This window comes from Neovison vison, chromosome X (assembly GCF_020171115.1).
Source record: "Neovison vison isolate M4711 chromosome X, ASM_NN_V1, whole genome shotgun sequence".
Classification (NCBI taxonomy): Eukaryota; Metazoa; Chordata; class Mammalia; order Carnivora; family Mustelidae; genus Neogale; species Neogale vison.
In genome coordinates this window covers 108,389,601-108,461,689 of record NC_058105.1, presented here as the reverse complement: position 1 = coordinate 108,461,689, position 72,089 = coordinate 108,389,601, and the positions used below count along the sequence as shown (strand labels likewise).

The following is a 72,089-nucleotide window of genomic DNA, read 5'->3' as shown; positions in this document are numbered from 1 at the left end:
TCTGTGAGAAAGCATCAGAAATCCCTTTCAGCTAGTTAATAGGAGATTCCATTTATCTCTAGGGCTATTTGCACCCTTATTTGAAGACAGGTGACTAAATGCTTGAGGTCAGCCATTTTGGAAGGTCAATAAAAAATGATAAAAACTGCAGTGAACTAGAGAATGTGTGCCTCATCAATAAATGGCAGTAGCTATAGGTCCAGTAGATCAAAATTATAGGTCCTAAAAATATGTTAGACTCTTCTTTTGTTCAAAATATAACAATTTTTAAATGATGACAACTAAGTAAAAAACAACAAAAACAACAACTAACCACTTTGCTTTTCAAACAAACCACTGACAACCCTAATTTCTGGCCTTAGGCTGATACTCCTTTAAATTGATTTAAGTTCTCAGAAATAAAATGTTTTAGCATACCCCACTGAGACTATCATCTTTCAGAGTGGTTCCAAATGCTTCTACACATTGACTAGGGTATGAATTTCAGAGACAGAATTAAAGAATTGCACATATTTATTGATGAAGGATAATTAACTGCATTTAAAGCAGAGTGTTTCATCTGTCTCTCTTCAGTCAATTCAAGAGATCTCCCAACCTAAAAATTACTCAGTCACATAACTCTAGGCTATTTTAAAAAACATATATGAATAATAAGCTTAAGAAATCACGGACACAATGAATCATGGAATACTACATCAAAAACCAATGATATACTGTATGGTGACTAACATAATAAAAAGAAAGAAATCAAGGAGATCTCTTGCTGACATAGTTAATTTAGATCAGTGGTTTTCTAAGGTCATCTGTATCACTCACCCCAGGGAAATATTTTAGGTTACCAAAGTGATGGAGGTGGAAAGGTACCAGAATGGAGTATACAGAGGTCCAGAAATGCCCCAGATTGTCCCAAGCATAAAGAACTACCCTGTCCTTCTAGGACTTCCAAACATCCCCAGTGAATGTTCATGACATGAAAAGCTTATGTGAGGATAGACTCATCTCATTTTATAAAGAAACACAAAGCATGTTTGTAAAGTTTTAAAATAACCTAATTTTCTAGAAATTCAACTTCTAGGTACATTGAGGAAAGCTGTGCTTTGCTCTCCAGAATGTTACCAAGAATTTCTCAGTATTCTAGAAAATCATGCCAGTGAAGTCAAAGCTGTTCATGGTATTTCAGTAGTTCACACTACACATCTGCATCTGTCAGTATGTATAGCTGTCGCAAGTCCACTGATTCTATGGAAAGCTACAAGCACCTGACTATCTCATCATATCTTCTACAATGGTCATACCTAAGAATTTACATAATGAAAATACATTTAAAAAAAAATAAAGTGCTTGGCATTTATGTCTCCTGTAAAGTCAGAATATTATATTGCTTTTGAAAATTTATGTCAGTAGGTTCTATTACCTATAAATTTTATTTCAGGATATTAAATGAGGCATTAAAATATTTATTATTAAAAGAGATTGTTAGGTCCAATTGAGCTGAGAAACACTAATTTAGAATATATCCTGATTGATGAGCCTAATCCATATTCATGTCCTCAAGGTTAGAAATGCAGTATAGTCATTCCATCTCTGAAATGAAATGTTTTACTTTTGCCAAATTATGGACTTAGCACAGTGCAGAACATCATTTCTTAAAATTTTATGAAAGCTTTCTTGTTTAAAAATTCAACAACTTGATTTTGCACCTACTTTTTTTTTTTTTCATAATCATTGAGCAGGATTTAGGTATACTTATTCTACCACTCTTCACTATTATGGCTTGCGAAATCTCAAAAAAGAAATAGTAAAACACTTTAAGGGTACTCATTAAGCATTTATAAAATTTGATTTATGTGCACACCATTACTAGAGAACCTGTTATTAATGATGCTTTGAAGACTATTACTATCTATTGCCAAAATCAGAGCCCTGTGAGCTAGGGTCCCATCCTCTAATTTTTTAGATTGCATCTAAAACACTTCGCACACCAAGCTTAAATTGTTCAAGTCTCATTGAGATTTGACTAATAATCCCATTCTAGGAGAAATAAAGAAGTCTTTGTTATTAATAACTTAAGACAGCTTAAATTCCCCTTTAAACTGACCTCCAAAACTTTTTAGAAGTTCTACCTGGAGGTCAGATGCAGCTATATGCTCATCAAAACCACTTAAGTAAGTCATCATCTGAAATGAAGCATACAGCTTCAGGAAGAAAACAAGATAAGTGGTAAATATAGAAAGGAGCCACACACCTGGCCACCCAGATGAGCTAAATTAATTCTGGATGAATCAATAGGTTGAGGTAGCTGTAACCCAATTTCACCTGCCAGAAATATCTTCCTACAATGTCATCAGAATCTATTTCAGCTATTCAAGTCTGCCATAGACATTCTCCTCGTTATCTTGTTACAGACTCCTTAATATCTAATTAGAATGCAACATAATAAACAATTAACCAACAAGTAAATGAACGGAAATATTCTCCCTCCAACCTTTGCTTTTTTAGTCAGGGCTACTATCACTACGGCCCCAATGATTTTAGCAGCATAGTATAGCTCTCTTTTTTTCCTAATTATTTCATATAACATTTAGCTCGTGCCTATTTTCATTATTTACTTAAAAAAAAGTCCTGTCCTGTTTTTTCTTTATTCTCTTACATCTGCAAATAAATTTTACTGTGTCACTTTACTGACCTAAAGTCAAAATCTGTGAACCTGATATTATGGAACAAGTTGGAGTGAGTGGGTTAATATACTGAAACAGCTTTATTTAACTCATCCTGTTTTCATACCTTCACTGAAATATAACTCCTATACTATCATTCATTTAAAGTATACAGTTCAATCCTAAGAGAGACCTCATACCCATAAAGCAGTCAATCTAAACCTTCCCTCCTCTAAGCCAGCCTTAAGCAACACTAATTTACTTCCTGTCTCTATAAATTTGCCTATTCCATGCATTTCATGTAAAAATAATCATACAATATGTGGTCTTTTGCAATGGAGTTCTTTTAACTTCACATTTCCAAGATTCATCCAAGTTTTAGCATGTATTGGTACTTCATTCCTTTTTACAGATAATCTACTATACAGATATAGCACACTTTATTTATCTGTTCATTAACTGATGGATATTTGGGTTCCCACTTTTGTCTCTTATATGGTGCTATAAAAATTCATGTACAAGTTTGCGTGTGGACATGTTTTCATTTCTCTTCAGTATGTGCCTAAAGTATGTTGCTACATCTTATGGTAACTCTATGTTTAACCATTTGAGAAACCACCAAAAATTTTCCTAAATACTTGTAGCAGTTACCTTTGTAAGGTGCCAATTTCTACATATCCATGCCAAATCTTGTTCCTGTCTTTTTTATTACACTGATAATATAGGAGTTAACTGGTTTTGATTTGCATTTCCCCAATGACTAAGGATGTTGAGCACCTTCTCATGTTCTACCTGGTCTGTGTATACCTTCTTTAGATAATTATCTATTCAAATTCTTTCCTTATTTTTTAATTGGGTTATTTGTCTTTCTAATCAAGTTGAGAATTTATATAATCCAGATACAAGTCACATATCAGATATATGATTTAGAAATATTTCCCCATTCTGTGAATTTCCTTTTCACTTCTTCGATGATGTCCTTTGAAGAAAAGTTTTTTAATTTTGATGTAGTCCAATTCATCTACTTTTTCTTTTATCATTTGTACTTTTGATATCCTACCTGAGAAGTCATCACCTAATGCAAGTACATGAAGATTTACTCCTACATTTTCTTCTAAGAGTTTTATAGTTTTAACTCTTACATTTAGGTCTATGATCTATTTTGAGCTAATTCTTTCATATGATCTTTTTAATATGCTGTTGTATTATATTTTACATGCCTTTTTTTTAAGATTTTATTTATTTATTCGACAGACAGAAATCACAAGTAGGCAGAGAGGCAGGCAGAGAAAGAGGAGGAAGCAGGCTCCCCGCCAAGCAGAGAGCCCGATGTGGGGCTTGATCCCAGCAGCCTGGGATCATGACCCCAGCCGAAGGCAGAGGCTTTAACCCACTGAGCCACCCAGGCGGCCCTTATATGTCTTATTTTAAAAGTGTTCATACCAATGGGTAGAAAAGATTTAACAGTGAATGCAACACCCCTTAAAAAGTACCAATTATGGTGTGCCACCATTCAGTGTTTGCCCTAAGAACCCAAATTCAGGGATTTAATTTTCAAGGTCACAGATATTTTTTTTTTAACAATAGCTTTTTTTTTCTTTCAATTTATTTATTTTCAGAAAAACATTATTCATTTTTTTCACCACACCCAGTGCTCCATGCAAGCCGTGCCCTCTATAATACCCATCACCTGGTACCCCAACCTCCCATCCCCGCGGTCACAGATATTTTTAAGAATTATGATAATAGCCACTATGTTCCTTATACTTTATGTGGCACATTGAGAGGAATCAATGGATATCTACAGGATACTGGGCAAGTCATTCTATAGACTTCAATTTTGTCATTAGTGAAATAGTGATATAATAGAGCTCTTAAAGGATTGTAACAGGAAATAGTAAAATGCATGTAAAGTGCTCAGAATAGTACTTGGGACACAATAAGCTTATTAGATCTCTTTAATAATAGCAGTCTTACTGTTTGTATTACTAATATCATTATTGTATCTCATTTAATCCCCACAACACAGTCTATTGCAGACAGATTGTATCAGTTAGGAAAACACATATTTCAAAACAGGTAACTTAAAACAGAGAACTAGGTGCAGAGGTAATAGAGAGGGACACAAAAGGACCAGGGAAGGGAACTGAGAGAAGAAAAACTAGCAAACTGCTGCCAGTTCTAAAGCCAGAGGAATAAAAAGGGTAGATTATTTTAGTTTATCTCAGAAGACGGGGTTGCCAACAGAACAGGTGATGTCTGAGAAGCTGGTCAAGCAAGAACTGGGAACCTGGATGTAGGGCTACTGTCCAGAGGAGAGCCCCGGTGCAACTGGGACCAAGGAGAAGGAGGTGTCCTGCAGAAACTTCAAGAGATGATGAAGGCTCTGCTAGACCTGCCACCTTAGGAAGAGAAAAAGGGAAGAGAGTCTGGGGGACTACTCCAGTGTCCTGAAAGTGCTACCCATTGGTTAAACCTAACCAGAAGCAAGGCTGACCAGGGAAATGTAGTTTGCAGTAAAGGGCTAAGAGATCGGAGAGCAAACATGCAGACATCCAACACAGAGGCTACGTATGTGTAAGAATCTTGTCTCCCATCCCTGCTGAGTAAGGATTTGGCATGGGAATTCTCTTTTCATCATTAAATAAAACCTCTCTACAATGCTTAAGGGAAAAAAAAAAAGGCACTGGAGGATGCCTGGCGTAATCCTGGCAGCAGTAATTTAGATAGTAATTAATTTAATAACGTAGGTGGCAGTCTGCTTTCACTTTAATGGAGACTCAGATTGTATTACTAGTCCTAAAATCATAAAACTACTCTGATTATTTCTGTCACCACTTGAAAGAGTCAACTATATTAAAACACAGAGACAGAGAGAGTGCTACCTCAAGGTTTAAGGTAGTGAGTTGAGGTCTCTTCTGATTCCATACAAATTTTAGGATTATTTGCTCCAGCTCTTTGAAGAATGCCGGTGGAATTTTGATCGGAATGGCATTAAAAGTATAGATTGCTCTAGGCAGTATAGACATTTTAACAATGTTTATTCTTCCGATCCAAGAGCATGGAATGGTCTTCCATCTTTTTGTGTCTTCTTCAATTTCTTTCATGAGTGTTCTATAGTTCCTCAAGTACAGATCCTTTACCTCTTTAGTTAGGTTTATTCCAAGGCATCTTATGGTTCTTGGTGCTATAGTAAATGGAATCGATTCTCTAATTTCCCTTTCTGTATTTTCATTGTTAGTGTATAAGAAAGCCACGGATTTCTGCACATTGACTTTGTATCCTGCCACGTTGCTGAATTGCTGTATGAGTTCTAGTAGTTTGGGGGTGGAGTCTTTTGGGTTTTCCATATAAAGAATCATGTCAGCTGCGAAGAGATAGAGTTTGACTTCTTCATTACCAATTTGGATACCTTTTATTTCTCTCTGTTGTCTGATTGCTGTTGCTAGGGCTTCTAATACTATGTTGAACAAGAGTGGTGAAAGTGGGCATCCTTGTCTTGTTCCTGATCTCAATGGGAAGGCTGCAAGCTTTTTCCCATTGAGGATGATATTTGCTGTGGGTCTTTCATAGATAGATTTGATGAGGTTCAGGAATGTTCCCTCTATCCCTATACTTTGGAGCGTTTTAATCAGGAACGGATGTTGGATTTTGTCAAATGCTTTTTCTGCATCAATTGAAAGCTGGCAGCATCACCTTACCTGATTTCAAGCTTTATTACAAAGCTGTGATCACCAAGACAGCATGGTACTGGCATAAAAACAGACACATAGACCAGTGGAACAGAGTAGAGAGCCCTGATATGGACCCTCAACTCTATGGTCAATTAATCTTTGACAAAACAGGAAAAAATATACAGTGGAAAAAAGACAGTCTCTTCAATAAATGGTGCTGGGAAAACTGGACAGCTATATGTAGAAGAATGAAACTCGACCATTCTCTTACACCGTACACAAAGATCAACTCAAAATGGATAAAAGACCTCAATGTGAGACAGGAATCCATCAGAATCTTAGAGGAGAACATAGGCAGTAATCTCTTTGATATCAGCCACAGCAACTTCTTTCAAGATATGTCTCCAAAGGCAAAGGAAACAAAAGCGAAAATAAACTTCTGGGACTTCATCAAAATCAAAAGCTTCTGCACAGCAAAGGAAACAGTCAAAAAAACAAAGAGGCAACCCACGGAATGGGAGAAGATATTTGCAAATGACAGTACAGACAAAAGGTTGATATCCAGGATCTATAATGAACTCCTCAAACTCAACCCACACGAAACAGACAAACACATCAAAAAATGGGCAGAAGATATGAACAGACACTTCTCCAATCAAGACATACAAATGGCTATCAGACACATGAAAAAATGCTCATCATCATTAGCCCTCAGGGAGATTCAAATTAAAACCACATTGAGATATCACCTTACACCAGTTAGAATGGCCAAAATTAACAAAACAGGAAACAACATGTGTTGGAGAGGATGTGGAGAAAGGGGAACCCTCTTACACTGTTGGTGGGAATGCAAGTTGGTGCAGCCTCTTTGGAGAACAGTGTGGAGATTCCTCAAGAAATTAAAAATAGAACTTCCCTATGACCCTGCAATTGCACTCCTGGGTATTTACCCCAAAGATACAGATGTCGTGAAAAGAAGGGCCATCTGTACCCCAATGTTTATAGCAGCAATGGCCACAGTCGCCAAACTATGGAAGGAACCAAGATGCCCTTCAACGGATGAATGGATAAGGAAGATGTGGTCCATATACACTATGGAGTATTATGCCTCCATCAGAAAGGATGAATACCCAACTTTTGTAGCAACATGGATGGGACTGGAAGAGATTATGCTGAGTGAAATAAATCAAGCAGAGAAAGTCAATTATCATATGGTTTCACTTATTTGTGGAGCATAACAAATAGCATGGAGGACAAGGGGCGTTAGAGAGGAGTAGGGAATTTGGGTGAATTGGAAGGGGGGGTGAACCATGAGAGACTATGGACTCTGAAAAACAGTCTGAGGGGTTTGAAGTGGCGGGGGGGGTGGGAGGTTGGGGTACCAGGTGGTGGGTATTATAGAGGGCATGGCTTGCATGGAGCACTGGGTGTGGTGAAAAAATAATGAATACTGTTTTTTTGAAAATAAATAAATTGGAAAAAAAAAACACGGGAAAAAAAAAAAAAGGTAGTGAGTTGAGTTCAGTCATTTTACTCAGTCTGTGGTACATTGCCCCACACAAGGACCCAGTTTTATGTACCTGAATGTAGTTTTAATACCTGAATACCTCCCTTTTCTCTATATTCCACTCTTTTCTCCTTCTGTTTTCAGTCCCCATTTAAACTGAATCTTTACATGCGTTTCTTGCAAAGTGTATATTGTTTTACGCGAACACATTTTTAATGCATGTGCAAGTAGTTTTAGCTCTCATTCTGCTTAATTTTTATCACTCAACTCCATCAATGTCTTTAAGATCTATACAAATTACTACTTGTACATCTAAGCTCTTGTTTCTAACTGCTCATAATATTTTAAGCTGTGCACCTACCACATTTGACCTGAACACTCTCCCAGAGATACACAAACAGACTGCCTCTATCTCCTAGGCATACAATCAACACTTCAATAAACTTCCGGTACACATACTCTCATGTGCTTCTATGAAAATGTCACTGGCATATAAATACACATAATCACTAAAACAGGTATATTATATACCTAATTAAATAAAATATTATATATTAGTATTTATATTAATATATATTTTATTAATACACATTAACATTAATATAAATATTATATATATTTAATTTTACTATGTAGTACATATTGCTTCCCTGAATGGCTGCACTGGTCTATAGTTTCAGAAGCAATATGAGGCTTTTGAGGTCCCCAAATCTCTGGCTGCACTTGGCACAACCCAGCAATCTAATTATTACCCGTCTAATAGCTGTAGAGTGATTTTTTTTCTTTCCATTTCTATTTCTCTAACAATAATTTAGGGAATCTCATCACATTCTTGTTACTTTCTTGGGTTTTCTCTTTAGTAAGGTGCTTCTTTAAATCTTTGATCTATTATTATTTGTAACTGCAGTAATATTCTTTATTTGCAGATCATTTTATGTAAAATATAAAGCTCTTCTTGATTTTAGATATCACAAATAGATTTTTCCATTTTGTTAACTGTGAATTAAACTTGTCTAATGTTCTTCACTGAAAAAGAATGTAAATCTTTAACTTTTATACAGACTCATTACATTTTTGCCTTTTGGTTGGTATTTTTGAAGTTTGAAGGAATACTTACCTCTGGACAGTACCCTTCTACCGTTTCTTCTATTAACATTGCTGTTTTACTATTCAAATTTTGACCTTTAAACTAGTTATGTTACTTTTCCTTGTGGTGATAGGTAATAATCAAGTTTTATTTTGCTCCATATTGTGATCCTTTTTGCCTACCATTTATTAAACAATCCATTTTCCCCATTAACATGTGTGTCACACCTGTGTGAAGTTCCTACCTATGTCTGTGAACATACTTTGATGTTTCATTTGCTGAATTTTTCTTGCTTTGACAGCACACTCCATTTCTCTGAGGCTTTGTTTTATGTCTTAATATCTGGCATGGTCAGTCCTCTATCTTTACTCTTATTTTTAAAGACTGGCCTAGTTATTTCTAAATTTTCATTTATCCATATACTTTTTATAGTAAAAAGTGAGTTTAGTAAGCTCCTCAAATATTATATTGTAATTTTGGTTGGAGTATTATTAAATTTATCAATGAATTTAAAGGAATCAGTATCTTTACAGTATTTTGTCATCTGAATCAAGAGCTTAGATATTTTGTGTCCTCTATTTGTTCTAAACTTCAATTATAAAGATCTATTTTTCTTATTAAAGCAAACTCATTAATTACTAATGACAATGTGTTCTTTTATTAAATGTTCCAGTGGCTATTTCTGATTATTTTTCTAGAATGATCTTGTTATCAGCAACATAGCAGGTGAACACTTTAAGAATCATTAATTCTGATAGTTTGTTTGGAATCTGTCGGTTTTTCTAGGTAAATCATTTCATCACAAAAAGAGTGTCGGGGCACCTGGTTGGCTCAGTGGGTTAAAGCCTCTGCCTTCAGCTCAGGTCATGATCTCAGGGTCCTGGGATCTAGCCCTGCATTGGGCTCTCTGATTGGCGGGGAGCCTGCTTCCCTCACTCTCTCTGCCTGCCTCTCTGACTACTTGTGATCTCTCTGTCAAATAAATAAATAAAATCTTTTTTAAAAAAGAGTGTCAATTTTATTGTCCTATATTCCAATCCTTACATTTCTAGTTTCTTTCTCTAATGCCAGCTAGGTTGTTCAATCCTAGATTAAAATGCAGCAGTAATAATAAATATACTTGCCTTGTTCTAAATAGCAAAAAGAACATATTTCAGTTACTCCAGTAAGTATAATATTTGCATATAATATTGCATATAATATTCTAACACACTGATAGTGTGTTAGAATACAAATTTACCAAGATAAGGAAGTTCCTTTATATTCTTGCCTTGGTAGAATTTTCCATTTTAAATTGATGAAGAACTATATCAAGTATTTATTCTGAACTAGTTAAGATCATTGTATGAATCCTCCCTTAATTGACTTATGTGGAGAACAGTATTGATAGATTTCCTGAATTTGGGGATAGTTTTGCATTTGTAGGCTAACCTTGATTATGTTGTATTACTTTAACAAGCTATTAGATTTAATTTAATATTTTATTTGGGATATTGGCAATTATGTAAGAAAAAGGAAAATTCTTATCTGATTTTGTAATCAAGATTATATTATCTTCACAAAATGACCTAGGCATAAGTGTTCCTGTTTTATATTCTGGTGCATGAGACAAGAGGAAATGAAAAAACAGATCCTTGGCCGTTGGGTAGGACTCATATGTAAAACCAACTATTCTTGGACTTTTCTCAGAGAAGTGGGCCTAACACCATTTCAATTGCTTTGATTCTTATTGGCCTACTGAATCCTCCTTGCACCAATTTAAACATTTTACATTTTTCTAGATTATAAACTTCAATCACATTTTCACCTATATTAATATTAATATATGTTTTCACAAGCAGTTACTATCTAAATTATTGGATACAAATTCTTTTATTTCATTTTGCCTATTATTTATATCTTCTCTTTTCATCTTGACTACATTACAAAAGGTCTGACTACTTTATTAATCTTTTCAAAGTATAATCTTCTATTATGGTAATTTTATATTAATGCTGGTCACTATTTGATTTCTACCCTTATATTTTTCTTTTTATTTTTTACTGAAGTATAATTAACATGCAGTGTTATAGGGCTTTACAATATAATGATGCAACAATTCTATACAATGCACAGTGCTCATCATGCTGAGTTTACTCTTAATCTCCTTTATCTATTTCACTCAATATTGTTTACAATAGCCAAGATATGGAACAGCCCAAAACCTTTTCTCAATTTAAAAATGCATTTTCCATGACTTTTTACATTATTTATTATATTGATTCTGCTTTTGAACCTTAAGGGATTTATATTTATATTATCTATTTTAGAAAATATTTATTTATACTATTCCATATTTTTTTCTTTGGCTTTGTCATTTACCTGCTCATTCTTCCCTGTTTTCTATTGGCTACATCAGTATTTCTTTTCTAGGTTTAAAATATAAACATTTTATTTTGAAGATATATCTGCACTCATGTTTATTGCCTTATTCACAATAGCCAAGATATGGAAAGAATCTAAATGCCCATTAACGGATAATAAAGATGTGGAATCTACACACAATGGAATATTATGCAGCCATAAGAAAGGAGGATATCCAGCTATTTGCAACAACATGGATGGACCTTGAGTACATTATGCTAAGTGAGATAAGTCAGATAGAGCAAGACAAGTACTGTATGATATTACTTACAGGTGGAATCTTAAAAAAAAAAAAGGCAAGCCCATTAAAAAAAAATAAAAGCAAAACGGTAGTTACTAGGGAATAGGAGATGGAGAGGTAAGACTGATTTATTTAAGGGTACAAACTTCAAATAAGTAGTAAATAAGCCTTAGTGATCCAGTAATCTAATGTACTATGTGATGAATATAGACAAAATATTTGCCATAATTTTGTAATGTACTATGTCTATAACAGCAACCAAGTAACACACTGTACATGTAAAATTCAGATGTTATATGTCAAATATAATGGAAGGCAGCTATGCTCACCACTATACCGCCAATGCCGATATGTAAAACACAATGAGCTAAAGAAATAAAAAATAAAATTGAAACATTTTATTTTGCTCTTACATTGTTTGCCCTTAAATTATAATACATCTGTGTATTTATTTAGCCTATTGGTATTTCGAACCGTATCAATATCTATATTGTCCTTAAGAAAACAAAGTACATTAGCATACATTTATTTCTCTTTGTTTCCCCACCCCAGCGTAACAATAATGTCTAAAATTTTCTTTTACTTCTTCTAGAATTTTTCTTAGATACAATTACCAGATGTTGATTTACCCATGATTAATAGAAATTTTTCATTTTCACCTGAATTTAACTATAAAAAAGCATTTAAAACCAATTTGTGTATTTCACTCATAATTACCATGGCAATTTGGTCAAAATGTCCTAAAAGAGACTGCCCTTGCAAACAAAATATATAGTATAGTATAGAAGACAAAATAAAATCCTTTTTTGGTTCTAGAATTTCTTGCTGGGACAAAGGAAGGATTCATTTTGAAATAATAAATAAAAAGTTAAACTCTCTCCTCCAAAAGTTATAAATTTCAGGTCTTCCTTTTCAAGAGATGAATTCAGGATCTTTTTGCAAAACTTAAAAAATCCCAAGAGCCTCTTATTTTAGTATGATGTTAGACCTTTCAACAGAATATGAACTACAATACCAACTTTAGTTTAAAGATGTGGCACAGCCCATTTTAATAGAGGTTTTGAACTGAAGTAGGTTAATTGAAGTAGGGGGTCAACTAAGGGCATAAACATTACCAATTCTGGATCCTGAAATAATCATCCTGTTCAAGAAATAATTAAGCTTTAAAACTTAGGAATGTGTGGGGATATACCAAAATGACAAAGCAACTGATATCATTATACTTTTTCAAAACAGTAATTTAGAATACACCCATTTTTAGCAGTTTCAGAGACACAGTTGGCTAATAAAGTATGTATCAGTGGAGACAGGGCATAGATGGGAACTTTATTTTCTCATCAATTTTCCTGTGAATTTAAAATGAGTTTAAAGAATAAAGGTTTTAAAAAAAATAAATTAGTGACTGCCCTAATCATGCCAAATATTCCCACTAAAACTGGAACTAAAAATATCTTTGAAATAATTGCATTATCCACTATGCAAAGAAACACAATAGGACAAAGCAATTTAGTAACTCCTTCACTGATCTGTGTATATTAGAGAACTCTTCCTTGAAAAAGGGATTATTAGTTTAGACATAAGTCTTCCTTTGTTGGATGTGCACAGATTGAGTATATGCTCATTCATAAAAATACTTCTTGGTAATTAGACTACATTATTCTGGAGGATTCTGAGCCAACTGCAATGGTCATAAAAGATACTTGAAATCAGTTAAAGCTGTAGGTATAAGTCTAGCACAGATGCTTTCAGTACCATTAGGTATTTCAACATTTACCATTTCTTCAGTAAAAATCTATTAAATTATTTCTACAGATTCAAGTTCTCTTAGTATACAGTAGCTTTATATAACCTCAAGAGAATAATCAAAATCCAATATTGTTAATCCAGGCAACAAAAAAATTAAGAATATGTGGTTATACTTATTTTGTCAGTAACCTCTTAGACTCAATGTTCATTATACTGTGCATATTCAGTATTTTTTTAAAAGATTTTATTTATTTATTTGGCAGACAGAGATCACAAGTAGGCAGAGAGAGAGGAGGAAGCAGGCTCCCTGCTGAGCAGAGAGCCTGCCCGATGTGGGGCTCAATCCCAGGACCCTGGGATCATGACCCCAGCGGAAGGCTAAGGCTTTAACCCACTGAACCACCCAGGCGCCCCCATATTCAGTATTTTTAAAAGGACTTATTTTCTAGCCTAAAGAAAAAGAAGTCATGGATTTAAATTCCATATCTATAAGTCAAGCAGAGAGAGTCAGTTATCATATGGTTTCACTTACTTGTGGAGCATAGGAAATAACACGGAGGACATTGGGAGATAGGGAGAAGTGAGCTGGGGAAAATCAGAGGGGGAGACAAACCATGAGAGACTGTGGACTCTGAGAGACAAACTGAGGGTTTTGGTGGGGAGGAGGTTGTGGTTTGGGGGAGCCTGGTGGTGGGTATGAAGGAGGGCACGTGTTATATGGAGCACTGGCTGTGGTGCATAAACAATGAATTTTGGAACACTGAAGAAAAATTAAATTAAATTTTAAAAATTCCATATCTACGATCTGGACTCCAGGTTTTCCTCCATCACATGGGAGGTGGTTAGTGTCTGGAGTGCTAATGCCTATGTTTGAATCCCAGCCATAGTACTTACTTGTAGTGTTACCGAAGTAAAGTTACTCAACACTCCTGAGCTTCAATTTCCTTTTCTACTAATAGCAGCTAACACTAAAATTGCACTCAGTCCCAAGAATTCTTAAGTATACACAATTTGACCTTCACAATAAACCCATTCCTAGATTCTATTTTTATTCTCATTCTTAAAGAGTGTATACTAAAGAATTGATACTAAAGTGCCTTACCCAAATCACACACTTTATCAGTGACCAGCACTGATACTGAGGCAGGCTGATTTCAGAGTCAACTTCTTTGTGAAGATTAAAAGCTATCAATTCTGTAAAGCATTTATACTGGTTATAGACTTTCACTAATCGCTAGTTAAATGTTAACTAACTAATCAAGTATCATAGTATGTGTATTCAGGGGGTGGGGAGTTTAGACTTCACCTTTAGACTTTTGATATAAGACAAAGTATATTTATTCAGAGAGATATAAATTTTAAGCTTTCTATGCAAATATATTAATTTGTTGTAACTAAGAATTTAAATTATACTATGGTTTTTATCACTCTTCAGCACCTCTTTTTTTTTCTCTTTTTAGAATATGTGTACTTTTTAAAAGATTTTATTTATTTATTTGACAGAGAGAGACAGTGAGAAATGAAACACAAACAGGGGGAGCAACAGGCAGAGGCAGAAGCAGACTCCCCTCCAAGGAAGGAGTCTGAGATGAGCCTCGATCCCAGGACCCAGCGATCATGACCTGAACTAAAGGCAGATGCTTAATGACTGAGCCACCCAGGCGCCCTGACACTTCATTTTTTTTAAATTTGTGAGATACATTAAAAAATGAAGGCCCAGACAATGAAATATGATTTGACAATAAAAAGGAATAAAGAGCTGATACATGGATGAAACTCAAAAACATTATGCTAAGCGAAAGAAGGTAGACACAAAGACTATGTATTATAGTGTATTATAAGCCGTGAAGCAGATGTTGCCTGTCCTGTCCCACCTCCTGCAGCACCAAGACAGCGAAATTCTCTCGGACACCTGCTGGGCCCTGTCTTACCTCACTGATGGCTCCAATGAGCGCATCAGCCAAGTGGTCAACACGGGGTTCCTACCCAGGCTGGTTCAGCTCATGAGCAGCTCAGAGCTCAATGACTTGGTAAATGTCCTCAGTCCTGTCTGTCTCTGTCTGGGCCTTCACAGGAGAATGTGTGAGTCATACTCCCTTGAACCAGGGCCTCTGCCAGCCCTGGTCTTCCACAGTCGGGTCTCATACTTTATCTAGAACAAATATGCATAAAAGAAAATATGCATAAAAAAGAAATATGCATAAAAGAAAAATCTCTAGGGACAGAAAATAGATAGTGACTGCCTGGGATTGGGGGTTGTGGGAATGGGAGTGAACATAAATGGGCATAAAGTTTCTTTTCCAAGTGATGGAAATGCACCATGTTATAGTACAATCTAATTTTAGTACAATTTTTATTGTATTTTATGGTATGTATTTTATCTTCCAATGAAGCTATTAAAGAATATGCAAGTAACCTAGTCTCCCTTAGTCTCTGTGAACAACTATAATTAAATACCTGGGTGCTCTTAAACAATTATCTTTTTCTGTTGTATCATTCCATCTAGCAGAATACTCATTCATCTATCTTTTTTGCTTCACTTTTTAAGTTTCAATGTATAATTATTATATAAAAACTGCACATGTTTAACATATACAATATGATGAGTTTGAACATTGACATGCACTTGTGAAACTATCACCACAATCAAGATAACATATCTATCACCACCAAAGTCTCTTCCTGCCCTTCTTGTGTGTGTGTGTGTGTGTTACAAATATTTAAAAGGGGATGTACCCTCTTTAATTTTATAAATGCGCATCAAGGTGTTGTTAACTATAGGCTTTATGCTGTAGAGCAGATCTCTAAGACTTACTCATTTTGCATAACTATAACTTCTTATTCACTGAACTCCCCGTATTCTACTCCCCCAAGCCCCTTGCAACCAGTATTTTACTCTCTGATTCTGTAAGTTTGACTAATTTTAAATAGTTCATATAAATAGAAGCATGCCTTACCTGTCCTTCAGGTTTATTCATGATGTTATGTACAGCATAATTTCCCTTTTTAAAAAAAAATTTATTTATTTATTTATTTATTTATTTATTTATTTATTTATTATTTGACAGAGAGAGATCACAAGTAGGCAGAGAGGGAGGCAGAGAAAGAGAGAGAGAGAAGGAAGCAGGCTCCCCACTGAGCAGAGAGCCTGACACGGGACTTGATCCCAGGACCCCGAGATCATGACCTGAGCCACCCAGGTGCCCCCATAATTTTCCTTTTTTAAGGCCAAATAATATCCCACTGTATGTGTATTCTCCATTTTCTTTATCCATTCGTGTGAAGTGACATTTACTTTCTCATCTAATAGTCCTATCCTTGATAACAGATACCATGTCTTTTTTCTATCACTGTGCCTCCAAGAAGCACTGCAAACATCTGCTTAATAAATGAACAAATGGAGTTATTTTTCTTTTATGTAATTAACTCTTTCAATAAGACCTGAGATTTGGGCAACTTTTCTTCATTTTATAAATGCAAAAACAAAGGCTGGGCAGGTTAACTAAAAAGTAATGGATCATGTAATTTGTAAGTATTTGTAGGTAGAATTTAGACTAAGAATGATGACTGTGTCTCTATTATATCTGAACAAAAAGCCTTATGTCTACCCTTCCTCCAGCCCAGGATTGACACACTCTGCAGGAAAGACATAAATTCCTTTAATCTAAACATCTGAAGGGTATTTAATTTGACTTTAATTTTCTCTGAAATGCAGAAGCCACTTCTCTATTACAAGCAGTTCTATTTCTCTAACTTCCCAATTTTGACAAAGGCTCTATTAATTTACGTCTGATTATGAGCCAAGGCCACCATCCTCTAACATCTAAATTAAAGGAAAAGTGGCATGAGTTTTAAAAGAGATAAAAAATTATAGAGCTCCATGTCTGGAAATGTTGATGATGCAGATTTCTTTAGCACTTAATCTTTTTAAGCAAATAGTTTAAAATAGTTTGGAATTTTTAACAAAATTTTTCTTGCAATAAATAAGCAGGGATTATTAGTAGCTTTGCTTATGATATTAAACTTCTGTAGGAGGGTAAGAATAAATGTATAATGAAATATAGACATTTCTACTCTAGTTTATGGATGGTGAGTACTTATAACACTTGTAATCAATAAAAAAAACTTATCTCTATAGATATATAAAATTGGGCTTTTCAAAGAAAAGGCATAGAGTGTGGATGTGAGAGAAAGAGAGGACTAATATAACAATTTATATCCTACACCTCTATTAGATACATCTCCAAAACTAAGAATCACATTCCTTAATTAGGAATCTAGCACCATGTGGATTTTTCTACCTTAATGTGTTCATCTCAACTCTCTTTTAAGTATATTTGAAAAGTTATTACCAAAATAAAAGAGATACTGAGATCAGTAAAATAAAATGACATTTCCAGAATTCCAGATAATTGAATAATCCAAACAAGGTAGTAAAGATAGGAAACACACTTTCCTTGTATTTTACCTTGTAAAATACTTTTACCCAGTAATTTGACAAAACACAGAGGTTAAGTCCTGTTAATTATTATATCACATCATATATTTTTGTTTTTAATCAAACTCTATGTCTACAAAGAAATAAATGGCACATATGCTTTCAAATAACTATATATAACAAATATTAAGCCAATGTTCCAGAATTGACTGGCGACTGGCATTAAGATCATAATGTCTAACTAGCCAAGAATGTTATTTTCCTTCTTGGAGTTTCTAGAGTACATACATCCTCTATCACTTATCACATAGTGTTCACAGTCATTCTTTATATTGCTGTGTAGTTTTATTATTCATTCCTGTACAGTGATTTATCATCCACTGTCCTGACTTATGCCCAGTCTAGATTGACACTTCTTATTGAAAAGGACTGGGTATTATATTTCTGAGTGTCCTCTACTGCCTCAAAAGCAGGTGCTGCATACATGGCAGGCCATCAATATTATTTGTTGAATGATTGCAGGGAGGTTGCTGGGCCCAGCATTCCTGTTCAATTGCCTAGGAGAGGGTATACTGATTCTGCCACCCTTTTATTATGTAGGACAGGTATCCATTTGCAGCTGCATGTTCAAGAGAAAAGTATATTCTTCATGTTGTTTTTTCCCCTTTATTCTGATGTTCCTGTTTAAAATTGAAGAAATTTACTGAAGATATTTGCTGATTTGGGAAAAAATATATTTCTGACACACTGATAGGAGAAAAAATGAAAAATTCAAATTCATTTCCAGTCAAATTAGAGAAGTGACTACTCTTTTCTTGAGACCTACTTTCACACTTCAATGCAAATTTACTAAAACTCTTTTATTTCGGTATCATGGAAATTATAGAATCAAATGTTTCACCTAGAAAGAAATGTCAACTGCAAACAATTAGGGCCTGAATTTGTGAATTTTTGTTTTAGAATGTCTAATTTCAAAGTACTCGTGAATGTGAGCTCTAGAAATTGTTTGCAATACTTGCTTTCTTAAAGTTTCTTGCTTTCTAGAGTTTGGAATATGAGTAGTCATTTTTGTTAATAAACATACTTATGGAAATAAGTTTAGTGTAGATTTAGAGATATTCCAGTAGAAATATTTGTATTTTAAAATTAATGGCATACTTTGAGTAACTCCCATTTATACAAGCATGAAATTCAGGATATCATCACAAATTGAACATATCATCAATAAAAAAAATCAACAATTTCTACCCCTTAAAAATAGATGACACTTCTTTACCAAATTTTAATTTAAAATTACATGTTAATTAGGAGTTCTTTCCAATTCAATAGTCTCCCTTTTGAAACATATTGCATGTACTCATAAATATGAAAATATAAGAAATGCTTTTTCCTTTTTTAATGAAAACAATCTTTAATTTTTGAATAAGTCAAAAAAGCCCTCAGAAGAGACAAAAATTATAAAATGGCAGTTTCTATATCTCATTCTACCAATCAACTAAGAATTTTAGTAACTGACAGTTTGATAGATGTACTAAGAAAAGATGAAACTTGGCTTACTTCCTATTTATTTGTATTTGTATTTAAAATTTAGAATGCATATGAAATTCATGTATAAGATTTAACACCAATACTGAAATATGAGGCTTTTACAACTTTGTTACAATAAACATGAATTATTAAATATTGTGTCCTATTATAATATTTCTCCATTTCTAACTGAATTATAAATCTATTAAAGGCAAACAACATATCTTGTACTTTTCTATATTTCCTCCAGTTGCTTGCATGAGCCATTGTCCAATTTCTGTTGATCTTATTCTGATCACAAATATCACAAGAAAAACTTTTTCTGATTTCATAGTAAGGAAGAATTAGTAGAAAGTGTATCATTAAATAATGAAATACATTTTAGTCTTCCCTTTAATTTGCTAAGGTATTCCTCCAAGCACTGTGACAAACTGTTGAACAATGTAATTATGAGATCTCCATTTAGAATGAGGTAAAATTCTAAACTGAATAAACATATTATTCTGAAAGCATTATGCTTAATTCTAGGTGCCATAATATATGGAAGATGCCAGTCAGATTGACAATGAATCTCAAGGGTTGTTGTGAAAGCCAAGGAAAACAAAGAAATGAAGAATTCCACATTTTCTGGCGTGATGAAAGGCAGCAATACATCTAAGTACTCAGGACAATCAAAACTTGGCAGATGAAAACAGTCCTTTAAACCAAGAGTATTAATACCACCGCTGGATGTGTATATCTTCCCCCACCCATGGCTCTAGCTTTTGCCACTAATTTATTATTATTTAACAGATGAATACACACATAATAAAGATGACTTTAGAATAATAAGAAACAAAGATTCATGCAGAGAACCAGGATTAAATCACAAACTGGCAATATAACAGAACCTTTATTTCCAGAATGCAAATATCTCATCATTAATTTGTAAACACTGCTAATATAATTCTTTTAAATTTGCATTACTGAGCACTGGATAAATATTTTTAATGAATCAGACATATTAATACCTTCATTCTTCTGTTGGTTTCACATGTGAACAATGATAAAACCATCTCTAACTCATATGCCTTTTCCATGTGTACTGTAGGAAATCTTTTAATTATAAAATGATGCCATGTACACATGCATGCCTTGCACACATCCTCCCATTATATTTAATAATAAATCACTGCTAATTAGTATACGAAGTAATACATTTAATAAATGTTAGATGTGAAATCTTGTCCTTTCATGTGAACAGAAATACTGACTCATCCACTTATTTAATTAAAAGCCAATACTTATGGGTGCCTGGGTGGCTCAATCGGTTAAGCATCCGACTCTTGATTTTGACTTGAGTCATGATCTCAGGGTCCTGGGATTGAACCCTGTCTTGGGTTCCCTGTTTAGCAGGGGTCTTCTTGTCTTCATCTCCCTCTGCTCATGCTCTCTTAAATAAATAAATATTTAAAAATAAATAAATAAAAGTCCACATTTAACTCATATGCATCATTTGACAGTTTGCACATCCTTTAATTCTGAAGAGATTTGCCAGGTGAAGACATTTCATGATGTGCAATAACTTCTTTTGAGAGAGAAAAGGGTTGGTGGAGGAGCAAAAGGAGAGGAAGAGTATCCTAAGCAGTTTCCACATCCAGTGCGAACCCAACCTGGGGCTCAATCTCACAACCTTGAGAACATGACCTCAGTAGAAATCAAGAGTAAGATGCTTAACTGACTGGGCCAGTCACACTCTAAAGGGCATTAACTTCTAATGGGAAAAAGTTCTAAAGAAAAATTACCCCCAAAGCATGTCTTTAAAATTCTTTCAAAAATACCTATTTATAACAGGAATAGATTTGAGGAATAAATACTCTTTCAAGGAAAAGGAATTACTAAAAAAAATCCATATTCCTAGTGAGCAGATCGGATTCTCAGTTCTATCTAGTTATGTCACATTGAGCTTCTATTCAGACCTATTAAACCTCATTTTCTCATCTGTAAAATAGAGACATTCATAACCCCAGATTTCTGCTTGTTCTCAAGCTCCCTTTGCTAGTTCTGGAAATAGATTAAGTTTTCACTAAATATAAGAGAAAAGGATGCTGGTCCCTCAAGATAATTTTTCATTTTTTTATACATGATGACACATTTTCATCTAGCTTCCCTTAAAAAAAATTTTATCATAAATATAACACACATGTAAAAAACTGCACAAAAACCTACAGCTCCATTATATGCCATAAAGCAAGTGCTCATGGAACCACTCTCCAATCCAAATTTAGAACATTACCACTATACAGATGCCCCCTCCTGGGCCACATTTCGTTCTGTCTTGCTCACAGGTAATCACCCTCCTGATTTTCCTAAGAATTACATTCTTATTTTTCTTTACACTTTATAAAAGTACATCCCTAGATTTTCCTGTACATTGAAATATATATCCGTATTATTATATACCACACATCTTGCTATCTTCTTTCTTTCATTCAACATTGTATCTATTTTTCATCTATGTTGCTACATGTGTTTGCAATTCTCCTTTTCATTACTTTGTAGTATTCCACTGAGCAAACATGCAAAAATTTAGGTTTTTATCCATTCTACTATTGATGAACGTTTCTGTTGTCTCCAGTTACTAATATAATGGATAATGTCTATGAACATGCACTCTCATGTGTACTGGTAAGCACATGTGTACATTTTTAAAGGTGTGTTTCTTGAGTTGAATTGCTAGGTAATAAAGCTAAAATATTTTCTCAAGTGACAAAGACCAAAATACAGAATTCTGTTTTTTTATATCATTTTGCTAAGATTTTTGTACTATAATTTTAATATTAGCTATTCTGCAGCAGTATATCATATTTAAACTTACATTTTACTGATGACTGAAGGAGTTTGAATCCCAGATTATACGTTTATCAGCCATTTGGCTATCATCTTTCAAAAATATTTTTTAAAGTTTATTTTCTAATTGTTGCTATCCAAAGGGGAATAAAAGACACAAAAATAATTGTGCCTTTTGGTCTCTGTCTTTCACTTCAATCAGATATTGTTGGCCTTCAAGAAGGTATGTTCAGTATTTTTGCCTTGTACGTTATTTTCAGTTATCAGATTAAGTTTAATTACCTACTACACCATTTCTAGAAGACTTGTAACTCATTTGTTATACAGCAATAGCAATTTAAAGAACCTGTAGGAACACGCATACTTTTTCCATCTCATACCACACTAAACTTACCTTATTGAAGGCCATCCCATTTTCCCAGTTTGAAACACCATTCTTTCTGTACTCAGTATCATGGAGCTTCCAAACTCATGATTCTTATATTCAGTATTTGGAATCTTTGAAATACAACTAAAAGGAGAAAAGAGGCTCAAAGTAGAAAGGTGACTAGAAAAAAGCTTATATCCATATTTCTGTTCGTTGGGTCTTTGTCTTTCCTCCTCTATGCCTGACTCTTGTTGGATTTTACTTATGAATAAGCTCACCCTACTTTGCTTTGAATCAACACACATCTTCAGTTTTCTCTTTCCCTCAATTATCCACAAACTTCTTGGAACCATCTTGCCCCTCCAGCATTCCAAATACTTTTGGTTTCTAGCCCATCTGAGACAATGCCTTCAGACATACTGGTCCATGAAACCAGTTAATTCAGTTCATTCTGTATGTGTCCAGGTTCTGAGATGACATAGACACTCACAGTGTTTCAATTCCCCTGTCTGTCATTTTTGTGGTAATGTATTATCCTAATTCCATCTTACTTTTTAGAGTTCTTCTTACTCCTTCAAGTGCGCTTCTTTCTTTTCTTATCCCCCAAATGTATGATTATCTGGATACCAACTCTTTTGAAAAGCACAAAGGTCAGGATTCCATTCATTATTATTCTACTATCTAAACCTGCATTGAAAGTTCTGACTTCTGGGGCGCCTGGTAGCTCAGTGAGTTAAGCCTCTGCCTTCGGCTCAGGTCATGATTTCAGGGTCCTGGGATCAAGCCCTGCATCGGGCTCTCTGCTCAACAGGGAACCTGCTTCCTCCTCTCTCTCTGCCTGCCTCTCTGCCTACTTGTGATCTCTCTATCTGTCAAATAAATAAATAAGTTCTGACTTCTACCAAAATTACAGCTAATTCTAATTGCCAATGGGTCACAAAATCCAAAACTGTCATCTTAATATCACCTACATTTGTCAATTTGGTATTTTATTTTATTTTTTTTGTTTTTTATGACATCATTCTTTCCATTGTCCCTCAAGTTAGTAATCTGAAAATATGAATGCTAATTTTTCTTAAAATATCCTTCTAATTTGTCTTCTACTTTATATACCCAGTACATAGAAGTAGAGTATGTAGACTGGGGTTTTTCATTCAAGGGTCCATGGAGTTATGGGAGTGATAGAGAATCTGTGAATCCATAGAAATTGTACATAATTTTGTATATACCTATGTGAATTCATAAAGCAACACTATTAATTTTCATTAGTTTATTAAAGGATTAAGAATCAATGTTCCAGATTTTAATCATCTTATACTAGGATTATTGCAGTAACCTCTTGGGCTTAATAGGCTTGCTTTCTAAATTTGGTTGATCCAGGTGATGAATCTTTAAACAGCTATTTTAATCCATCCAATATTAATTTATTCATTTAATAAATATAAATTGAATATCTCCTATGTGACAAATACTATTCCAGGTTCTGGTTTACAGTGGTAGACAAGATAGAAAAAAATCCCTCTTCTCATGGAGCTTACATTTTAATGAGCAAAGAAAAATCAAATAATCTATCAATAAACAAAGAATTGAGGAAATACCCATTAGTCCTATTTGCTGTCCATATAAGTAAATAGGGAGATTTCATAGTTATAGAGTAGCTATTTCAGAAGAGATGGTCATGAAAAGCCCCTCTAAGAACACGACAGCTCTAAATGAGAAGAAACAACACACATACAACCGGAAAAGCATCCCAAACAGAGGTATACCTTAACACAAAAAGCCAAAAGGGGGTAATGACCTGGTATTTTGTAAGAACAAAAGAAGAGGCCAGTTTTGCTCAAGTACAGTGAACAAGAGGGAAAAGTGGGGGTGAGGTCAAAGGGATAGGTAGAAGCAGGCAATTTAAGTCTTTGGAAGTGAGAACAGAGCTTGGATTAAGTGTAAGCACAATGAAAATTAAGCAGAAGATATGGTATCTGATTTACCTTCTGTAAAGAATGAAAGCATTTTGACAAAGTAGAGGAGAGGCAATTGAAGTATTGCAGCTAGGAGATTGTGGAGGTCTAAATACTTGTCTCTACAAAGCCTACACTATTTTCTTCTTGGGGCCTCAGTGTAGTCATGGTGACGTTACCTGTGCTTTATTTGTCTCCCCTCACTTTTGTACACATTACCTCCTTTCCTCAACATCACAACTCCACAGTATTAAATCTGTTACACAAATACTATTAAAAAAAAAAAAGAAAAGGAAGACACCAGAATGGTTGAGATTGATCTTGAAACAAGTGGCAAAGTGAACTCATTATTATATACATGTGTCCTTTAAATTCTGTTACAACTTTAACTACCTTATTGACAGACCCTGGCCTCTGTACTATTTGTACTAACACATGTATTAAACACTATGGCAAAATGTAAAAGCTCAGGTTTTTAAGTACTTTATTGATAAAAATAATAGTCAAAATACTGTTTTATCTTTAAAATGCTAATGAATACATTGTAAAAAAGGAAACATTTTAAAATCAATATTAATCAATGCCATTTTTAAAAGCAATTATACATCATGAGTCGTGATTATAATTGTATGGAAACTACCTTCAGCTAATAAACAAGTAGGATTAAAATTAAGATGTTTTGAGGGTAGATTTCATCTATTATAACTAATTTGTGTTACTTCTACCCTAATTCTGTTCTTAAATGCCATTCTCTTCTTCAATTTTCCTTATATATCATCCTGTCCCCTTTTATTTCAAACATTCGTACCCAACCTTGTCTCTATACGTGCATTTTTAAAACTCTTTTAGCTATCAGCGAAGTTTAAATATTATGTGCCAGAAAGTTATTAAAAACTAATGGTGAAAGGAAGCAACATGAAAGTCATATTATGCGGATTCTTAGCGGAAGACCATTATGACATTTGTGGTTGGAGAAATCGAAGTTAGGTTCAACAAATGCATTTAATTTTTCTTATACCTAATTTCTAGTTAATCTTTCTACAAAGGAAAAAAAAAACTGATTAAAAGCCCTTGGAAAACTTAAGGCTTAGAAGGACCTTAAGGCTTGCATTAGGCAGAAAGTTAGTTTTGTGTAGGTAATAATTACACATTATCTTGAATGTACAGAGGAAAGATACTAGAATAAGTGAAAAATCCATCAAATTAACATCAAACCTGAATATTCCTGACTCCTACAAGCAAACCAACTATCTTAGCTAAAATTCAAATCAGGGCACAATTATGCTGAACTTGTGATTATCAGAAATAACCAAGTCCTACCAGTAAAACATCATTTATCACTTCATTCACTTTCCAACTTCTTGGAAATTAATTACCTATAATCCAGGAATCCCACTTCAGGGTATCTATCCAAAATAATTAAAGTCAGTATCTCAACAAGATATATTAGCACCCCCATGTTCATTGCAGTACTATTCATAGTTGCCAAGTTGTGGAAACAGATGAAAAAAATTTTTAAAGGTGTGGTATACACATAAAATGAAATATTATTTGGCTTTAACAAGGAAGAAATTCTGACACACATTACAACATGAATGAAACTTGAGGGCATTATCCTAAGTGAATTAAGTTATAGAAGGGCAAATGCTGTATGATTTCACTTATACGAGGTATTGAAAATAGTCAAATTCACAGATTCAAATAATAGAATGGTGGTTTCCTGTGGCTGGGCAGAGGGGGAAATGGGGAGTTTGTAATCAATGGGTATAAAGTTTCAGTGTCAGCAAGATGAATAAGCACAGCTGATCTACTGTACAAGATAGTGGCTATAATCAGAAACATTGTATTCAACACTTAAAAATTTATAGACCTCATGTAGTCATTACTGCAGCAAAATAAAAAGTAATAATTATCCCTATATAAAAACTAACCATTCTGTTGTTCCTGTAGTGCAGTGTTTTCAGTTCTATACTGATTTCATTATAGTTACTAGTTTATATGTCTGCTTTTCCTATCAGAAGAAAAGTTTTGGCCATTACATTTTATCTCCATCTTTACAACATCCTTATGAGACAGAAACAACAGAGATCCCAGACTATATATTTAAAAAGCAAGGCGAATTGATTCAACTGTCAAGAATAAGCTGGAATATCAATCTACTTTCTCAAACTCCAAAGCCATGTTGTACTCATTAGTCCATACCCAGTAGTCCTTGTGTTAAGAACCCTTAGTACAGATGGAAGGAGGGACTTATATTTACTTAAAAGTTCCTTAATGCCCTCAGCCTGTGGGTCTAGATGTCATCCTTAGTTATCCTAAGTTTCAGAGATGAATCAATATTGCAGTGTTTTATAATGGATTCAGGAAAAAAGTTAGAAAACTATATGTATGCAACCTCCAGAAACCATGCTTCATCACCTCCTCAATTATCATCAATTGAAAAAGTTGCTTTAACTACTTTTCAAGATGCACTTCTGATGAATGTATGACAAATGAATTACAAACAGAAGGGTACCTTCCTGAATAAAGAAATCCAAATTAAACACCAAAAAAGTTCAATTATGTCAACTGATAGGAACATTTCTTCAAAAATCATCATATGTAATACTAAATACAAAGTTCAGTTTTTTTTTGTTTTTTTTTAAAAAGATTTTATTTATTTATTTGACAGAGAGAAATCACAAGTAGATGGAGAGGCAGGCAGAGAGAGAGAAAGGGAAGCGCTTCCCTGCTGAGCAGAGAGCCCGATGCGGGACTCGATCCCAGGACCCTGAGATCATGACCCGAGCTGAAGGCAGCGGCTTAACCCACTGAGCCACCCAGGCACCCCCAAAGTTCAGTTTTTAAAGCAACTTCTTTTCAAAGATCAACTGTCAAGATATGGTTTTTGCCTTCAAAATACCAGTATGTTCACATACACAAATGTAAAACAGAAATGATTCCTAGACAATATTAATCAACGTCATTTGTTTAAAAAAGCAATTGGAGCACATCATGAGTCATGATTATAAATGCATGCAAACTGCCTTTGGCTAATAAACAAGAAGAATTAAAACTGTACTGAGTGTCAACCAGATCAATGATAACTAATTTGTATAGATTTAAATTATATCTACCTACCTCAGGCAATCACTGATTTCTTTAATAACTGTGTTGGAACATACTTTTGAGCAATTAGAACTCAATTGCTATCAAATAGCTAAGATTTTTAAATGGCATTTAAAAATTACATGCTTGAACATTTAGAAGAAATTAAAATCCTGTTTATTTCTGATTGCTTATTATTTAGGCCACTGAACATCTTCTGAGTTCAATTTAAATAATTTCCTGTGGTATTTTCTAACATTCTTGATATTCATAGGCTTCAAGGATGAGGGTTAAAATAAAACACACCTTTATTGCAAACCACATAAGTAGGATTAATTCCTAACAAATAAAAAAGTGACTAGCCTATGTATCTTGTCTTAACTTGAAAACTCCAGAACTCAAATTAAAGAATCCATTTGACTGAGAAATTTCCAGGTAAATTTTCTTTCTCTAAATTTCTGGGATAAAAATCCAAGAGCATCTCCTATTCCATGCATAAGGGAAGAGATCGAAGACTGTCTATGTTCTCTGGTACAATCAAGTTGATTCTAGAAAAATCACTTAAATCTCTACTATCCACCTCCAAGTAGATAATGGTTTGAAAATTTTAGGCTCCAATGTCCTGTAAAAACCCCTCTCCCTTTCCCTTAGATTCCCTTCAGGAACAGTATTTTTATGCCTTAATTTGAGAGAATGATTAATAAGATATACTCTTATTCCTTACAAATCACGAAGAGATAATGAAGCCAGCCTCTGAAGCCTGAACCATTACAGTGCCTCACAAATCTGTGCTAAGGGCTAACCATAAAACTATCCTCCTATTGCAAAGAAGTGATCATTGAAAATATAATTTAAAGGCCACCTGGATGGCTTAGTTGGTTAAGCAACTGCCTTTGGCTCAGGACATGGTCCTGGAGTCCTGGGATTGAGTCCCCCATCAGGCTCCTGGCCCTGTGGAGAGTCTGCTTCTCCCCTTAACCTTCTCCCCTCTCATATTCTCTCTCTCTCTCTCAAATAAATAAGTAAAATCTTCAAAATTTTAAAACCAAGACTGTTTAGATTTTCACTTCTTGAAATCAAGTAGATAACAGATTCCAACTCTCCCTTAGAAAACAATTTCTAAAAACTCTTTAAATAGCTTCTAAAAAACAATGAAGAGACAATATGATAGTGAAGAAGATACAGAAATGAAAACCTTAAAGAATTAAAAGAGCTCTCAAAGCTTATTTTGTTTTGATGACATTTTCTGATCTGGAATAAATATCTAAAAAACTAAGCTGCAATTTTGGCAACATCATACAACAACAGGAAAATACAAAGTTCAGGGCCTTCCTAATGTTGGACTCTGACATTCCACTCATTGAGAATATATGTATATGCATACATGTTTATATATAAACAAAATGAATGGCAACAATGTTAAAAGGAACAGGAGGGGGAAATTAGGATCACTTGTTATGGTAAGGCATTCATACTACCCTTGAAGCCATTTATTGTCACTTGAAATTGGATTGGATTAGTTGTAAATGTATACTGAAAACTCTCCAGTAACAACCTTAAAAAGAAAAAAAGTATAACTGATATTCTATGCTAAGAGAGGAAGTAAAGGGGACTTATGTAATATGCTCAATTAAAATCAAAGAAGACAAAAGAAGAGTGAAAGTTAAAACTAGGAACAAAGAATAAGGGAAACAAATAGAAAAGAGTAACAGATACTGATCCAACTAAGTAATCAATAAAGACTTTGAATGTCAGTGATCTAGACACATTGTCAGAGAGGATTAAAAAACAAGATTTTATCTTGTATACCAGAAACTCACTTTAAATATAAAGATACATATACTGTAAAAGTAAATGGTTGGAGAAAAATGTATCATGCTAACACAACTCAAATACAAACAGAAGTAAGATATATTAACTTCAGACATAACATAATTCAAATCAAGAAAACTTATCATCCATAATGAGGGACAGTGGATCATGATGAAATCCATTCTCCAAAAAGATGTAACAATCTCAAAATGTATGCAATTAACAAGAGCATCAAAAGACATGAAGCAAAAACTGACAGAACTGTAGGAATTAATAGACAAATCCACTATTACAGTTGGACATTTTAACATCCACCTATCAGAAATGGGTGGATCCAGCAGGCATAAGATATATCCATATCTTATATCCATAAGATATAGACGAACTCAGTAACACAATCAACTAGATATGATGGATATCTACAGATTACTTAAGCCAACAACAGAATAAAAATTCTTCTAAAGTTCACATGGAACATGCACCAAGATAAACAACATTCTTGGCCATAAAACACAACAAATGTAAAAGAATGGAAGTCATACAATATCTATCCACACATCACAAGAGAATTAAACTAGAAGTCCACAGCAGAAAGGTAGCTGCCAAATACAGCATACCTGGGGATTAAACAACACATTTCTTAGTAACAGATGGGCCAAAGAAGAAATCATGAAAGAAATTTTAAAATAGTTCAAACTCAAGGAAAAAGACAAACAGCCAAAATTTGTGGGATGCACTGCAAGTAGTGATGAAAGGGAAATCCAACTCTATATGTTGGATCCGAAAAAAAAAGATCTAAAAATCAATCATCTAAGCTTCCCTTTAGGAAACTAGAAAGGGAGAATAAATTAAACACCAAATATGCAGGGAAAAAAGCAATAATAAGAGAGAAGTTAAGAAGGCTGCAGAGTAGGAGGACCCTAGGCTTGTCTCATCCCTTAAAAACTATCAAATCAGGGGCACCTGGGTGGCTCAGTGGGTTAAGCCGCTGCCTTCAGCTCGGGTCATGATCTCAGGGTCCTGGGATCGAGTCCCGTATCGGGCTCTCTTCTCAGCAGGGAGCCTGCTTCCTCCTCTCTCTCTCTCTCTCTGCCTGCCTCTCTGTCTACTTGTGATCTGTCTCTGTCAAATAAATAAATAAAATCTTTTAAAAAAAACAAACTATCAAATCATTCTAAGTATTTCAGAAATCAACTTGAGGACTGACAGAACAAACTCCATAACTAAAGGGAGAGAAGAAGCCACATCAAAGAAGTAGATGCAGAGATGTGGTTTGAGAGAGAAGTGGATCATCTGTGCTGAGGAGGGGAGGGAGTCCTGGGTGCAGAGAAGGGTGAGGCTGAGAGGGACAAAGGGAGAGAGGAGCACATGGGGGAATATACAAGGAAGATATTTCCCCAAAGCCACTGGCTGGGAAAAGGAGAGGAGATGATCTTCCTGAGTTCTTGCTACCAGGGGCTTGAAGACTAGAGTTTTAAAGAACAGTGAGCTTGGCTGGGATAGAACCCAGAGGGTGCTGCCTTACTCCTGAAGAGTAGGCAGGCAAACAACCCAGGGACAGATGGGCATAGACACAGAGATTTGAAGAAAGCCTGGGGCACACAGGGGGCAGATGATTTGCTCATCTTGGGGCACATCCCTGAGAGGCAGAGTTTTGGGAGATGCCTCTCTAGGAACAAAGAGCTGATGGGCACCAATTCCTGCCCTGCCCCTCATCATTAACACAGAGCCACGTGCAGAAACCAGCTCCACCCTGACACCAGCTGCCTAACCTGCTTACACCATGTCCCACACCTCTGTGCACTGGCAAGACTTGCCTCAGTTCCAGCGTGGCAGGGCCCTCCCCCAGAAGACCAGCATAGACCCTTGCCACACCATGTACCTAAGGCTGGACTTTTAAAAATCAGTGGGCTTGGATGGAATAGTGCCTAGAGGGCACTGCTCTTCTCCTGGAGAGAAGACAAGCAAATAACCTGGAGGCAGACAGTGTGGAAACAACATCTGCAAAACACAGGGGGCACATGGGGGAGGCGGGGATTATTCACACTTCTTGGAACACTTCCCTGAGAGCAGTGGGCATGGAGAATGCTCTCTGGGGACAAAGGAGCTAGTTGGTGCCATTTCCCTCCCACACCTCTGAACATCAACAGAGTCAACTGCAGGAAGCAGCACAGCACAAACCCTGGCTGCCTAATCTACTTACTCCAGGGCCCACACCCCTGGTTTTGGCAGTACTGTCCTTCTCCGTGCCTGCCTCAGTTCTAGCCAGGCAGGCCCCTTCCCCACAGGACCACAGGAAGCCCCTGCCCAGACCATGTCTCCCAACCAGAAAGTTCTGTGGGCCTTCAGTTCTAGTGCAAGTAGTATGGGGTCTCATTTCATAAGCAGGTCAGAGCACACCACATTCTGTCCAGGGACCAAACACTGCCCACTACAGGCAAGGAGAGCCTCTGCAGATGACTGGTCTGAGGGATACAGCAGCCAAAACACAACAGCAGAGTGCACACAGCACACATGGAAGACACTCCCTGAAGCACCAGGACCTGGACAATACATGACCTCTTCATAAAGCAATTACTCTCAGGAACAAGAAATGTAATGGGATTTTCTAAACAAAGAAGAATACAGAGACTTAGACAAAATGCCAAGATGGAGGAATTCATCCCACATGAAAGAATAAGATAAGGTCACAGCCAGATATCTAAGTGAAACAGATTTAAGTAACATCCTGATGGAGAATTTAAAGCAACACTTATAAGGATACTCACTGGACTTGAGAAAAGAAAAGAAGATTTTAGGGAAACCCTTATCACAGAGAGAAAAGAGTTAAAAAACAATCAGAGTGAAATGAAAAAGGCAGTAACTGAAGTTGGAAACAGTCTTAATACAATAAACACAAGGCTGGAAGACCAAAAGAATGTATAAGTGATACAGAAGATAAAATAATGGAAAATAATGAAGCTGAACAAAAGAGAACACAAGAATAGACTTACAGAACTTAGTGACTCCATCAAACATATTAACATTTGTATTATAGGAGTCCCAGAAAATGAAGGAAAGGGAAAAGTGGGCAGAAAATTTATTTTAGGAAATAATAACTGAAAACTTCCCTGATCTGGGGAAGGAAACAAACATCCAGACCCAGGAGGCACAGAGAACTCCCATCAAAAATCAACAAAAGCAGGCCAACACCAAGATATATTGTAATTAAATTAGCAAAATAGTGATAAAGGAAAAAAAATCAAAACAGCACAAAAAAGGTAGTCCCTAACTTACAAGGGAAGACCCCTATGGCTAGCTGCAGATCTCTCCACAGAAATTTGGCAAGCGAGAAGAGAGTGGCATGATATATTCAACATGCTGAATGGTAAGAATCTGGAGCAGAGAATAATCTATTCAGTAAGGATATCATTCAGAATAGGAGGAGAGACAAAGAGTTTACCAGAAAAACAAAAACTGAAGGAAGTTGTGACCGCTAAACCAGCCCTACAAGAAGTATTAAAGGGGACTCAATGAGTGGAAAAATCTGCAGACACAAGAACAAAATAAGTAGTAAGATGGTAATAAATATATATCAATAATTACTCTGAATGTAAATGCACTAAACTGCCCAAAAGACACAGAGTGTCAAAATGGATATTAAAAAAAATAAAATTAAAAAATAAAAAAACACAAGACTGAGGGTGCCTGAGTGGCCCAGATGATTAAGTCTCTGCCTCCGGCTCAGGTCTTGATCTCCAGGTCCTAGGATAGAGCCCCGAGTTGGGATCCCTTCTCTGAGGGGAGTCTGCTTCTCCCTCTCCCCCTCCTTGTGCTCTGAATAATTAAAATCTAAAACAACTACAACAACAACAACAACAAAAAAACAAGAGTCATCATGACACCTGGGTCAGTCAGACAGTTAAGCGTGTGCCCTCAGTTTAGGTCATGATCCCAGGGTCCTAGGATAGAGCCCAGCCTTGGGCTCCCTACTTAGTGCAACATCTGCTTCCCCGCTCCTGAAGCCCCTCCCCCAACTTGTGTCCTTGCTTTCTCTCTTTCAAATAAATAAATAAAATCTTAAAAAAAAACACAAGATTCATCTATATGCTGCCACAAGAGACTCATTTTATACCTAAAGACAACTGCAGATTTAAAGTGAAGGGATAGAAAAATATTAACCATGCAGATAAATACCAAAAGAAAGTTGGAGCAGCAATACTTATAAAGGACAAACTAGACTTTAAAACAAAGACTGTCACAAAAGATGAAGAAGGAGATTGCATCATAATAAAGGGGACAATCCAACAAGATCTAACAATTGTGAATATTTATGCACCCAACATGGGAGCACCCAAATATATGAAACAATTCTTAACAAACATAAAGGAACTCATTGATAATAATACAATAATAGTAGGGGACTTTAACACCTCACTTAGAGCAATGGACATATCACCTAAGCTGAAGATCAACAAGGAAACAGTGGCTTTGAACAATACACTGGACCAGAGGGACTTAACAGATATAGTGAGACCACTTCATCCTGGAACAGCAGAATACACATTCCTTTCAGGTGCACATGGGGCATTCTCTAGAACAGATCACATACTAGGTCTCCCATCAGGCCTCAGCAAGTACAAAAGAGTGAGATCATACCACGCACATTTTTTTTTTACTACAATGCTATGAAACTTGAAGTCAACCACAAGAAAAAATTTAGAAAGACTGAAAATACATGAAAGTTAAAAAACAGGAGCAAACAATGAATGGATCAACCAGGAAATAGAGAAAAAACTAAAAAATACATGGGAAAAATGAAAATGAAATCATAATTGTCCAAAACATTTGGGGTGGAGCAAAAGTGGCCCTAAGAAGGAAGTATATAGCAATACAAGGTCTACTTCAAGAAGCAAGGAAAATCTCAAATAAACAACCTAAACTTACCCCTAAAGGTGCTAGAAAAAGAACATATGAAGCCTAAAGTCAGCAGATAAAGGGAAATAATAAATCTGAGAGTATAAATGAAAGCAAATTAAAAAACAATAGAACAGATCCACAAAACTAGAGCGGGTTCTTTGAAAAAAATTAATAAAATTGATAAACCCATAGCCAGATGTATTAAAAAGATAGGACCAAAATAAATAAAATCACAAATGATAGAGGAGAAATGACCAACAGCACAGAAATACAAATAATTATAAGAGAATATTATGAAAAACTAAAGGCCAACAAATTGGACAATCTAAAAGAAATGGATGAATTCCTACAAACATATAAACTGCCAAAACTGAAATAAGAAGAAATAGAAAACTTGAACAGGCCAATAACCAGCAAAGAAATTGAATCAGTACATCAAAAATTACCCAACAAACAAGAATTCAGGACCAGATGGCTTCCCAGGGGAATTTTACCAAATATTTAAAGGAAATTTGATACCTATTCTTCTCAAACTCTTCAACAAAAGAGAAACAAAAGGAAACCTTCCAAATTCATTCTATGAGACCAGCAGTACCCAGATATAAAAACCAGAGCAACGCTCCAGTAAAAAAGAAAACTACAGGCCAATATCCCTGATGAAAACAGATGTAAAATTTCTCAGTAACATACTAACAGCCAATTTCAACAGTACATTAAAAGAATCATTTACCATGACCAAGTGAGATTTCCTCCTGGGCTGGTAGAGTTCATTTTTTGCCAATCAATTAGCATGATATACCACATTAATAAAAGAAAGGATAATAACCATATGATCCTTTCAACAGATGCAGGAAAAGCATTTGACAAAGTACAACATCCATTCATAATAAAAACCCTCAACAAAGTAGGGATAAAGAGAACATATTTCAATATAATAAAGTTCATCTGTGAAAAATCCACTGTTAGTATTATCCACAATGGGGAAAAACTGAGAGCATTTTCCTCTACAGTCAGAAATAAGACAGGGATGTCCACTCTCACCAGTATTGTTCAATATATTACTGAAAGTCTTAGACACAGAAATCAGAAAACAAAAGCAAATAAAGGGCATCAAAATTGGCAGAGAAGATGTCACCATTTACAGATGACATGATATTCTATAAAGAAAACCCAAAAGATCCACCAAAAGCTTGTAAGAACTGTTACACTGATTCATTAATGTCACAGGGTACAAAATCAATGTACAGAGATTGGTTTCATTTCTATACATCAACAATAATGAAGCAGCAGAAAGAGAAATCAAGGAATCGAACCCATTTACAATTATACCAAAAATAGTAAGATACCTAGGAATACACCTAACCAACGAGGTAAATGATCTATACTCTGAAAACTGTAAAACCAGGGTGAAAGAAATTGAAGGTAACACAAAGAACTGGGAAGACATTCCATGCTCATGAATTGGAAGAATATTGTTAAAATGTTGATACTATCCCAAGAAACCTACACATTTAATGCAATACTTATCAAAAATACCACTTGTATTTTTCACAGAGATAGAACAATCCTAAAATTTGTATGGAACCACAAAAGACCCCAAATAGACAAAGCAATCCTTGGAAAGAAAAACAAAGCTTGAGGCATCACAATTGTGGACTTTAAGTCATATTACAAAGCTGTAGCAATCAAGGCAGTATGGTACTGGTACAAAAATGGGCACATAAATAAAATAAACAGAAAAGGAAATGTAGAAATGAACCCACAAGTATATGAACAATTTATCTTCAACAAAGTGGGCAAGATTATCCAATAGAAAAAAGACAGTCTCTTTAACAAATGGTTTTGGGTAAATTGGACAGCAACATGCAGAAGAATGAAACTGGACCACTTTCTTACACCATACACAAAAAGTCAAAATGGATTAAAGACCTAAATGTGAGACAGGAAACCATCAAAATCCTAAAGGAGAATACAGGCAGCAATCTCTTTGACTTTGGGCATACCAACTTCTTTACTAGGCATGCATCTGGAGGCAACAGAAACAAAAACAAAAATAAACTACTAGGAATTCATCAAGATAAAAAGCTTCCACACAGAGAAGAAAACAATAAACACAACTAAAAGGCAACCAGCAGAATGGGAGACGATATCTGCAAATTACCTATCTGATAAAAAGTATTCAGTATCTATAAAGAACATACCAAACTCAACACCCAAAAAACAAATAACCCAATTAAAATTGGGCAAAAGACATGAATAAACACTTTTCCAAACACATTTAGATGACCAACAGACACACGAGAAAATGTTCATCATAACTTATCATCAGGGAAATGCAAACAAGACTGCATCAATTTGTGGTTAAAATTCACAACAAAAGAAACAAAAGGTGTTGGTGATGATGTAGAAAAAGGGAATCCTCCTACACTGTGCGTGGGAATGCAAATTGGTGCAGCCAATCTAGAAAACAGGTTGGAGGTACTTCAAAAAGTTAGAAATATAATACCTTACCACTCAGGAATTGCAGAACTAGGTATTTACCCAAAGAATACAAAGATACAAATTCAAAGGGATACATGCACTCTGATGTTTACAGCAGCATTATCAACAGTAGCCAAATTATGGGAAGAGCACACATATCTATCAACTGATGAATGGATAAAGAAGATGTGTTATGTGCAACAGAATATTACTCAGCCATCAAAAGAATGACATGGACAGAGCTATGGAGTATTAAGCTAAATGAAGTAAGTCAGAGAAAGACAAACAGCACATGAGTTCACTCATATGAGGAATTTAAGAAACAAAATAAAAGATCATGGGGGCGGGGCACCTGGGTGGATCAGTGGGTTAAAGCCTCTGCCTTCAGCTCAGGTCATGATCTCAGGGTCCTAGGTTTGAGCCCCACATCGGGCCCTCTGCTCAGTGGGGAGCCTGCTTCCTCTTCTCTCTCTGCCTGCCTCTCTGCCTACTTGTGATCTGTCAAATAAATAAATAAAATATTTTTTAAAAAAAGATCATGGGGGGATAGGGAGAAAGAGAAAAATCAAGAAACATACTCTGAACTATGGGGAATAAATTGATGATTACCAGAGGGGAGAAGAGTGGGGGATGGGGTAGATAGGTGAGGGGGATTAAGGAGGACACTTGTCATGATGAGTGTTGGGTGTTGTGAGGAAGTACTGAATCACTAAATTGTACACCTGAAACTAATATTACACCCTGTGTTAACTGGAATTTAAATAAAAACTGAAAAAAAATCAATAATATGAATTAAAGCAGAAACCAATGAAAAAAGAAACTGATAAAGAAAAACAATAAAACCAAAAGCTGGTTCTGCAAAACTTTCAGTAAAACTGATACACCTAAGCCATAACAACCAATAAAATAATAAAAAAAGAGGACACAAATTACTAATGTAAAACACAAGGATAAGACCTCACCAGAGATTCCATGGACATAAAAGGATAATCAAATAATACTATAAATATCTCTATATTCTCAATTTTTATAATCTAAATAAAACACATTACTTCTTTGAAAGAAGCAATATTCCAAAATTCATACAAGACAGAATTGAACTGAAGTTATGTTATTCACACAAGAAGAAAAAGACAATCTGAATAGACCCATATTTATTAAACATATTGGATCAATAACAGAATGCATCAAGCCTAGATGGGTTCACTGTTCAAGTCTATATTTAAGGAAGAAGTTGTGCCTATTTTCTATAATCTTTCCCAGATGATAGTAACAGAGGACTCATTTCCTAATGCTTGGCATGAGGCCACACATCGACAAATGATGCTGGATATCCACATGCTCAAGGGAAAAAGCTAAACACACACACCTTAGACAGTTTGCAAAAATTAACTCAAAATGGACCACATACCTAAATGTAAAATGAAAAACTTCTAAAAGAAAACAGGCAAAAACCCAGACAATGTTGAGTGTGGTGAGGACTTCTTAGATCTATCACCAAAGGCGTGATCCATGAAGGAAAGAATTAATAAACTGGACTTCATTAAAAGTAAAAATTCCTATTCTTCAAAAGACAACATCAAGAGAATGAGAAGAGAATCCAGACTAGGAAAAGTATTTGTGCAAGACATATCTGATAAATTACTTTTATCCCAAAACATACAAGGAACTTTTAGAACTCAACACTAAGAAGTCAAACGAAAAGTAGGCCAAAGACCTTAAGAGACACCTCACTGAAGATACAGAGATAACAAATAAACCTATGAATAGATACTCCACATCATATGTTATAAGGGCAATGCAAATAAAAACGAGATAGCACTATACATCTACAAGAATGGCCAAAATCCAGATCACGGACAATACCAGATGCTGGCAAGGATGTGGAACAACAGGATTCTCATACAGTGCTGGTGGGAAGGCAAAATTATACAGCCACTTTGAAAGACAGTTTGTCAGTTTCTGATAAAATTACACACACTCTTACTATGAGATCAGTATGCTCCTTGGTATTTGAACCAAATGAACTAAAAACTTGTGTCCATGGATGTTTACAGAGGGGTTTTATGACAATGAAAGTATTCTATAGAATACTAGGATGGTAGATAACATGTTTATTAAAATCCACAGACTGTACAATATTAAAACTGAACCCTGATGTAAAGCATAGGCTGTGGGGTGATAATGCTGTATCAGTGTAGGTTCATCAATTCTAACAAATGAGATGCTGACTTGGGGGAGGATGGGCATCTGTGGGGATAGAGGGTATATGGGAATTCTCTGTACTTTCTGCTCAATTTTTCTGTGAACCTAAAAGTATTCTAAAAAAATTAAGTTTATTGTAATTAAAAAGCTTATTTGATCTAAAGAGTGTGTAAGAAGAACATTTATAAGGCTGTTTATTCCATGGCAAGGAGTGTGGTTACAGCCAGTTATCAACTGACCTTGCCCCAAATGAATAAACTGTATTTGCATAAAAATAAATGTTCACAGGAATTTATTTTTGTGGATATATGAAAAAATATGCTGTATTTTGATAAATTACCTCCTCTTTTTGTATTTTAATCTTTAGGGACAAGTATGATAAGTAACTTCTTAAAAATCAATGTCTAGATCATACACACAGATAGGAAAATATGACATAAGTGAGAATAATCTGAATTAATTCATCAAAATCAAAAGCTTCTGCACAGCAAAGGAAACAGTCAAGAAAACAAAGAGGCAACCCACGAAAAGGGAGAAGATATCTGCAAATGACAGTACAGACAAAAGGTTGATATCCAGGATCTATAAAGAACTCCTCAAACTCAACACACACAAAACAGGCAATCATATAAAAAAAATGGGCAGAAGATATGAACAGAGACTTCTCCAATGAAGACATACAAATGGCTATCAGACACATGAAAAAATGTTCATCATCACTAGCCATCAGGGAGATTCAAATTAAAACCACATTGAGATATCACCTTACACCAGTTAGAATGGCCAAAATTAGCAAGACAGGAAACAACATGTGTTGGAGGGGATGTGGAGAAAGGGGAACCCTCTTCCACTGTTGGTGGGAATGCAAGTTGGTGCAGCCTCTTTGGAGAACAGTGTGGAGATTCCTCAAGAAATTAAAAATAGAACTTCCCTATGACCCTGCCATTGCACTCCTGGGTATTTACCCCAAAGATACAGATGTCGTGAAAAGAAGGGCTATCTGTACTCCAATGTTTATAGCAGCAATGGCCACGGTCGCCAAACTGTGGAAAGAACCAAGATGCCCTTCAATGGACGAATGGATAAGGAACATGTGGTCCATATACACTATGGAGTATTATGCCTCCATCAGAAAGGACGAATACCCAACTTTTGTAGCAACATGGACGGGACTGGAAGAGATTATGCTGAGTGAAATAATCCAAGCAAAGAGAGTCAATTATCATATGGTTTCACTTATTTGTAGCATAAAAAATCGCATGGAGGACATGGGGAGTTAGAGAGGAGAAGGGAGTTGGGGGAAATTGGAAGGGGAGGTGAACCATGAGAGACTATGGACTCTGAAAAACAATCTGAGGGTTTTGAAGTGGCGGGGGGGTGGGAGGATGGGGTACCAGGTGGTGGGTATTATAGAGGGCACGGCTTGCATGGAGCACTGGGTGTGGTGAAAAAATAATGAATAATGTTTTTCTGAAAATAAATAAATTGGAAAAAAAGAAAAAAAAAAGAAGAAATTTAAAAATAAATAAATAAATAGCACAAACCAAATCAGAGAAATTTTAGCTATTGGAATTAATTGGAGCTCCATATTTGTAGTAGAAATGAAATCCAAGCCAGAAAATATGTAGTGAAAAGAAGAGTCATCTGTACCCCAATGTTTATAGTAGCAATGGCCACGGTCGCCAAACTGTGGAAAGAACCAAGATGCCCTTCAACGGATGAATGGATAAGGAAGATGTAGTCCATATACACTATGGAGTATTATGCCTCCATCAGAAAGGATGAATACCCAACTTTTGTAGCAACATGGATGGGACTGGAAGAGATTATCCTGAGTGAAATAAGTCAAGCAGAGAGAGTCAATTATCATATGGTTTCACTTATTTGTGGAGCATAACAAATAGCATGGAGGACAAGGGGAGATGGAGAGGAGAAGGGAGTTGAGGGAAACTGGAAGGGGAGGTGAACCACGAGAGACTATGGACTCTGAAAAACAATCTGAGGGTTTTGAAGCGGCGGGGGGTGGGAGGTTGGGGTACCAGGTGGTGGGTATTACAGAGGGCACGGATTGCATGGAGCACTGGGTGTGGTGCAAAAATAATGAATACTGCTATGCTGAAAATAAAAAATAAATTTAAAAAAAAAAAGAAAATATGGGTGGAAAAAGAGGATTATAAAAAGTGATGGACTTTTTATAAAGTGGGGTGCCTGGGTGGCTCAGTGGGTTAAAGCCTCTGCCTTTGGCTCAGGTCATGATCCCAGGGTCCTGGGATTGAGCCCCACATTGGGCTCTCTGCTCACTGGGGAGCCTGCTTCCTTCTCTCTCTCTGCCTGCCTCTCTGCTTACTTGTGATCTTCCTCTGTCAAATAAATAAATAAAATCTTTAAAATTTAAAAAAATAGAAAGTGATGGCTAAGTAGATAGTGGAAACATTGTACGTAAATGAAATAAAAATTCAGTGTATAGTTTTAATAGTAGCTAGATACAACTGAAGATAGAACTACTAGAAAAATTATTGATAATTCAGCCAAAAACAGATAAAATGGATGGAAAATACAGAGGAGGCACAGAGCTACAATGACAAGGTCTAACTCATATTTAGCTGTCCCTGAATGAGAGTAGAGAAATATTGGAGAAGGGAAATTTTAGGACCTAAAAACAAATATCCAAAACTTAAGCAAGGTTACTATTCTACAGGAAAATATATATCTATGGGTGGGGGGATGGGTTAAATTGATGATGGTATTAATAAGGGCACTTGCTGTGAGAAGCAGTTCATGTTGTATTTAAGTAATGAATCACTAAATCCTACACCTGAATCTAATATGACACTATGTTAGCTTGAATTTAAATAAAAATTGATGAAAACACATACACACAGAAGCGCTGCAACAGACTCCAATAGGAAACACCACAAATGCCCGTCAAAAGTGGAATGCACAGGCAGTGTGCCCAGCAGTTGGGAGGTCTGTCTTTTGTTCCAGCAGTGTTTGGATGGACCCTCCAACCACCTTACAACCCTTTATCGAGATAAAACCTTTGGAGCCATCTTCTTGGCCACCCTCTGCCTCCAGGACCAGCCAACACCCAATTTTGAGCTTAACTCCTTATCACTGCTCAACCATGAGCTCCCACATTCATTTGTGTTTTCTTTTAAATATTTTATTTTACTTACTTGGCAGAGAGACACAGCGAAAGAGGGAACACAAGCAGGGGGAGTGGGACAGGGAGACCAGACTTCCCGCTGAACAGGGCTCCATCATGCAGGGCTCCATCGGAGGACCCTGAGATCATGACATGAGCAGAAGTCAGACTCTTAACGACTGAGCCACCCAGGTGCCCCCAGATCCCACATTCCTCAGTAGTATGCCCCCAATGGGGAGGCCACAGTCAACTGCCTGGTCAACGTGCATCTGTGGGCCTCCTACACCTACCTCTTTCCGGGTTTCTATTTCCACCTGGACGATGTGACTCTGGAAGGTGTGGGACACATCTTAGGCTAGTTGGCTCAGGAGAAACCCCAGGGTGCCCAGCATCTCCTGAACATGCAAAACCAGCCCAGCGGCGTCCTCTTCCAGGACGTGCAGGAGCCGTCCCAGGAGGGCACTGAGGTAAAACCGTGGATGCCAGGGAAGCCTCCCTGGTTCTGGAGAAGAACCAGAACCAGGCCCGTTTGGGTCTGCATGTCCCGGGTTCCGCCCGCACAGACCCCCGGCCCTGTGACTTCCCGGAGAAGCACATCCTGCATGAGGAGGGGAAACTCATCAAGAAGATGGCAACCAGCTGACTCACCGCCCTAGGCTGGCCGGCCCCCAGGCTGGGCTTGGCGAGTATCTCTTTGAGAGGCTCACCCTCGAGCACCACTAGGAGCTTCTGAAGCTCAGCAGTCTTTGAGGGACCCCTCTGGTATCACACTGGTGTCAAGGTTTGTGCCCTGAGCCTCTCCCTGAAGCCACTAGGCAGCTTTTCAACCACCCACGAGTCCTCTCCCAACCCGTGGACCAAATGGAAACAATAATGCTTTTTGCATCAAATAATAATAATAATAATAATAATAAATACATCTATGTATAACGCTTAAATAAATTGTGACATCCATTCGGTGAATAGTACAAAGCAATAAAAATGGACAGATTTCCACCTCATGTCTCAACAATTAAGAATCTTGTAAACATGAAAATAAATAAATTGGAAGAAAAAAAAAAAGAATCTTGTAAACACAATCCTGAATGATAGAAATGAGACTTCAAATGATACAGTGTGATTAGTGATAAAGTAAAAAAAACTTAATTTTATACATGAGATGAAATTACAAAGTAAGTAGTTGTTTCAGCCAGCAATGGGGCTCAAATCCTCTCAGTACATCCCCTGCCCTCTTCCATAGCCCCACCTCCTCTGACCTTCTCTTCTGCAGGCCAATATATTCTGATTACATTGGGCCCACCTAGACAACCCAAGACAAAGCTTTTAAGGTCATCTGATGAGCAAACTTAGTTGAATCTCCAACTTTGATTCCATTTTGCAATGCAGCATAACATAGTCACAGGTTGGAGGGGGTAAGGGGAGAGAATAAGGAAGTAGGTGTCTCTGAGAGGCTGGTTATTCTGTCTACAAGTTATATTTTTATTTAAGTTTTGAAACACTTTTTTCTCTCACTATGTTTCTTTTCAGCTCACCTAAAGCCACATCTTGAAGTTAAATTCACATTCAAAATTGAGGTAAAATGTGATGCCAAATTTCATTACTGTTCTGCCAGTGGGATTTTACACATTTACTACGCCAATATGGAAATTAAGTTGAATAATTTCCTCTTCCAGCTCACACCCAAATATAAAATGAAACTAAGTAGGTAGATATTTGTAAAAAGATATTGATACTCTGGCATAGTATATGGTCTGTTGATATTATTATTCCTTCATTATCATCAAATTCTGATACACATCTTTGAACTAATTGCAGCTACTGCCTAATTCTATATCAAGCAAAGGAATGATTTATAATATACATATTGTGGAAAAATTTCACTATGAAGAATGAAAGAAATGGGATACACACACACACACACAAATAAAATGCATGTTGCTCCATACGTCTCTCTCTATATATGCTGTTCTCAGACAAGTGAAGTTCTTTTTTTTTTTAAAGATTTTTATTATTTATTTATTTGACAGAGAGAGAGCACAAGCAGGCAGAGAGGCAGGCAGAGAGAGAGGAGGAAGCAGGCTCCCTGCTGAGCAGAGAGCCCGATGTGGGGGTCGATCCCAGGACCCTGAGATCATGACCTGAGCCAAAGGCAGTGGCTTAACCCACTTAGCCACCCAGATGCCCCCCGACAAGTGTAGTTCTTATAGTCCTAGTAAGTCCAGTTAGAAAGTAACTGCCACATTATTATTTGAGACTGTCTCAGGTAACTATTGGTCTATTTCCTACATTTACAATAAATGAAAACTGGAGAAAGTATCAAAAATATTTTTTTGTTGTTGAACTTGCAATAATACAACCCAAACAGTACTGCATTGAATTTTTCAGACCATCACAACCTGGAAGGTAGTTCTGTATTTTTAAAGGTGGGAAAGTACCAGCTTATGTAAGCATTTCGTCTTACTTACAACATTCTGAGGCACAGGTAAGTTGATTTCTATATCCGAAGAAGTGTTGCTAACAGACCTGGGACTGAAACTTAGTCAAGAACACTTAAGGTCACAGGAAATGTGCTAGATCTTTGACCAAAGTCAAAGGTCAGATCTTTGACCTGACAGTGTTTTAGCAAAAGGAGGTACTCTTTGTAGAAATGGCCGATATAATTCTTCCTTAAATGAGAACAACTCATCCATCCATTTTCCTATCCATCTCTCATTTCCTCTTCCCCTCCCTCCCTCTTCTTTACATAGCTTAATAGCATCTACCAAAATTAGTTGAACTTTTATTTGACAACATATGTACTCCAAACTTCCATTAAGATGATAATGTGCAATTTAAAAAATTCTTTTGAAAAAAAATCAAAGTAGCTCACCCTTTCTTCAACCTTCAATATTGCTTTTTTTTTAATGTCAAAAATTACCTTATTTTAACAGAGAAACTACTTTCCAGTTAGCATCCCCAACTGTCAAAGTAAATAATGCTTTAGGAAGTTCCCAACAGCTTTAAAAATTACATTCTTGGAGTGCCTTTAATTTTTACTGACTTTCACACTCGTCCAATAGATATTAACTGAGCACTTAATACATAAGTAATGAAAATCTAAGATTTTAAAAGATAATCATTAGAATAGCACTTAAGAACCCATCTCATTTGATAGTTACAATCAAATATTTTTGATCTAAAACCTTTTTTCGTAGCCTATGATTTTTCAGAATACAAATTGCATCTCTTAATTACTAAAGGGACTTATGTCTAGTAATTACCCCGAGTTTCTACATAAAAAAAACCTATCAATTTGCATAATCCTAAATTTAAAATGTCTGATAACTCCTATTTCTTTATTAGCAATTTTAAATCCCCATTTTTATGCATTTGTCCCTCATTTACAATTTTATCATCTCTCAAATAAAAATCTCAGTTTGAAGTTGACTTAGAATTCCAATTTGACAATGACTTTTTTCCTGTGAACTTCTTCGTCTGAATTTCACACAGGAGAAAATAATTGCAAAGATAAGAACTCAATTTAAATATATGCTTTTTGGTAAAAAGTTAACGTTTCTAGAGCTTGTACTTAAGTGTTGTTCATGCTTTACTAAGTTATGAACAGAAGATACAAATAAAGGTATATATTTCCATGGCAACATATGTCCCAGGTTCTATTATTTACAATCTGGGTCAGTGTAGGCTGCTTGGGCTGCCATAACAAAATACCACAGACTGGGTGGCTTCAACAACAGGAATTAATTTTTTCACAGTTCTGGAGGCTAAAATCCAAAACCAAGTCATGATCAGTTTTCCGTGAGAGCGCTCTGCCTGCCTTAGAGAAGCTACCTTCTCACTATTTCCTCACATGGCCTCTCCTTGGTATGTGTACACAGGAAAAAAGAGAAAGAGACTGAGCTTTCTGGTATACCTTTTTATAAAGACACTAATCCTCTAAAATCAGGGCCTTACCCTTATACCCTCAGTTAATTTTGATTACTTCCTTAGGGCCCCATCTCCTAATACAGCCACACTGGGGGCTTATGGCTTTAGCATATGAACTGGGGAGGACAGAACATTCAGGCCACAATAGTCAGCTTAAATAGTCATATGTAATGGTAATTCATCTTTAAGTGTAATCTGGAAGTATATGTTAGGAGTGCTTTCCTGGCCAGGAAATGCAGGGATACAATCAGGTACCATAAGCCTTTAGGAATTATGCCTCTCCAGAATTCTCTTAAAACAGCCCTCTTAAGCCAGTTGTAAGCATAGTTTGTTAATGAATGATATCCCTATACCAAGTCTCCTTCAGAAATATACACTTTTCAAGCATGTCTCGGTGATGGTCATTACTTTCCGGATGTGATCCACGACAAACACAAGACGTGAAAAAGAAGGTGACACTGTTTTTTATGTGGAGAGTTTCCAAGTCTGCCAAATTTGCTCCAGCTGTATTGGCCTGAGTCACCAGATTCCAGAGCCATTTGTGGTAACATTAGCTAGGTTTAAAGTTAGCTGTGATACATAGAAATTCTCATCCCAAACAGATAAGTGCTATTTCCTGGGACCAGCAAGGGAATAAAATAGGCACAGGACAGAGGTCTGAGGCTCTGGTGTTGCCTAGTCAAAGAGGCTCAGCTGTTGCCAACAGTTGTGAAGGTGAGGATTGAAGTAGGTAAGGGATCAACTTCAGATAGCAGCTAATATAAACAGAGGTCTTCGGAAGTTTTCTACAGACCTGACCAAGGCCTTTCTTTTGTGAGGTTATACAATATTAGTGCTATGTTATGTACAAAGCCCTGCCACTCTGTTTGGGATCAAGGTCCCAAGGAATTCCTACTGCACTGTGTGGCTGTTGCACTTGAGTCAGATTCCAGCTTTACGTTCAGAACAGAAAGTGTCCCAGCTTAATGGGCCCATACACTTCAGCCATGAATTCCATTGTACAGGTGCAGTAAAAAATGGCACACAGAGAGGAAAACTTGCCCGAAATAATGTATTCATTTTCCCAGAAATCTTACCAGAGTTGCACTGTGATCTGTTTTGTTAGCCAAGCACGAAAACATGAAGAAAATCTATATTGCCCCCACTGGGAATCTCAAGCATAATGTACTCTCATGTAACTGCCAGAGCAAGAAAAAGAGGACTGAGATCCTAAGTCATTGGTTGATATTTCCGTGAGCAGTCTTCCTGCCATTATGAAATTTAAGGGAATTTGGTGCTTAGTTTCTGAGACTGCGGGAGTTAGTCAGTTGCAGTTGAACTCATTACCACGGGGAGGCGCTGTTGAGCTGTGGGCCCTCCCTAGAATCAAAGGCTGGACAGCAGGTCCCAGCAGAAGGTCTTTAGTCATTGGCCCACATAGACCTAATCACTTAGCAAATAATGGGCATAAAATGCTAAGCATTATTCTAGGCACCAGAGGTATGTCTGAACAAAATGTATCAGAATTTCTGCTCTCAAGAACCTTTCATTTATAAGAAAAAAATTTTAAACCTAGAAACTTGGTTTTAAGGGAAAAAAATCACATTCAAATTGAAAGTAAGCAGTTCAGGTCATGATCCTAGGGTCCCGGGATCGGGTTCCTGGGATTGGGTCCCGCATCTGGCTTCTTTTTCAGTGGGGAACCTGCTTCTTCCTCTACCTGCTTCTCCCTCTGCCTACAGCTCCTCCTGATTGTGTGTGCTTGCTCTCTTTCTGACAAATAGAATCGTAAACAAACAAACAAACAAACAAAAACAGGGTTTGGAAGTGGGCTAAATTACCAAGAACACTGAGTTTGACTTGGGAAATGTATGAACTCTTAGAGGCATGAAGTATTAGGGATGGACCAACGGGTAAGGACATGATAAAAAACTGACTATGCACACAAAGGAGACACACAAAATGGGATTGGTGAGATCAGGAGGCAGAACTAGGAAAGAGCCTAAGAGAACATACAAGAAAATCATGTTTTATTTAATAGCTATGACTTTACCATGAGCAGAGAGGATGTTAATAAGAGCACTTATCTCATTTACACAAGCACAGTATTTATGATTAAATTTTATGTTAATATTGAGGAACTATAGAAAAAAAACCTGGATTAAGATCCCATACTTTGAAATGTTCCCAGAACAAGTTCTAGCTTTAGCTGCTCACCTTTATTTATTCTTCCATTTTAATTGGACAGCTATCTAGAAAGAAGGCTCTGCACTTTCTTTGTCATGGGATTTATAACAGGTTCCTTTAATTGTCAGTCTCCCTTACTAAACTGTAAGTTCTGAAAGAAAAACTACTTTGATGCCATTATCCTTATATTCATTGCTGGCACCTATCAGTGTGCCTCATTTCATATTATGCAGGGCCACCTTATATAGTTGTGCAGGCTGTGCACTGCACAACTCCAGGGGCATGACACTTATAAATATGATGTGAATGGTACCCCTAAAGTCACACAGTCCACAACCTCACAAACATTTATGGGTGCCCTGGACCTCATCAGTGTTTATTAAATTAATGAAAATATTTGCACCACTTATGATTTGTTGTCAGATGTCAAATAAATATGCTAACTTGTGACATACATAAGTGTACATGGCAAGGACAATGGCATTGTATAATAAATGAAATGGATTTCTATTTTAATCTTCGACTAAAAAGAGATGGCTTTGAAAATTTGTGTTGATTACTTAATGAAGTGACAGAACAAGAACACTCATTTTTTAAAAAACAGCCTTCTAGCGTGAGAATAAGTAGATTCCAGTTTCTTATGAAATGGATGATTTTTAAAAGTGGAACTTTTAATATAGTTAAATTAGCAAACTAGAAGATTCACTTACTTGGGTGAACAGCAAGCCTGGGGAAAATATTTTATTTTAATAGAATTTGGTCTCCCCTAAAACATCCCCACAAAGTAATCTTAATAGCTATATATGCTTTGACAATACAGCCACCATTTTTTCCACATCACACAGCCTATAAAGGTAATGTAAAATACTTTTTTCCCTAATTAGCTTCAAGTTTCCTTTAACAGATACAAATTAGCAGGCAAGCCAAAGTGAGGAATGTCCACATGTAATCTTACAAATAATAAATGGAGGTGAAGTGACTGAAAGTGTCATCATTTCCATCTGTGCAAGAAATTTTGCAGTTTTGGTGTCTTTCTTAATTTTGTTGCTTATGATTTCTTGCTTCTTTGAGTTCTTGCTCATGTACATTGTTAACATAGATGTATGTGTGTGTCTTTAAGAACAGTAGGCAGAAGTAGTCTACTAATTTGTATCTAATCATGCTGTCTATGAATGTTTCTATCATCCCAAATGAACATTCATGATCTTTTCCAAATTGTCACTATAAAATGTAATATAAACCATTGCAATCAGAATAAATTGAACTGAAGTTATTTTATCCACAAACACAATGCCTGTTAGAACAAGCTGACATGGGGAGCTTTTGAATATGGTGTCCTCCACTGGTCTCTAATGTGTCATTGATGAGCCATCTAAATATGGTTAACCACTTACAAGGCCTCAATATTTTGAATGAAGCATTTTCTTTAGTAAATAAATAACGAATGTAGCTTTGCTATCATGATTCTACAATTCCATCTAAAGTAGATACTTTTTCAAGAAAAGAAAAATAAATTCAATTACTAGAGCAACAAAAATAATTGGTGGTAAAAAACAAACAAACAAACAAAAAAACTGGAACTCAAAACAAGGACCATTTGGGGCACTGGTTAAACGTTCAGATTTCTGCAGTCAAAGCCGGAATACAATCTCAGGTAGATGGAGCTGCAACAGACATGTGATTATTAGACAAGCTCCCAGGATAGACCTGCATATGCTACATCTTGAGAATAAGTAACTTACAGAATAGTTTTCAAGTTTGTTTAATAGTTTTATTTAGTTCATGTGGCCTGAGAAGTTTGGACATCTGCTTTCTAAACATGGAAATATTAAAGAGGCCATGGGTATCTAAAATGAGACTTCTGTTTAGCTCTCTTTATGTTATATTTAGATATGTTTGCTAAAATGTCTAAATTCAATTCCCAAAGGAAAAGTCATAGTTTCAAGAACCTGAGGTTTCACTCTGCTTTGCAAGCTAACAAGTTATCCGTCGGTTTCATGGATACTGGTAGGTAAGTGACTACTGGCTCAGAGATCTTGGGTGGGGGCAAGGTGGGCTCTCCTGGATGGTCAGGAGGGCCTGTTCTAATCACGTGAATCTTTGAGAAACTTTCGTGGCTGGGGTCAGAGGAAGAGATGTGAGGATGAAATCAGGGCCAGAGAGATGCTACCTTGCTGGCTCTCAAGATGGAGGAAGGGAGCCATGAGCCAAGGAATAAAGTGTCAGCCCTTAGAATCTGGAAAAGGCAAAGAAATGAATTCTTCCCTGGAACATCCAGAAGGAAGGTCCAGAAGGAACACAGCCATGCCAACACCTTGATTTTAGCCCAGTAAGAGCTGTGTTGGTCTGTTGTAAGCCACTAACTCTGAGGTAATTTTTTTTTAAAGATTTTATTTATTTATCAGAGTGAGAGAGAGGGAGAGAGCGAGCACAGGCAGACAGAATGGCAGGCAGAGGCAGAGGGAGAAGCAGGCTCCCTGCTGAGCAAGGAGCCCGATGTGGGACTCGATCCCAGGACGCTGAGATCATGACCTGAGCCGAAGGCAGCTGCTTAACCAACTGAGCCACCCAGGCGTCCCTGAGGTAATTTTTTAATAGCAACAATAAAAAATTAATACAAGCAGTAGCCAGAGCATCAGCATTTTTGTGCTAGTTCTCCCAAGCCCCAGTTCTCACAGGGTAATTCAGAGAAAGCCAGGTGACAGTCGCACACACAATGACTCTCTTATAGGAGAAGAATCCTGAGTTTAGGGAACCTGAATCTTTTGTAATGAGAAATAAGAAGGCCTGAGTTTCACTCCAGAGGGAGACACGATCTCTGTCTCCCAAGGCTGTTTGCTCTACAAATATCCTTGAAAAGATTCTCTGAAGCAAAGGGCAGTTGGTTATTTCACTGGCAAGGTTAGCAGAAACACAACAGATGAATACACAATTGTTCTTCAACACAAGATGCCATCCAAATTCATTACTCAAGTGTTCCTGAAATACAGAGTTTTCATAATTCAAACTGAGTGACTATAGTTTTTAGCATAACAATAGGTGATGAAATTGATACAGCTGTATAAGCAATGTCTGCTAATGAGAATAAAAAAAATGAAATCCATTATTATAAAACCAAAATTAACATCAGCATATGCTGGGGTGGTTTTATTTATGATACTAAACATACACGAATATACAAAGATGCCATCACTATTGAAATTGCTACAGGTAAAGAAATCTCATTATTGCTAGTCTGGAACTTTTTGTACTATAAACTGCTTTCCACTTGAAACAATTGTTTTTATTATGGAATTTTTTAATACTGTGAAGTTTTTTAGTACTCTCCCTCATATTATAGCAAAATAGGCTGTGCCTTTTTAGATAAGATTTATTTTTCTATAAAACTTAGAAATAGATTTTTATTGGTATCTTGTTTAAATTGGCCCAAGTTGCAAAAGGATGAGTATAAATTGCATTTTCCAGTAAAAACAGCTGAAAATACCAGCGTGTGATAAACTTTCTTGTCCTTCTTGAGTTGATAGGCTAAATTAAAGCCTAGTTACTCATTTAAAAGAAGTACTTTACATCCTCTAGCTATTATTAAATGAAATAGTATCTATAAATGGAGATATATTTCAACAGCAGTAGAAAATATACTGGGTCATGCGGTTTGCCTCATAAACATTACAGTCACCATGGTTACTATTATAATCCCTAAATCACAGGGCCCTCTATTCTGCTCAGGTTTGCCAGTGTTTGTGAAATCTGTTCTGTGTGTCCTTCTATCAGAATATGCTCCTTTATCCAGGTCTGCTCCTGAGGATGTCCAGGAAGTTCCATTTCATCTCAGAACTTAGGGGACCATTCAAGCTTGCCATTTGGTCTCTCTGAAGACTAAAATAATACTCAAGAGAGCAGTTTAAGCACTGACCCTTAATCCCTTTAGAAGAGATGAAAGGGTTACGCTTCTGAATTCTACTTTAGATCCTGTTCCCTCATCCCCACTGTGCTGGCCCTTAAGTTGTTGCCTCTCAACCTCAAACCTACCCCTCTGTACTCTGCCTTGTGGAGCTCTGGCTAAGACTGTAGACCCCATTTCTGCAATTCCAGCTGCTCTGTGTTAGGCTTTACCAAGAAAGAGTTCCATCAGGAGATTGTAGGGCTCAACATGGGAGGGAGAAATGCGGTCAGAGGCGGAAGGAACTATTCTGTGGGAACCCACCTTCAAGCCTCTCTTTTTAAGCTCTTTCTTTTGCTCCCCAGTGGTCAGGATAGCAGCTACTTTTTGCAGCTACTACCACTCTGATACCTCAGGGTCCCTTTTTGGCTTTTTCAGTTCTCAGTAATTTAAAAATATTGATTCTTCATTTTAAGTGCTTTCTTTTAAAACAACTGGTGGGCTTTGGCACTCTGGCTCTTGACTGATTGAACCCCCAGTGTTCAGGTTAAACATCTCAGAGTTAACTCTGGACATGAACACAGACTATCTTGGGGGAAATGAATTCCAGAGCACAGAGTCCTCAAAGAGCCAACGGATGGTCTGATATTTGATACAAGGAGTTGCATATTCAGTAAACATGAATGGAATACCAAGGGTTTCTCAGGCACCTTGCTTAATGAGAGGTGAAATCTGTTCTCAGGTGATGTAAATCCAGAATAATGATGGAGCCAACACCAGAAAGGTTACAAAGTACAGTAATGTTAAGTTGAAAAGCAAAAGAAGTCCTAATTGCAGTACAGGACACACATAAGGTAACAAAGGAGACTGCTTGATGACTTCCTGGCCAGAGAAGACTTCTCTGGCCAGGAAGTCATCGAGCAAAAGAGAAGTAGAAGCAAATTTAGGAAGAAAGAACCATGCATGCTTAAACCAAGAGGTTTGCAAAAGTAGGACCAATGAAAGAACTGAAAATCATTCCACATAGGTTATGAGAAATAAGGCCTTACTAAAGATGAGGATGTAAATGTGGATAGGGACCATATTACGAAGAGACTTTTCTGTCTTGCTTGGAAGTTCGGCCTCCAATGGACAAAAGAGGAGGGCCATTGAAAGCATTCAAGATAACTACAACTCTGACATACTTGGGTTTTTCCAATGCAGCTTTTTAATGAACTATAACATATCAATAGAGAAGTGTACACATAATAGATATAAAGCTCAGAGTTTTAGAAAACAAACATACCAGTGTAAACAACACCCAGCTAGAGAAATCAAGTGTTACCAGTATATCTGAAGGATCTCTCCTATATCTGCCTACTCATGGTCCCCACCAAAAGGAACTGTTGTCTTAACCTAAAACCATGGGTTAAATCAGTGTTTTTTAATTTTATAGAAATTGAATGGAACAGTATGAAGCTCCTTGTTTCTGGCCTCTTTGGATCAACATTACTTGTGCGATTCACTCATGTTTTGTATAGATTTGTTCATTCTTACTGCTATGTAGCTTTCCACTGTACAAATAGTTTACAGACTATTTACATTCCATTGTTGATGGACATTCAAGGCTTTTTCCCATTTTTAGTTATTAAGATATGTTGCCATGTAAACTTCCATTCAAGTATACGTTACTACTGTGTATCTACTAAACAATTAGTATTGTTGTTTTATACGTATGTTCACCTTAACAGGATATTGCCAAAAGAGTTGTCCTAATTCACATTTCCACCAACATTTTGAGAGCTCTATTCCACATACTTGCCAACATTCTTCCTGTCACTTTATTTTTTCTTTTTGCATTTTAGTCTTGTGACAGGTATTTAGTTCTCTCTCATGGTAGTTTTAGTATGTGTTTCCCAAATGTATAATAAGATTGGACATATTTTCATATTTTATTAGCTATTTAATTTGGTATCCTCCTTTATTAAATGACTAGTAAAGAGTTCTTTTTTCAGGATGTCTGGGTGGCTCAGTCAGTTAAGGATCTGCCTTTGGCTTAGGTCATGATTGCAGGTCCTGGGATCGACTCCTGCATGGGGCTCCCTGCTCAGCAGAGAGTCTGCTTCTCCCTCTACCTCTGCCTGCTGCTCCCACTGCTTGTGCTCTCTTGTTCTCTTTCTTTCTGGAAAATAAATCAAATCTTTTTTTAAAAAGAGTTTTTCCTTTTTTGTATTTTTTTAATTTTATTATGTTATGGTAGTCAACATACAATACATCATAGATTTTGATGTAGTGTTCCATGATTGTTTGTGCATAACACCCAGTGCTCTAAGCAATATGAGCCCTCCTTAATACCCATCACCAGGCTAACCCATCCTCCTACCCTCTCCCCTCTAAAACCCTCAGTTTGTTTCTCAGAGTCCACAGTCTCTCCTGATTCATCTCACCCACTGATTCCCCTCCCTTCATTTTTCCCTTCCTTCTCCTAATGTCCTTCATGCTATTCCTTATGTTCCCCATATAAGTAAAACCATATGATAATTGTCTTTCTCTGACTGACTTATTTCATTTAGCATAATCCCCTCCAGTTCCATCCATGTCAAAGCAAATGGTGGATATTCATTCATTCTTTCTGATAGATGAGTAATATTCCATTGTCTATATGGACAACTATTTCTTTATCCATTCCTCTGTTGAAGGGCATCTTGTTTCCTTCCATATTTTGGCTATTGTGGACATTGCTGCTATGAACATTGGGGTGCATGTGCCCCTTCATTTCACCACCTCTGTATCTTTGGGGTAAATACCCAGTAGTGCAATTGCTGGGTCATAAAGTAGCTCTATTTTTAACACTTTGGGGAACCTCCACACTGTTTTCCAAAGTGGCTGTACCAACTTGCATTCCCACCAACAGTGTAAGAGGGTACCCCTTTCTCCACATCCTCTCCAACATTTGTTGTTTCCTGCCTTGTCAATTTTGCCACTCTAACTGGTGTAAGATGGTATCTCAATGATCTCAATGTGGTTTTTTGTATTTTTTTTGTTTTTTTTTCCTCCCAATTTATTTATTTTCAGAAAAACAGTATTCATTATTTTTTCACCACACCCAGTGCTCCATGCAAGCTGTGCCCTCTATAATACCCACCACCTGGTACCCCAACCTCCCACCCCCCCGCCACTTCAAACCCCTCAGACTGTTTTTCAGAGTCCATAGTCTCTCATGGTTCACCTCCCCTTCCAATTTACCCAAATTCCCTACTACTCTCTAACGCCCCTTGTCCTCCATGCTATTGGTTATGCTCCACAAATGAGTGAAACCATATGATAATTGACTCTCTCTGCTTGACTGATTTCACTCAGCATAATCTCTTCCAGTCCCGTCCATGTTGCTACAAAAGTTGGATATTCGTCCTTTCTGATGGAGGCATAATACTCCATAGTGTATATGGACCACATCTTCCTTATCCATTCATCCGTTGAAGGGCATCTTGGTTCCTTCCATAGTTTGGCGACTGTGGCCATTGCTGCTATAAACATTGGGGTACAGATGGCCCTTCTTTTCACGACATCTGTATCTTTGGGGTAAATACCCAGGAGTGCAATTGCAGGGTCGTAGGGAAGCTCTATTTTTAATTTCTTGAGGAATCTCCACACTGTTCTCCAAAGAGGCTGCACCAACTTGCATTCCCACCAACAGTGGAAGAGGGTTCCCCTTTCTCCACATCCTCTCCAACACATGTTGTTTCCTGTCTTGTTAATTTTGGCCATTCTAACTGGTGTAAGGTGATATCTCAATGTGGTTTTGATTTGAATTTCCCTGATGGCTAATGATGATGAGCATTTTTTCATGTGTCTGTTAGCCATTTGTATATCTTCTTTGGAGAAGTGTCTGTTCATATCTTCTGCCCATTTTTGACTTGATTATTTGTCTTTTGGGTACTGAGTTTGAGAAGCTCTTCATAAATCTTGGATACCAGTCCTTTATCTGTACTGTCATTTGCACATATGTTCTTCCATTCCGTGGGTTGCCTCTTTGATTCATTGACTATTTCCTTTGCTGTGCAGAAGTTTTCTATCTTGATGAAGTTCCAAAAGTTAATTTTTGTTTTTGTTTCCCTTACCTTTGGAAAAGTGTCTTGAAAGAAGTTGCTGTGGCCAGTGTTGAAGAGGTTACTGCCTATGTTCCCCTCTAGGATTTTAATGGAATCCTGTCTCACATTGAGGTCTTTCATCCATTTTGAGTTTATCTTGGTGTATGGTGTAAGAGCATGGTCGAGTTTCATTCTTCCGTATATAGCTGTCTAATTTTCCTGCTTTGCCAAAGATTAGTTGACCATAGAGTTGAGGGTCCATATCTGGGCTCTCTATTCTGTTACATTGGTCTATGTATCTGTTTTTGGTCTATGTATCTGTACCAGTACCATGCTGTCTTGGTGATCACAGCTTTGTAATATAGCTTGAAATCAGCCAACATGGTACCTCCAGCTTTGTTCTTCTTTTTAAACATTTCCTTGGCAATTTGGGGTCTCTTCTGCTTCCATACAAATTTTAGGATTGTTTGTTTTAGCTCATTGAAAAATACTGTTGTTATTTTGATCAGGGTGGTGTTGAAAGTATAGATTGCTCTGGGCAACATAGACATTTTAACAATGTTTATTCTTCTAATTCATGAGCATGGAATGGTTTTTTTCCCATCTTTTTGTATCTTCTTCAATTCCTTCATGAGTGTTCTGTAGTTCCTCAAGTACAGATCCTTTACCTCTTTGGTTAGGTTTCTTCCTAGGTATCTTATGGTTTTAGGTGCTATAGTAAATAGAATTGATTCCCTAATTTCTCTTTCTACAGTTACATTATTAGTGTATTGCTTTTAAGTCCTGGATTGAAGTGCAGTACTTAACCTCTAAATATTTGTTGATTTTCTAGTTACCTTATTGATAATGATTTCTAATTTAATTGCATTGGAATCATAAAATATAACTTGTATTTTAGTCCTTTGAAATTTACTGAAACTTATTATATGGCCCAGAACATGTGTAAGTGCATGTTCTATGTACACTTTTAAAAAATGTGTGTTCTACAGTTGTTGGCTATAATGTACAAAAATATTAATTGGGAAGTTTGTTGGTAATGTTTGTCAGGTTGGGTTATCCAAAAGCAGATATTGACAAGTTGTCAGTGTAAGATATTTACTACATAGCAACACCTGTGAATAGGGTGGGGGTAGGTTAAGATTAAGCAAAGAGAAAAATTAAATTGTATTGTAGTCCCAGCAAAGCCTCAGACAATACCATACCACTGCCTGCAATGTACGCAGTCCATCAGGATTATCCCCTAGTGGACTGAAAGGCTTTGATCAGGCATGAAATGTAGAACCCTACCATAATCAATACTTGGATGTGCGTTGCGCAGGTTAACAAGTATGCTCTTGTGGCTCTCTGCAGCTGAGGCAAAATGTGAGGGAAAAAAATAAGTGAGGGAACAAATTCTTCCTAGAAGAGATTATTGGTTGTGAATCTTTGTGACCACCAGTATTCTTTAAATCTGCATTCATACTGAATTTTTTCTGCTACTAAAGCTGGTTTCATATGTTTTGAAGCTTTATTGTCAGATATATACTTATTGTTGAATCAACTCTTATATGATTATAAATTAAACTTTTTTTTATCTCTGATAATGGTTCTTGTTTGGGGATCTACTTCATTAAAATAAACACCACGTCTGTCTTATACTTAATAAGTGTATGGTATTAACTTTTTACAATTCTTTAATTTTAACAGTTTCTGTCTTCAAATTTAAAATGTTTGTTTGAAAACACCATGTAGTTTGGTCTTGCTACCGTAAAGAAGGATTACCCTAATCCAATCAGAGACTGAATGTAATAAAAAACAGGTTGCAATTTTCATGAAGTTCCATTTTTCTCTGTTTTACATTCACTTTTGGGAGTGTAACCTGCCATAGATCCTGAATTAGAGGCTAATGGATTTACTAAGGAGTACCCTTTACTCAGTTCTGAATTCCAATTCCAATTCTAAGTCTGTCCTCTCAACACTATGAAATGGATATGAACGCTGATCTGCTTTTCCTCAGTGAGACAAAGTACTTTTAAAGCTGAGCATACCAATATATCCTATCCCATATGATGTTATTGCAATTTAATGCTGACAATAAGAGGTAAAATCCATGTTTTTTTGAATATGGGTGAGTCTGCTTCTATGGCAGAAGTGATGTCACTTCTGTAACTAAGTCATAAAAGGCAACATGACTTCCTTCTATATGGTCCTTTGGGAATATTCTTCCTTGGAACCTAGCCACCATGCTATGCAGAAGCCAAAAGTCACCTAGAAAGACCATAAGAAAGTATTTGGGTCACAGCTTCCAAAGGGATCCCAGACAATAGCCAGTATCAACTGCCAGAAACCTAAGTGGTGAAAAATTGAGCTTTTGTATTATTTCGGCCTCCAGTAGCAAGCAGGCCCAGCTGACAATGAGTAGGGCAGAGACAATCTATCCCTTCCAAGCTTTGCCTAAATAGCAGAATCATGAACCAATTAAACATTGCTGTTGTTTTAAGCCATTTAGTTTGGGGGTGGTTTGTTACTCAGAAAGAAATCATCTAAACATGTGGCTTTCTCTTTAATGCTTTTAGCTGCTGGTAAGATATGAACAGCTACCTGGAGAATACTGTCAATTGCTGCAGGTCACTAGTCTGCTTCCATTTTCACCAGGATCTCAGCCCCATAAGTCCTGGTTCCAAAATCCAATCTTTGTTTCTCAAGCCCCACGAGACTGCCAAACTTTCTGTTGGTTTTTCTTCTTCTTTTTCCAAGGGGTGGGAGGGTGAGGTTGTATCCTGTACATCAGGATCTTTATTTTTGTTTATTTTTTCCCACATTTACTAAGGCATAATGGAGAAATAAAGTTGCATACATTTTTCTCTCCTTTCTCATTATATCCTTCAGACAGAATTCTCAGTCTTTTGCCCAGTGTCAAGAAGTGACAGATGCCAGAAGAGGGAAAGGAACTTGTAAAATGTTGGCTTGCCTGTCTCTACTTCACTTTGCACAGGGATCATAACTATTTAAATGGATATTTCTAAGTTATTTTTCTTGGTTTTGTTTTTCTGGTTGTTCTCAATGGCAACATTGGCCTGCCACAATTACTTCATCAGGAAAAAAAGTGGAAGCTCATACTGCATTTTTCAAGATCTTCCTGGTATTAATATAGAGAACGGATCTGAGGGAGACCAACCTGGAGTAATAGTCAACAACCTGGGTGAGAAATGATGATGGACAGAGCTATAGTAAAAGTAGCAGGGCTAGAAAAATTTGTCACTAGTATTTGATGAATAATTAGAGCAGGTACTTCGCAGTGTTTGGTATGGATATAAGGGAAAAGAAAGTATTGGGAGCTTCATAGGATTCTTGCATGTATACTGGAGTAAAGGGTAAGATCTTTCACTGAGAAAAGGAATGTTCTTCACCAAGGAGAGATACACAGAGTTACTATGTTAAATGTGGAAATTGATAGGTTTGATCTGTCATTAGAATATCTAGGTGGAAATGACAAAATGCAAATGGATTAAGAATTCAGAAAAGAAATCTTGCCTAGAGATAAAAAGATAATTGGGAGACAAAAGTGTATTAGTATTATTTTAACACAAAGTGAATTAAAACTACCCAAGAATAACACACAGTGAGAAGTAAAAAGATGAGTCTCAGACAGAACCAACTTGCTTCAGCATTCCTTGGAAGGAAACAAAATGGAATAGAACCATGAGCATCAATTTCATAGTTTTACTTCTTTTATTTTCTCATATTGCTGTGTGTCTCCAATATAGATTTAGATGAATGTTTCCCAAACTGTAGAACACACTTTTTTTAAATGAAAAGAGGGAAAAAATCTGAAAAGTGCTATGAGTCAAAGACAAAGGGAATAGTTTCCTGTGGTTCTCAATTTTAAACAACATAAAATTTCTGAAATAAGTTGGATAAACCATTACATGCTCATATTATAAACCATGCTTATGATCTTGATTGACAGGAAAAATCAAACACTCCAGAAAACACACAACCATAAATTCACTGGATTCATTTCAACAAAAGGAGAGCTTTAATAGAAATTTCATGAAATATAGATAAAGTGGGACAAATATAGGGAGGTTGTGTAATATTATCAGAAAAGTTTATCACTTACAACTAAAATTAAAACTTCTTGAGAAATAACAATATAGAATGCATTCTTCACTGTAACTCACAAACACAACCAGATGCTTTTAATTGTCTGATGACAAATACATTAAATTCTATTTTAATTCTGTTCAGAGTGGAACATAATAATTCAATGTGTCATAAAGACAAAAGAAACTACCATTTCTAAAAAAGATAAAATAAGGTAATCAAATTAGTGTACAATAAATAACATAACATGAAAATACACACAGTCTACTATGGACATCTTTGTTTCTTTTTTTTTTCTTTTTTTAAAGATTTTATTTATTTATTTGACAGACAGAGATTACAAGAAGGCAGAGAGGCAGGAACAGAGAAAGGAAGGGAAGCAGGCTCCCTGCCACACAGAGAGCCCGATGTGGGGCTCTATTCCAGGACCCTGGGATCATGACCTGAGCTGAAGGCAGAGGCTTTAACTCACTGAGTCACCCAGGTGCCCCGACATCTTTGTTTTTTAACCTATCATTCATTCCTTCTCCTTTTGATGATGGAATATTCATTTTCCTTTACACAACCAGATATGCCCACTTAATTGTTTCTGGAATTTTTGAGCTTACATTAGTTCTAGAAACAAGCAAATGTCCTATGCTAGCTTATCAGTGTACCTCATTTTTCCTGCCATGGCTTTTGGTTCAAGAATGCTCAAGTAACCCAAAATGAAAATCAACTACATGGTTCTGCTGGAGCATTAAGTAAGAAATGTTTCCAGTGGGGCTTCAAAGTGGAAATATGTAAGCCTGGAGTTACTTGCATTCATCTTGTTAAGGCCTCCATACATCTCAATTACCTGGGACAACCCTAGCTTATATTTGGGGTCTCACTATACTTAGTATACAATTTATTGTTCAAACCAAGACAGCATTTTATTACTAACTTTACTCTCTCAAGAAAACCTGCCTAAGAATAAATTTCAAATGGAGAAAAAGGACACCTGAGAGAAGAAAAGCAATCACAGATTCTAGACATCGTTTGATCACCCTGAGTCAGGTGTACCCGCAACTAGGTCTACCTTGGATTTCTCTGTTATGTGTAAGTAAATAAGTAAATAAATAACTCATTTTGTAATTGGGTTTAAGTTGAGTTTCTACTACTTGCAGCTAAAACAGGAATGATTATGACTATATAATATGTTAAAGTTTTACTTAATGACAAGATCAAGCATACATTTATACAGAGATTTATACAAGGATGAGTCTGAATCTTCTCTATTCTTTCAAGAATGTAAAGACACTAAACATTCTTCTGCTATAGAAAAATCACTAAATCCAATAATAAATGCATGATTTATTTTCAGTGATCTTCAGGAATCATCTGGCTGAAATTCCATTCTGTATTTCATTATTAACAACCCATACTCATCTTTCAAGGCTTATAAAATAAACTTTGTGTCCTCAGGGATGCTTATTTGAACATCCAAGTGGGAGAACACAAATGCCTTTGTGTCTACATGCAGCAAACATCTATAACTTTCACCATAATACTGACTACGTATTTCTTAATCAGCTTTATTGAGGTTATAATTTTTGTATATTAAAATTCACCCATTAGGGGCACCTGGGTGGCTCAGTGGGTTAAGCCTCTGCCTTTGGCTCGGGTCATGATCTCAGGGTCCTGGGATTGAGCCCTGCATCGGGCTTTCTGCTTAGCGGGGACCCTGCTTCCCCGACCCCCACCTCACTCTGCCTGCTTCTCTGGCTACTTGTGATCTCTCTCTCTCTCTCTCTCTCTCTCTCTCTGTGTGTGTGTGTGTCAAATAAATAAACAGAATCTTTAAAATAAATTCACCCATTAAAAAAATTCACCCATGAAAAGTGTATATAGTTCTGACATGCATACATTTTTGACAATTGCATATGATCATGTAACTATCACCACAATAAATATATAAAATATCCATCTCTTCCACAGTTTTCTCTGATTCCTTTGCATTTGATCTCCTTCTTCCACCACAGCCACTGGCAATCATTGATCTTTCTGCTACTATAGCTTTTCTTTTTCTAGATTTTAAATAAGATGAATGAGAAAATATGTAGTCTTTTATGTCTGGATTCTTTCACTTAGCACGCTTTTGAGAGTTATCCTTGTTCCTTTAAAATCAGGAACAAGATGGATGTCAAGAATGTGCATTCTCATCGCTTTTATGTGACAGAGTATTGAAAGTTATAGCCCAAGAATTAGGCAAAATGAAATAAAAGACATCCAAGTTGGAAAGGAAGAAAGAAAACTGCCACTATACAGACGACATGAATTTATATATATAAAAGCCTAAGCACTCCACCAAAAACCTACTAGAAAAAAATGAATTCAGTAAAGTTGCAGAATACAAAGCTAATATACAAAAATATGTTTTTATATACTACAACAAACTTTAAGAGAATTTAAATGATGGATAGGAGGGCACATGATGTGATGAATACTGGGTGTTACAAGCAACTGATGAATTATTGAACTCTACATCTGAAACTAATGATGTACTATATGTTGGCTAATTGAACTGAAATTTAAAAAATAAAAAAGATTTTAAGAAAATAATCCCATTTATAGTTGCATCAAAAGGTATAAAATAACGAGGAATAAATTTAATGAAAGGAGGGCACATGCTGTGATGAGCACTGGGTGTTATAATTAACTAATGAATCATTGAACACCAAAGAAAAAAAGGTGAAGGACCCATATACTGAAAACTACAAAACATAGCTGAAGGAAAAATGAAAAAGGCACAAATAGAACAAGAAAGCCTAAAATTTGTATGGAACCATACAAGATCTCAAAGGGCCAAAACAATCTTGAGAAAAAAGAAAAAAGCCAGCAGTATCACACTGCCTGATAACAAACTATATTAGAATGCTATAGTAATCAAAACAGTATGGTTTTGGTATAAAACAGACACAAAGATCAATGGGACAGAATAGAGATCGCAGGAATAAACCTACACATAAACTGTCAATTAATCTATGAGAGAGGAGGTAAGAATACACGATGGGGAAAGAGAGCCTCTTCAATCATTGGCGTTGGGAAAACCAAACAGCTACATGCAAGGGAAAGAAAGTGGACCAGTATCTTATACCATACACAGAAATAAACTCAATATGAATTAAAAATTAAAGAACATAAGACTAGAAGCCATAAAACTCCTAGAAGAAAACATAGGTGATAAGATCCTTCACATCACCACTCTTGGTTGTATTTTGGACCTGACTCAAAAGCAATGGCAACAAAAGCAAAAATTAACAAGTGAGACTAAACACACTAAAAAGCTTCTGAACAGTGAAGGAAGCTGTCAACAAAATAAAAAGGCAATATACTGAATGGGAGAAAATATTTGCAAAGCCTATCTGCTAAGATATTAATATCCAAACTAAATAAAGAACACATACAACTCAATAGCAAACAAACAAAAGCAAAAGCAATCTGATTAAAAAATAAGCAGATCTGAATAGACATTTTTCCAAGGAAGACATCCACCTGGCTAACAGGCACAGAAAAAGATGCTCAACATCACTCATCATTAGAGACGTGCAAATCAAAACCGCAGTGAGTTACTACCTCACACTTGTCAGAATGACTAAAATCAACAACACAAGAAACAACAGGTGTTGGGAAAGATGCGAAAAAAAGTGAACACTCTTACACTCCTGGTTGGAATGCAAGTTATGCGGCCACTATGGAAAACAGTATGGAGGTTCCTCAAAAGGTTAAAAACAGTACTACATGATCCAGTAATTCCCCTCCTGAATATTTATCCAAAGAAAACAAAAACACTAGTTCAAAAAGATACATGCACTCCCATATTCATGGCGGCATTATTCAGAAGATTATTATGTTAAGTGAAATAAGTCAGACAGAGAAAGACAAATACCATATGATTTCACTTACATATGGAATCTAAAACACAAAACCAATGAACAAACAAAACGAAATAAAACAGATGCGGAGAAAAGACTGATGGTTGCTAGCAGACGGGGGCATTGGGGATGGGCAAAATGGGAGAAGGGGTCAAGAGTATGAACTCCAGTCATAAAATAAATAAGTCGAGGGGAGGTAATATACAGCATAGTGATTACAATCAACCTTATTGTATATGCGTATTATGTAACTTTATATGGTGACGGAACGACTTAGACCTACTGAAACCATCTCACAGTGTATATAAACACCCAACCATTATGTTGTACACCTGAAAATAATATAATCTTTCATGCCAATTATGTCTCATTAAAAGACCTCATAAATATCAACTGAAAAATCATCATGTAATTATAAGTTTAAGGGACTTTTAATGTTATGTACTCCATGCAAAAGAAAAATTAAAGAGAAAAAAGGAAAAAAATCCCAAACATATAATTTATAGTACATCTGTTGGTTGCAATTATATTTAATTACTTAAACTATGAATTTTGACTATAGTTATGACAAAGAAAAAAAGAGGTGCTAAGTTTCTGTGTTTGTATTGTGGTTGACATCATTTGTATTCCTTGTATTATCATTATAATTTTACCAAATAAATATATATTAGAAAAAAATGAAAAAAATTGTCCTAAGGGTTACAAGTGACTATTCTATGTAAGTTTTTAAAATTTATTGTCAACACACAATGTTACATTAGTTTCAGGTGTACAACATAATGATTCAACAAGCTTATATATTATACTGTGCTTACCACAAGCTAATCTGAAAGTGACTTTATTCTTAATCGAGTTCATTCCTTCTGATGGTGTTTTGGGTTTGCTTCTTTGCTTCAATATCATTTTATAAACTATAAGCTCTGTGGTCAAATATTCCTAACTATTCTTTGATAACTGCATTGACATGAGTCAACAGTACACATTTACTGATATAACAATTGGGCAGAGATGCATGCTAAGAATGAGAATATATGACAGAGGATCCCTTTAGATATTATGTTTATAAAACTGGTTGTAAAATAGGATATTTAGGCTTACATAAACTTAATTAAATCTGCATGTAGTTAATGTCTGCATATGTAAGGATATAAACTTATCTGGATCAGTTATAAAATACACAGTAAGTTCACAGAGGTCATTGCATTACAAGAATAAATCTTTCTGTTATCCTTAGTTCCCCAGAATAATCACCACCATGTTCATAAAGATTCCTGAACTTCCATATGCTATGCAAGTAAATCCAGCATCAGTTATCTCTGGGTGTTACTAACCAGTCCTGAGACCACACGTATAGCACATCCTGAAATAGGTTATCTCAGATTTTCCCAAGGTTTTAACAACATTAATATTTTCAACTCATCCTACTTTCATCTCTAGACTTCATGTTCTGAATGTTTTTCTTCCCAAGTAAAGTTCTTGATTATAATTCACATTCTAAATTTTCTTACAGCCAAATAAACAGCCTGAGTTTTAAGTAATCTGAGATAACCAGTCACCATGAAGTATGCAAAACTTTCAGGAAAGAAACAATGGACTGTCAGGTTCCACTTGGGTATTTGCAGCCTCGGCTTATGAAAATGTTGAGATTTGGCTTTTCAAATAACTAAGTGTAAGGCAACGGCCACCATTTTTGCTTTACATTCATCCATGAATGCAAGCACCCGAGATTAGAAACTCCTGCACCAGTTCTTATGGAGGATTGTTTAAGAAAAAAATGTTTCAATCATTAAGTTTCAAAATGTTCTTAGAGCACTGTCAGTGAGGTAGAAAGTCTGAGGGAATAAATGCTCAAGTATGTAAATCTGCATTATCAAAGAGCTTTGAATAATTAATTAGAGCAGAGCTGGATTACAATAAAAGGTTCTTCTTCATAATTCTATCTTTCTGTGTGCCATGATTCAGGCCAGAAGTCTGAATTGGAACACGTAAAGAAAAACTGTTGTATGAATGAATATAATTAATTCACGTAAGAAAAGCTACATATGATTTTAACTTCTAAGTGCAAAAAAATAGTAATACAAGGACTCATATAAAGTTGTGCTTATGTCAATAAAAACTTAAAGGACATATTTATATGCCACAGGATTAACAAAAAACATATTCCGCACCCCAGTGATTAATCTGATGTCATCAGGTTGGGAATGTGGAAAAGCAACGGTTGAACCTATTTAAGTCTAATTTGACAAGGGCGGAAGAAATGTTCTGCACAGTTAAGTATTTTGATTAGATGTGTTAGGAGGATAAAGTGTTGGAGAAATTGATTTTAGAAGCGATGTTTTTACTTAATTAGTGAAAAGCAGAGAGGCCACAAGAAAAGAGCTACACAAGATCAAGTCCTTGTCTATCTTGTCTGGAAGACCAAGAAGTGACGAGTATTAGAAATTGTGTAACTGAAAGAGGGAGAGCTTCTAGAAGAGTACCTGGAAAATATGGAAAAACTTAAGATGCTGACAAAGTTGCCTGGAAACAAGACTGAGGCCACAGTGTCAGTTACAATGTATATGAAGAAGAATGTATCTATTAACATGTTAAAAGTACTGCCTCAAATTACCTCAAGGCGGTTTTTTTCTTCCCTTGCATTATTCTTAGTATAATGTAGGTCTTGATATTTTTATATTTTGTCATTAGGCCTGGTATATATTTTAATGAATCCTATAACTTGTCTCTTCAGTCAAATGGACATTATACTAGACAAGCTAATTATGAGAGAACTAAAAGGCCTCCTCCTTGAGACTTATATTCATTAGTGATTTTTAAATAATTGAAAAGAATGTTTTCAATATTCATGACGTTTCTTTATAAAAACCTATATTTGCAAATCATGTTGCAAATGCCTCAAAAGGAATCGATAGACAAAGAGTGTAAATGACTTGGTCAAATTGAGCTCCTGGTTCTTTTTCAGATGTTATTAAATTAGTCTAAGGAAGGAACAAAAGTCAAATTCAATTTAATCAGCCAGTATTTCTTAAGTGTTTATTAGGTACCAGACACTGTACTCAGCACTAATAACTTCTACCGTTGAGGCAGTAATGAGTTGTGTTAAGGTAATATTCTGGAAAGATGTTACTGAAGTTTGCTCTTTCAGGCCTCAGATTAACAACTGCATTAGCAAAGTGGGGTCTGGAGGTCCAGATCTAACATCTAGACTATGCCTACCTCCACACCCAACTCAACTATACTGAACACCTATATGACGTACAAGACACTGCTGGCTCATACCATAGTTCACAGTATTAATTTTTACTATAAAAGTAGCATTATTTTCCCCAATGTTTGAAAAAAGTATGAACATACAAAGAGAGTCAATTATTATATGGTTTTGCTTATGTGGAGCATAAGGAATAACATGGAAGACATGGAGAGACGGAGAGGAGAAGTGAGTTGGGGGAAATCGGAGCGGGAGACAAACCATGAGAGACTGTGGACTCTGAGAAACATACTGAGGGTTTTAGAGGGGAGGAGGGTGGGAGGTTGGGTAAGCCTGGTGGTGGGTATTATGGAGGGAACGTATTGCATGGAGCACTGGGTGTGCTTAAACAATGAATTCTGGAACACTGAAAAGAAATTTAAAAAATAAATATATTTTAAAAAAAACTATGAACATAAAGATGAATGATTTTTAAGTAACTTGCCCCTGTAGTAAATGATGGTATATACTTAACCTTGTATATGAACTCCAGAGTGTAGTTTGTTACAGTAACTGGTTTTTCAAATATAACTATGTTATCTTTCTGACTATATACAATGCTTAATAAATAAATATCTTCATCTATCTAGGTTCTACTGCTTCTCTTCTCTAGTTTCAAAAAATGCTTTGCAATGGGATGTTTATTTTAATGAATATTAAAATATGAAATGCATTGCAACTTCTAGAAATGCAATTTTTCATGCTGACTTTTAAAATACAAAGGTAATCAATGAAATTATTAACAAGAGCTTTGCTTTTCTCTAATATACTCTGTATGATCCTTCATCTATTTCTCCATGACCATGGAATGAATTCACCCTAGAATATCATAGTGTAGATCCTATGCTTTCTATTGGATTCTTATCTGCTTATATAATCATCTGTTTTGTGCGCACTAATCAAGATTCTATGATGGATGTGTTTTTATTATACTCAAATTTGGCTATAAGTTCAAACTGCAGGCTGAATCCTGGTTAACAACAGATGCAGGGATGAGCAAAAATGTGAATGTTATGATACTTCTTGTTTACCAAAATTCAATATTCCCTCTGGCTCTCAACTTCGGTGGTCTCTATTTTACCATTTCACTTCCAATACTATGTGAGCTCAGCTATTTTATACATAGAACCCATATACTTCTAGGTAAATATAATTGAGTATGTGCATTTATCTCTGGTTCCCTACTGAAACTCCACCAAAATGACAGTGAAGGAATTGAAAATTTTATAAACCTAGAAAGAAATGGAGAATGGAAGAGAGGATGACAATGGGCAAGATAGGTCATCCAATCTTTGAAAGAGGAAAGGCAGATGGAAGTTATATATATCTCAGGAAGGGAAGTTGAGGTAGCTAAAACCTGCATGTTACAGACAGACATACTGATGAGTAACAAGTACATTTGCAGAATGCTGGAGGGCATAGGACCTTAATGGTAACAGCTCCTGTGAAGGACTGGGGTGAAGCAGTCACTAGTCACTAGTCACTAGTAACTAGAATATCCTAGTCACTAAACTTCCACGTTAGAGCCTTTCCCATGAAGGAAATGAGTATCAGAGAATCTAGATTCTTGGAGGATGGGAGAGATATGTCAACCTAGGACTCAAATACCCTCAGATAGGAAATCAGAGGTGTTTTTTGTTTTGTTTTGTTTTTTGTTTTTTCTGGAGAAACAATATCTACAGAGAAAATTCTTACCAATAAGGAAGATACTGTTTCTCTTCTAATTACCATAGAACTATGCCCTGTAAGTCAAATCTGGCTGGCAGACTGTTTTTGTATATAAACTTTCACTGGAAATCAGCCATACTCATTCATTCATAATTGTCTATGGCTGTTCTCTCATTTCGACAGCAGAGTGGAGAATATGTAGCCCTTGAGGCCTGAAATATTACTTTCTGGCCATTCTCAGAAAAAGTCTGCCAGATGCTCTAGAGAAAACCTCTATCAACAATTCCTGTGTATGTTGAGATAACAATTGATTTTTTAGTGCCTCAAATAAAAAAGATATCAACAAGGATCACCATATATTGGAGATAATTTTCTAACACAAATGACATAAATTAAAAACAAACCACCCAATGCAGAAAAAAAGAAAAAGTTGTTGTAAAAAAAGAAGATATGTAAGAGATACAAGAAGAAAATGAAAATCAAAATTCTATCAATATAACTATATGCTACAAGAGGTAGCATTTCATGGCTTAAATGAGAACAGGAAGCTAAGCAAAAGGATTATCAGAAAACAAGAAAGATCTAGAAGTTTCAAATCTTATAATTAAAAATAAAGCAATAGAACTTGTGCTATAAACTGTTTTCCCTTTAAAATCTCTCTTTTTCCTCTATTTTCTCTTTTGCTATTTAGACCGAGATATAGGAAATGGCTCCAGAGAACATAACTCATTTTTTATTATCCTCTTGCTTTTCATCTCCCACCCTTCTCTGCCTACCTTTTTTCCTTTTTTCAGGCTGCAACATAGACTAAGATCTTTAATTTAAGAACTGTCCGGAGGGCGCCTGGGTGGCTCAGTTGGTTGGGCGACTGCCTTCGGCTTAGGTCATGATCCTGGAGTCCCAGGATCGAGTCCCACATCGGGCTCCCTGTTTGGCAGGGAGTTTGCTTCTCCTTCTGACCCTCCCCCTTCTCATACTTTCTCTCTCTCAAATAAATAAATAAATAATCTTAAAAATAAATAAATAAATAAAAATAAGAACTGTACCTGAAAAGATGAGAAGACCCCTATTCCTGATGACATGACTGCACTTGTATCAGTTTTGGACTTCCTGCAACCAAACTTTGTGCTTCATGAGAGGGAAAAGGCCAAGACAAATAATGTTTAAGCTGGTTCACCCTTGTTATTTGCAAGAGAATGGAAAGATGCATTTCTAAATGACAGAAACAGGCTAAAGGTCATCTCCCAAAAAGCAAAAGAAAAATATTATGATGAGATGGAAATGGCAAGGGAAACAGAGGTACGAACATCAAAGGATCAATATAAGCAGTCCAATACCTGTTGAGGAGGTGTATCACAAAGAAAGAAATGGGGGCAATGGGAGAGAAATTTTTTTGAAGAATTTATTTATTTATTTATTATTTGAGAGGGTCAGGGGAGAGTCAGAGAAGATAGACAGAGAGTGAGGAGGAGAAGTAACAGAGAAAGAGAGAGAAAGAGGGAAATAATCTCAAGCAGACTCCACTCTGAATGCAGAGCCCAGCACAGGGCTCAATCCCAGGACACTGAAATAATGACCTGAGCCAAAACCAAGAGTCAGATGCTCAATCAATTGAGCCACCCAAGTGCCCAGAGAGAAAAGTTTTAAAAATGAGCCAGAGAACATTCCCCCTGAAGGATATGCTCTTTAAATCAAATAATTCTCTGAGTGCCCAGCATAATAAATGAAAATTTTTCATAGTACCAAGAAAAAGTAAAACTGAAATTTTAAGATTAGAAAAACAGCAGCATTATAATCGGACTGGAAACAAGCTTCTGAAAACCACCATCTAGTAAAGAAAAGTGTTGGGGGAAAAATACCCTTATTTTCAACTATGAATTTTATATGAATCCAAACATTCAATCAACTTTATAAACAATTTAACAAATAATGAGTCCTTAACTACTTAAGATAAAGTGATAAGCAAATAAATTTTTAAAAACCCTGCTCTCATAAAGTTTACATTTTAAGGGAAAGACTATAGACAGTAAACAAAATACTTAAGTATATTACAGAGAATAGCATAGGATGGTAGGTAATATGGAGAAAAATCAATCAGGGAATTGAGATTGGGTGCTCTGAAGAGTTATTTTCAGGTTGTAAATTTGCCGTTCAGAAAGATGTTCTGAGGAGTTATATTTAAACAAGGATTTGAAGGAAGTGATAGTTCAGTAAATTGTGAGGTAGGAGCATGTCAGTGACATCCTACCAGGTTCAAGGATTCCAATATGGCCTGAAGCAGAGTAAGAAAGAGGGATAGTCATAGGAGATGAGGCCAAGAGTGGCTCACATATTGCACTGGAGGCTGTGGGTGGGATTTTGGCCTTTATTGTGAGTAAGATGGAAGCCAGCTGAAGACTGAACAGAAAGAAATATCTGACTTAGGCTTTAAAAGGATTACCTGGGGTTTTTTGTTTGTTTGTTTGTTTGTTTTGTTCTGTTTTAGAATTGACTAATTGAGCAAGGGCAGAAGCAAGTTGGAAGGTGATTAGAATACTGAGGATGAGAGATAATAGTGGCTTGCACCCCAGTGCTAACCAGTGCACATGCCATGAAGTGGTCAGATTCTAGATCTTTTTTGAAGGCAAGTGCGATTTGTTTATGGATGGAAGGCATGTGGAGCATTAAGAGAGAGGATTTCAGGATGTCTCAACAATTAAAACGACAGAAGAGTCATTTAATGAAGTAGGGGGAACAGGTTTAGAGAGAGCAGATTCAAGATAAAGGTAGATATGCAAGGATTACAATAGTTTACCTCCTATGTATGCTTTCCCATGAAGCCCCTGGAAGATGTGCTTTAGCAAAAGGGAAGGAGTAAAGTGAGAAAGAGAGAAACGGGTCATCAGGAAATGGAAGATTCAGAATAGTGAAGAAACATCCCAGGATGATAAGAAACATCATGCATTTGACAATAAGAGTTGAGCCTGAAGAAAAAGGATAGACAGCTGAGGGAGGAAGGAATCTGGGAAAGTAAAATATAACTAAAAGAGCATTGAGAATTATGCTTGATCACTTAGAAAAAAAATACCAATACACTTGTAAGAGATCTGTTG

The 72,089-nt window shown here is 36.2% G+C and overlaps 1 pseudogene; it reads left to right on the top strand.

Moving 5' to 3' along the window:
- Positions 1 to 15,168: 15,168 nt before the first annotated feature.
- Positions 15,169 to 42,783, top strand: LOC122896691 (annotated as a pseudogene).
- Positions 42,784 to 72,089: the final 29,306 nt, after the last annotated feature.